Source organism: Lotus japonicus, chromosome 5 (assembly GCF_012489685.1).
Source record: "Lotus japonicus ecotype B-129 chromosome 5, LjGifu_v1.2".
In the NCBI taxonomy this organism is placed as follows: Eukaryota; Viridiplantae; Streptophyta; class Magnoliopsida; order Fabales; family Fabaceae; genus Lotus; species Lotus japonicus.
The window spans coordinates 55,492,058-55,554,000 of NC_080045.1; the positions used below are offsets into that span (position 1 = coordinate 55,492,058).

Genomic DNA, 61,943 nt, shown 5'->3' on the forward strand with positions numbered 1-61,943 from the left:
TTTGAAGATGTCTAAGATTTGGGATTAGAGTTTTTAGGGTTAATTTCATGTTTTTAACTCATTCGTTGTTTTTTTTTTCATTTTAGTAATGTGTCTTAAACACGACGACACACATAGAAGACACGAAGGTTCAATTAAAAGAAACAAGTGAATGTGGTGAAAATAGCAAACCAGATAGACAAAAACGACATTAGTTTTTGGACGACAAATTTACAAAAGGGCCAAAATCGCTCAATTGTGTTAGATAAAGTTCAAAACAGCTCGTTTTAAACAAAGAGAACCAAAATTAAACAATCGTATTAGTTCATGGACCATAAGTGCAATTAAGACAATTATGAGGATTTTTTTTTTGGTCGAAGGTTCAAAATTCATTCAATACCCAAAGAGGTTGACCAACGACACTTACGACAGATGATCAATGAAGAAAATTGATTTCCATAATGGGCCAAGCCCGCGGCCCATATATGTAGTTGGGCCGAAGATTCTAGAAGAGCCCACCATAAATTCCAATGAGCGCTGGTAGGTGGTTTGGTTTGGTAGATAGTAGAGATAACTAAGCATCTTGCTTTGCTTGCTTCAATCTTCATCGTCCCTTGCAGAATCGAAACACCACTCACTCTTTCACTCACTGCAATCATGGGTTGGCTGAGTCGGTTTCTAACGGCGGTGACTTTCTTAGCCGTCGGAGTATTATTCTCGCCGGAGACACTCGCTTCAAAATCAACAGCTCTTTCAACCTACCTCAAACTCGCTCACCTCCTCAGCTTCTCCACCGCCTTCGGTTCTGCTCTCTGGGTCACCTTCATCGGTGGAATCATCATGTTCAAGTAAGTAACCTTTCCTTTTCATTTTCATTTTCACAGTAATTTGATGCGTGATTGTGGCTGATTTGGTTGAATTGTTGACTGTGTTTAGGAATCTGCCGAGGCATCAGTTTGGTAATCTTCAGAGCAAGATGTTTCCGGCGTATTTCTCACTGGTGGGAACGTGTGGCGCCATTGCGGTGGCTTCCTTTGGGTACCTGCACCCGTGGAAAACTGCTTCCACTAGTGAACGATACCAGCTTGGGTTCTTGCTCTCTTCCTTTGCATTCAATCTCACCAACTTGTTTGTGTTTACGCCTATGACCATTGAGGTAATTTTCTTTCTTTTTTAGGTTGTTCTTGTCTCTGTAGCGGTCTCCTGTTAATTAGTTTACACTTGTCAAAGTAGTCCCTTGAGCTTGTATGTGTGTTCAAAATAATATGATCCTTCTAGTTTATATATTATATTCTCACTTAGGTATGCTTGATTTCTAGTTGGGTACAATGTGGTACAATTACGATGTTACCTGTTACCATGTCCGCCATGTCAAAATTCTATTAGCATTTTCCAATTTCTTTCAAGCAAAGCAAACTAGGCCTTAAGGTGTGTGTTAAATCATTTTTTTATTTTGGAATATATGTGAACTTCCGTATTGAAAACGGATATCCAAATTCCAAACACGCCCTTAATTGTTACTTCCTACTAGTAATTAGTGAGGCGAAATTAAGTTTTCTTAGGCTTTATTTGAGAGTTTTTCAGGGAGAGGGGAGGGGAATGGAGGGAAAGCTATTCCCTTGTTTGGCAGTTCAAAATTTTCAAAAACCCCCAATTTGGGGGAACTCAATAAAAATAGCTGAAGAGGGTCTTGGAGGGTTTTTCAGAAATTCCCCAAACCTCTTCCCTGTTAGGGTGTGTTTGGATGTTTTTAGAGGAGGAAAGGGAAAGACTTTAAGGGGAAGGGGAGGGCAAGAGAGGGGGAAGCGGGGTAAGCCCTTCCCTTGTCTGGCATTTCCAAAACCCCCCCAATTTGGGGTACTAAAAATTATAACTAAGTATTTTGGAGGGGTTTCACTTTCGTAAACACCCCAAACTCCCTCCCTCCCCCCCCAAATTTTTATAATCTCTCAAACAAGGGGAGGGCTTCTCATAAGTCTTCCCTTCCCTCACTCTAAAACTCAAGTCACAAACAAACACACCCTTAAAAAAACTCCCAAAACAATGGAGGGCTTCTCATAAGACTCTTCTTTACCTTTTCTTCCTTCCAAAATCCAACTCTCAAACAGAGCCTAAGGAAATGCATTTACTAAGGCTGTGTTTTGATATGCATTGGCTCCTGTGCAAAAAGTGAACGAAACTCTTCTTATGAATCAGGAAGAAGTTCGTTGACTTTGCACTAAAATAGTATACCAACACACACTAAATGATTTATTTTGTCATGGAAATGGATTCATGAAATGTTTTATTTTTTGATGGAATTGATAGTGTGAAATGGCAGACTGATTGAGTGATAATCACTTAAGATTATCTGATTCTAGGGAAGACTAGAGTACTGATGCCTCATTCTTTGCATGACAAAATTGTTTTCCGTACTCAAAATATCATGCGCCTGCAACAATTTAACTATTCACTAAAAGTCTAGAACCTTAATGACTAGAATCTGTTATGATCTATATCTCATTTTCGGTTAAATTGAACTATTTGACATGTTGATCAAATTTTCCTGATGCAACATTTTGCAAAATTAAGCTAAGCATATATTTCACAAGCTTAAATGAATTCAACACCAGTCAAACTCAAATGGTCAAAGTTTGTTACTTTTGTTTAATCTTAAGTTTGTAGGTAAGTTGGTTGGTAGTTTCCAACTGTTAAATCATAAGAGTTCTTTCCAATTACATTCTATAGGGGAACAGGTCCAATTGATTGCGTCATTTTGATTTGGTTTTTATTATATTTATTACTCCCTCCGTTCCTAAATAACTGACACTTTAAGGTTGTTGCACAAGTATTAAGAAATAGCAATTAATGTTCTTGTTTTATTAAAATTACAATCTAACTTCCTATTATACCCTTTATCTCTCATATTAATTCTAACTTTTCAACTTTTCTACCACCAATAAATGAAGGGTACAATTGGTAAAGTATAATTAATGCTCTCTTGAACTTTGTAAAATGGCAGATAATTAGGAACAAAATTTAGTTAGAAATAGTGTCAGTTATTTAGGAACGGAGGGAGTATTAACTTGTATTGTTTGATATCATCATACCAATAGCAATGTGTTGATTGTGTTTCATCTCTTTCCTCTTATTGTTATATGGAAACTTGAGAACTTTCAACTAGCTTATATATATTTATTTAGGGTAAAACTTACCTGCAGTGCCATACATGCAGTTGGTACTGTTCTCATGTATCCCTTTTTTTTCGACTCTTATCTTCATTCATCACACTAATGGCACTGTAGCAAGGGTCTTAATCATATCTACCTTCATGAAAACATTTTATGTTGTTACTCTGCCAATAGTTATTATACCTTTTATGGTTGATAATGAAACCATTTGGTTGCTCTGATACAGCTGATGAAGCAAAGGCATAAAGTGGAGAGAGAAAATAATGTTGGAGAGGAAGTTGGGTGGTCAAAAAATGTGGAAGTTGCAAAGACAAACCCAAAGCTTGCAGCCATGAATAAGAAGTTCGGTATGATTCATGGATTATCTTCCCTCTCTAATATCATGTCGTTTGGAAGCCTTGCAGTACACTCTTGGTACTTGGCAGGTAAAATTAATCTGTGAATCAATTTCTGCCACACGTTCTATTCGACATGGCTGAGCACCTTATGAAAAGTTATATTAAGTCAGGATCCCAGTGTTCTCTTTATCTGCTAGTTAATCGTTTTACTTGCCAAGAAGTCTAGAATGTCAATTTGTGAAATGTACCATGAGAGCATTTTACCGTATCGATTTACCAAGAATGCCTGGCCATGGACACATAATGTAATCGCCCTAGTTCATATGAATAAACTATGTTGTCTGTGTACCTTTCTGTAGTCAAAGGTAACAAATATTGTAGACTCCAGCTGTTATCATATGTTAGCATTTGTTTTTCTAGGTGTACTATTTCTCTGTTATTTTTTCCCATATTGAGGGGGACTACATTTTGCTAGTCTCTGAGTTCAATGTTGAGGTCTATTTTGTTGTTCTCTTAAAGCTTGAAGATTCACCCTCTATTTTCCCTGAAAATGTGCTCGAGTTATTACGGCTTGTTCAGAATATTGAAAGAAAGGTGCTGTTCATCTCATGTACATGTGCACCTGCTTCTACAAGCACCAATACAGTATAGTAATGCTAGCTTAGCCACCATGGACTAAAAAATAAAACCTAACTAAGCTTGGGAAGCCACTTAGATAACTGACGGTGTCAAATTAGTGGCCAGCAATGCTTGGTGATGCCTTGTATTGTAGGTCTATGATTTTGAGCATACCATGCTCTATGTTGCGCCAGAACTTGTCTGTGTTGTGCAGTTGAGATCCCTGTTCCAAAAACTAGAATGGCCAAAATAAGCCTGATATTTGATTGAAGAGAAATTTTTTCATAGGAACAAACGCTGTGTTATCTTGTAAAATATAATCTGTAAATTTCCTGATTCACTTTCTCAAATTACACGTTTTTTTAATAAAATCAAATTACACATTTTAAATCCTACATTGTTGTGTCATGAGTTTGGCACTGTTGGTTTATGATTTACTTTATTTAGAGATGATTATTTTTAAAATTTAGATATTGATAGATAAAGTAAAAGAATTAATGTGTGTGTGCATATATATATTGAAAATTTATTTATATAGGTAATTATGAACTAAAATAATCAAGAAAATTAATAATATGATTTGTTTGAACAATTTTTTTAAAAAAGTAACTGGTTTACTTTTCATTTATAATTTGGAAATTCATAATATGTGTTTATAAAGGCCTGGTGTTTCATGATAAGGATATATTAAACTTCATGAAATTTAAGATTGGTGATTTAAACATGCTTTAGCAATGTCTTATATTTGGAGTATAAAGATGTTGCGTGTTTGTTTGGAGGTTGTGATAAAAGTGTTCAGTGCCAAGACCAACTCCACTTTAGGGCAGCCAGAGGTCGGGGTCTGTCTGAGTAAGGCAAGAGCTCGTAGCCACGCTATCGGTCTTGTCTTGTTGATAACCTTGAGACCGACAATGATTTTCACCTGCAGCTTTGACTGCATAGTGCAAACCAATGAGATCATAGATATTTTGACAAATGCCAAGGCTTGCTCTCCTTGCTCAACATCCATTGAAAACACTCTCTATTGCCTTCGTGACTGTCCTTATTCCATGGAGACCTGGATGAAGCTGGGTGCTCTTTCCTGGCGTGATTTCATGCACCAGGATGTTAAAGTTTGGGTTTTAAGTCAAGCTAAGAGTCGGAATGGTATCAAATTCATTGCGTGTTTGTGGGGTTTGTGAAAGTGGAGGAATATGTGATCTTCAAGGATACTCCAGGAAGCTTGATGTCGTATTTACTAATTACTATGACCACGATGAGTTCGTTATGTTCTTCGATCCTAATAGGATGGAGGTTGGAATGTTCTCATGAGCAATAATTGGAGGCCACCCTCAGTGGGAAAAGTGAAGCTAAATGTGGATGATAGTTATTGCACAAGTGATAGTTGCATGGGTGGGGGCGGTTTAGTTCGAGATTCTCAGGTACAGTGATTGTATGAGTTTCACTCCTTTGGGACAGGGGGCAACCCCCTTCTGGCTGAGACTAATGCTTTAAGAGATGGTCTTTCTCTTGTTTGCAGTCGCGGTTATAGGGATGTCATTTGTGAGGTTTATTGCGCTAAGCTTTTGGTTTCGTTGAAGGATGAAGAAAATAGAAGATTCATGCCAGCACTAAGATTTGGGTTTGGCTCGAGAAGAAGTGGACAATGACACTGAATTTTATTCGAAGACATAGAAATGCTGCAATAGACTGCCTTGCTAGATTGGAGGCGAGTTCTCCTTCTACGATTGCCCGCCTTATTAAGAAGCCTCACATGGAATTGCAAAATTTCATTTTGAAGTACTCATTGTTTGTATGATAGCTTTGGTTTCTCCGTAATTTTTTGAAGCAGAAAAAAAAATAGATATTTTGAATCTTTACAACTAATAACATGTAATCATGTATGACCCACCCATCATCCGCATCAATCGATCAAGAAAAGAAAAATGTTGCCCAAGATAATATCTAACTTAATTATCCATCCACAGCAGCAAGTTATTGTGATTAGATGAAATTATTCAAGTTTGATCAGCTAATTGGTCGTCCAACCTTCGTAAGTTGGATTGTTTTCTTATGCTAGTTTCATGTGCTTTGGAGGTTGGAATTACCCATGCTTGAGCTAGCTGTTCAATCTCGTTTTCAAGATTATGAGTTATAGCCTCCAACATTATTGATGACTCAAAACTCAAAAGGTCTTGATTAAAAGTTGTACTATGTGGACCAACTTGGTAGGAAGGTAAATTGCATATGACCACAACCAAATTTAAGACAACTCATATCCCTAATTTTGGGGTTGAGCCCCCAATATAACAGAACCCAAAAAAAGGTGAGAATTAATGTGAAGAAAAATTGAAAACGAAAAGTGCTTTATTTGACCACATATCAAATTGTCTAATGTCTAGTAGTGCCGCCAAACGTGTAGAACTAGAAATTGGATAAATTTTAGGTGAGATAGAGAGGACTAAAATTGCTTCGTTGGATGGATAGGCAATGAAGCAAGCAAGGGGACTTGGAATTGGAATGGTGGTCTGGATTGTTCCCTTTTTTGTTTGAGAGTGAAAACACTAGTCGTAAAAGAATGCTAAGACTGGTTGGTTGTATCTTTGGTTTGACATGTGAATCTACATGTGCATAAAACGAGTAATCTAGTCGAAACAACAGAATCTATATCGTTTTCATGTATTCCTTATCTTCCTATCTTGCTACGTAAGGGTTTCATCTTCCACCTTTTCAAGTTACAATCGCACAGCGACGTCATTCTTGAACGCGCACGTAACGCACCATGGTATCTTGCCGTAACGCGTTATTGCTGATTAAGATGTGTTTATGAAAATTTGTATCTTTTTTTTTTGAATGGATGAAAATTTGTATCTTCACACAATTATAATCATAATTTATAAACATATTGACCATGTTATAATTTATAAATGTTATATTGATGTCATAAATTATATATATCGTTGTATTTATTATATATTATATATTATTGAGATTTCTATACCACAATTTTAAAGTATAAAAAAGTGAAGTAAAAACCGAATAATTCAATACAAACTGCTATAGATTGGATCAGATTTGGTTCGAATTTGAATTTAGTAAGAAATTCATTGAATATCAAAATTATAAAACCGATGAGATTGGATCGAATGTTTTTTACTTTTTTTTTCCTTCAAAATCGATTCAATCCAATCCAATCCAATTCGTGAACACTCCTAAATGATATAATAGATGATGTGATAAAATCATAAAATAAATATAAAAGAAGTAAGAGATAGAATAATAAATGACGTGAATGTGAATGTGAATGTGAGACGAATGAGAAAATATTGGGTAAATATATTAATACTAAATGTTAATTGATGAAGCTCTTAATCATGAAGGGGTGAAAATAGACAAATCGCTTGTGGAGAAACACAGCCTACATCAATAACATCATTACCATTATTCATTACATCACGTCAAAATCATTCATTAAATGAATTGTCTAAAAAGTCAGTTTTTTTTTTGGGTTACAATAGGAAAGATATCTAAAAAGTCCGTTTAACAAAAGATATTTGATTTGGACCATTTAATATTTTAATATTATATACTTATTAATTTATTTTGAAAGAATCAATCAATAAAATCAAATTAACTAATGAGATGCGCTTAACACTTGTGGTTCATTTACATAAATAATTTAATTAAGCACTCATGGCACCATAAGCGTTTATAGCATAAACGTGCTATAATAAGCGTTTATTTATAAGTTATGTTGAAAAATTTATTAAAATAAGTTGAAAATATGTTTCTCATTCATAAAAATAATCTGAATAATTTGTGAAAGTCTGCTCAAAACAACTTATATGTGAATCATAAGCTCTTTCAAACACTTATTTAGCGTTATGCTATAAAACAAGCTGAAATAATTTTTTCCAAACAAATTCGTTTAGTTAACAACTAAGAGCATATTTTGAGACAATTTTTTTTGCCAATTTAAGCTTTTAAATTTTAATAACTGGACTTCAAACCAGACCAAACTAGTAGAAATGTGCCAGACATTGAAAAATAAACTACACCAACCACCCATGACCCAACTTATAAGTTTGAGAAGCATCTCATTCCCAAACCTTAAAAACCAACCTATTTTTCACCCATCAATTGTGTCCACCAAACAACGAGTTCAATAACTAGCTCACAAATGGCAAGCAAACATCATTTCTCCTTTTCCATCTTTTGTGACACCCTGGACAGACAGAGAAGTATTCATAAAGTCTCACCAAATTTCTGGTAGTTCAACCCAGGACTAAACTCCTTGGCCTTTGTATTAAAGTATTGGACCAATTTTATTTTATTTTAAAATGATACACTTGATTTCTCAGGGATTGAAGGCAACAACATAAGCATTACTTGAAGGCAATAACAATAACCTCAACTAATTAAATTTATGTGTTAATATTTGAGCAACATCCTTCTACAAGCACCATTCATGAGAGATACTACATTTTACTTTGGAAATAAAAGAATAAAGAATCATCTAATGTCCTACTACAAACCATGTGGTCACACCCTATATACAACTGTCCCTTCCCTTTCTTTCCCTCTTCAATAATGATTCATTTGAAGCTAATCACGTTATATGCCCCCAAAAGTAACAACCTTGCAGGGAATAATAGTAGCACAAACAAATGCATATGTTGAGATGCAACAAGTCTGCTGAACCTTTTCAAGGACTCTCTTCCTATCTGTATCATGCCAGAGAATGAGGACTGGCGTTGACCACCCACATTGACTGACACCATGGATCTACCAACAACAATGTTGGCATCGATTCCGCGTGGCAACACCAGAGGCCACCACACCTTCCGCCGCTGTTCTCTCATTGCTTTACGGATCTGGTTAAGTTCCTGGCGAATCACGGTTCTCACGGAGATTAAGTAGGAATTCATGTCATGATCTCTTTGTATGCATCCTTCAGATCCATAAGCAGATCGGTCACTTAATATCTCAAGTGGATGAGGCGAGTTCAAGAACTCCAACTGCGCGGCTCGGAGCAGCTTCTCTGCATCATTGGATTCTGACAAAGGACAACACAAGATATATAGACCACTGCCTGATGGCAGGAGGTCATGGCTTGGTGAAAACTTCTTATCAGGCTGTAGAATCAGCAGTTCACCCATTGGTGCATATAGTAACTTCTGCAGTAAAAAAAATCACAAATAAGTAAAACCGGTGCATTAGTTCTAGTATGATCGGACCCCAGAGGCTTATTAAAGAAATTTATTTGTTTACAGAACTTTCGGATAAGCAGGAACTTACTTGGTTATTGAGACAAGGATGGTCACGGAAGTTCCCATTGACAGCCTTTAACAGTCTTGCGACGTGGTCAGGATATTTGCAGGAAAATGCTCGTGGTACTATGTCTCTGTGCATCATAATTGCCTGAAGGTGACTCCGTGGTAGACCTAGCTTGCCGAGGAGACTATCACCTCCACACATGATGGATGGGGAACCAAAAGTTATCACCGGAAGTAGAGAGGAGATTGACACTTCTTGTCGTATTAAGAGCATGAGATTTACAAGTAACGCCAAGCTTCCACCAAGAGAATGCCCTGTGAAACGGAAAGTTGCACGAGAACCTTTTGCTCTTAGATGAGAATGAACTTCTGGCAACATCTGTTGGTATATCCCTTTAGCAGCCTCGTAAATACCTCTGTGCACAAGGACATCCAACCCCTAAACAAAAGATATGTACATCAGTGTCTCATTTTCATGATATAGTTGGATAAACATTAACAATGATTCAAATCAAATACATTTATTCGTAACTGTTAAAAGAACGAAAGTTCCCTCTTTGACAAGAAAAATTACATATTAAGAAACTACCTCAGTCTGAAAATTACCTCAAATTTAACCGGCTCAAAAAGAAGGTTTGCTTGCCAGGATGCCATTGACTCAGAACCCTGCATATTTATATTAAATTAAATAAATAGTAAGAAAGAGCAGAACATATACATAAAAAATGACCGTGAATTACATACACCCCAAAAATATCACAACTAGATATTGAGAAACAACAATGATAATGTTTCAATCATATTTGACGGGTCACGAATTACAGCAAAACTGAACGCAACCAAGAAGTTCAATTTATACTGAAAAAAGCAAAAACATGTCCCCATTAACGCTTACCTACCTGAATAACAAAGAACCTTGTACCATTCTGGTCATCATCACATATGTACCATTCGCAGGGTGATGAACGAATTGAGTTTAGATCATCTGCAACCGCCTGCTTTACTTCCTCCTTTGCTGCAACCACTGCTGTCACTGAATCAGTAGTTGCCATCAAAGATCCGAACTCTGTGTTTAACATGTTAACACCACTAAGGCTTTCATTGCTTCCTTCAGGGGAACCTTTACCATCCGCAGCAGTTGAAGATTTGAATGGGAGTATGCTCCTAGTCTGAGCATGAAGATAAGATGCAGCAGAGGCAGCAATGTTGTAAGCAGCAGATGCACTTATCTTGGATCCACCGTTCTTCGCCTCCTTTGTTTCATTCTCATCTTCTGCCTTCTCATTAGTTTCACCTTCCTGAGGAGTTTTTTCAGCTGCTGCAGCCAATTCCTTCTTCTCTATTGATGAAGTTACAAGACGCAGACCATAATGTTTTAAGAGTTTCCCCGGCTACATTGCCAAAGACAAAAGATAAATCAGTACTTCCAATGCGTTTGTGGAAAATTATTTTCCAGGATTTGCCAATGCATTTCAGAAATATCATATAACCAAAAATAGAAAACAGAGCTTTACAAATACATATTAGAAATGCAAAAATGCAATCGAATCACATGCAAGCAATAAAAAATAGATCACATAACTGGTGAGCATTCCAAAATTATTACAAATTAAGCTAGCTAATAAAAAAGTATTCCATTTTGTCTTAGTTAGATAAGTAAGGCAAGTGCCCATTTGGTTTCCCGTTTCCATGGGAAAACACACATCTCAATGTATCATGAGATAAGCAAGATTTTGACACGTTGACTCAAACATAGCTCGGTGTGAGTTCAACAGAAATTCAAACATACAGGATCATTGCCTCATCAAGTTCAAACTAAAACCTTCCAAGGGTTTATCAAAATAAACAACACAACCTAAACCCAGAAAGTGCAGGTGCTTATAACATGTTTAAGATACAAACTTAAGCATTCCAAATCATCCCCTTCATAAACTAGAAAAACCAAACAAATTATGACACAATAAATCTGCAAGCAATCAATGTATGTTCAGAACAAATCACCCAGATCAGTCTACAACAAGGTAGATCTAAAGTCTCAGAAACCTATGAATGTCAATTTAGCAAAACCGATTTGAGTCTAAAAGCACAAATAGAAGCTAAAATTGAAGAAAGATTTAAACTCAACACAATCCAATACCTTGATTTTGGGAATAGAGTAGGCCAAGCTCCCCAAGTGTGACATCTGCGCATACAATCTAGCTTCAGCCAAAGACACCCTCCGTAACATTCTGGAAAACGAGTCTCTATCAAACTGAACATCTTCTTCTTCTTCTTCTTCTTCTTTTTCGTCATCATCTTGATCAACCATGCAACCATCACAACACACCTCCTCATCCTCATTCCTGTGATCGTTGGCTGTACCTTCTCCTTGATTCTCCTCATCACCACCGTTCCCCTGTTCCCTCTTCCACACCGACTTCACATGCAAAATCTTCAAAACCCAGTTCCCACCCTCCCTTTCATCATCTCTTTCAGCCTTCTCTTCTTCACCGTCCTCCACCAAAACAGCGTCGTCTAAGGCCAGCCCACTAAACCCGCCGTCCCGAGCTCCCCGCGGCCAGAGAGACTCTAAAGGATACCTAAACGAGAATCTCGAGAACAACGACTTTTGCGGCGGTTTCGGTTTCTCCGCCGCTGAACGCCCCATCGCGCTGACCTGAGAAGGGTTGGCGCGTGCGTCCACAGAGCCGCCGATCGGGATCGAGGGAACGATCCCATTGTTGAAGCACATGGTGGTTTCCATGGTTAGTTTTGCGGAGAAGACAACAATGTTTGTTGACAACGATGGTGTTTTGGGTTTGAACGTTATGGAACTGGTTTGGTTTGGTTTGGTTTTTAAACTAAAACACGCAAAATAGAAGAAGAGGAAGAAAGAATAAGAAGAAGCATTAAATAGGAGGGACACCGGAACCTAACAAAAACTGAATAGAAACAGGTGACCCAAATTTCGGACCCTTATTTTATTTTATACTATAGTATATATGATATATATATAATATAAATTACTTTCGAGAAAAAGTATATAATACGAATAATGTAAAAATATTATTTATTGTTGCGTGATTAGGTTTGAATCGCAGTTTAGGGGAGAAATGATGGGGGTTTTCTTGAGGGGCCACGACGAGATTTTGGTAGGGGCGTTCACTGACAATTCAGAATTGCATTGGGTTTACATGAATGTTTTTTAATTCAATTTGTTCTTTTTTATATTTCATGGTTTAATTGGTTGATTTTAAATTTAATTTAATTTTATCCAATCACCGATTTGATAGAGATTCGAGGATCTAAAGATAACTCTAGCAGAGTTTAATAAATAAACTAACTAAGAAGAGAGATAGACTGAATTCATATTAAATTTCTAGTAAAATGCCAAAATGAATTTAAGGTGATGTTTGTTACATAGGTATCTCTAAATATTCTTGAAAATGTGAGGTGGGAATGTAATATTTCCATATTAGTACAAGTTTTAAAAATTTTATTCTTGAGTGTGAAGGATTATCATGTAATTTACGGGTGAATTTTATAACTTTTATAATATTGAAAATACCATTTCAAGAAAAATGTGATATTTTGATGATAGAAAATATAATTATTTCCCGTTTAAAAGAAGGATGAATAACTTCTTTTTTTGAAAAATAAAAACAGAGAAACGGAAATTGATTGCAAAAAGAAAAACCAATACTCTTCAATGGGCTAATTATTTGTATAATTTAGAAAGCCAATATAAAGGAGTCAAATGTGTTGATTTTTAAAATATAGATCCATTATATATAAGAATTGCATGGAAAAGTACTTAATATATTTACATTTAAATGATTACTTTCACATAAGTACAAGTTATGTAAATGAATAGATGAATGTTGAATTCAAAAACATTAACTAAAGTGATAAAAATTGAGAGTAAAAATCATTAAGAAGTTTATAAAATGAGATCTAAGTTTCAACATCATTCTTCTTTGTATAGCCAGGGTCAGACTCGACATGCGATATATGGTGGTGGCCAATGTGTCAGGTAGTGAGAGTGAGTGTTCGTGTGTTTTTTTATCATTTTTCTTTGCATTTTCGTAGGAAAGTTCATGATTTTCTTGCAGGTTCAATTCCAAGTTTTTAGATGAAACAGCCACACGTCATAAGTGTAGTTCAACTACACGCGTCCATTCCCTTACGTGTCGGCAAGAGCATATGAGTCAGGGTAAAGCCTTCCTAAATGTTATGGAGTATCGCCATGTGCGCCTAGGCTACCGTATCTGCTAAAGTAACCCTCGCATCTATGAAAGAATCTAAGCTTATTCTAGAATTAGTATTGTTCTTCAAGAAATAGAAGGATCATCATCTCTCATCTCAGTGTAGTGGAATGTGGTGGAGGATGTATATAGACTCAATGCTCTAATGGCAGCAATAGCAATGAGCTTAATTGAGGCAATGAGTCTGGGTTTACAAAATTAAGACAATTATACCTGAGTTATTAATAAATAGTGGATTAATAAGGTGATATAATTAAGGAGCTCAATAAACATCTTATATTGGTAAGAGCTTTAAAATGTGCAACACCCAATAATAATATTAATTAGGATTAATGGAGCTCTAGTTAGATTTTTCTATAAAGAACATAAGTATTGGTCCCAAGGATAACTTCACAAGTCACTTGATGATCTCCTCCATTCCCATTAATAGAGAGAATCCATAGAGAAAGAGACTAGTATGTGGAAGATCATCAACCCACAACTACTTCATCACATATCCAATATAGTCAGGTATGTTTATTGATTCCCTTTGTTCCTTAATAATCTAACATGAGTATTCAATTATGACACTTAGTTATTTTCCTTACAAATGAAGTCTTTGTAGGAGAGTTCCAGAATAATGGTTACGCTTGTATAATTTTACAATTATTGAGTAAATGTGTTGGTTTTAACTGTTCAGCTGACTGTTGGATGAGATGAGTTTTGCTTTGGTCATCCCAGTTGACTAACATGATGTTCACTTAGTTATGTAATCTTTAAATTGCTCAAAGTGATAATAGGCGTTGTGGTCATTTGAGTCAGGTAGAACAAAAAATCATTTAAGTTTTGTAAAACAATGCAATATCTAGTTTGACAAGCTTGTATATTAATTACAAATGAAGTGTTTGTGAATGAAACACTTAGTATGCAATGCAAGCAATATTGTACGACATATCAAATAAATTCTTAGCTAACTTTATGCTTAGTGAACTGATCATGTGGTGAGAGATTAATCTCACAACATTGGTGTGGGACACATTGATAAAAATAAAAAAATCCAAATAATACAAAATAAATCAATTTTTATAAAGTGTGTACATAAACCTAAATCAATTTCTATTTTTTTTTTGAAATAAATTAGATTTACAATCTCGTTTTTTGTTTAAGTGATAAGAAACTTCTTTCAAAAAAAGTGATAAGAAACTTGGGCCTTAACCCATTAACCAAAAAAAAAAACCTTACTTGCGAAAACCGTGATTCCTCTCTCACTCGCGCGATGCACCTCCGTGAGATTTAACAAACTGCTTCGACTCATGAACAAGTCGCTCATTCTCAAAACCAACAAGGTAAGATTCTGTTCTCTTCAATCTTGTTAATTTTCGCTCTTTCAATTCTTGCTTTATCACCTCTCAGAATCCCTAGATAGTTTTACTATTATGTGAGTTTTTTTTATTTGGCTTTCAAAAATCCCTAAGCTTGGGTTTTCAAGCAGATAAAGTAGGTTAGTTTTAACCTGTAATCTGTAATAAGGAATGGATTATGGTTTGCTTGAAGTAGATTTTGAAAAGACTTTTAATTAGATAGCATTAACTATGTTTGTTGTGATCTGGGAAGCACGGACACTTCAAAACAGAGGCGTGTCCGCGTGTCCGACACGCGGACGACACGGACACGCCACCGACACGTGACCGACACGTGTCGGACACGTCTGAGGCGTGTCTGAATAAAAAAACATTATTTCTTGGCTCGGACACGGCTTGGACACGGCGTGGACACGGCTTGTATATTGAGCCGACACACCTTTGTGGCTGGACACACGTATGAGACACTTTATACTATTTTTTTATTATTTTCTGACTTAAAAAAAAAGATAAATTAAAAATAAACAACCTTATCTAATTAAACATCAAACAAACGTAATAAAAAACAATGATTCAGTGGGGCTCATAACGCACAAACACGACTCTTCTCCTCTCCTCTTCTCTTGCGTGTTTCATCTCCTGCCTCCGCCAGCGGCGGCGCTCCTCCTTCTCCACCAGCGGTGACGTTTCCTCCTACTTCTTGGTCTTCTCTCTTGCTTCCCTTCTCTGTTACTTGAAATAGGTAAGACCTTTATTTTGTTTTCACTCTGATTTTGCAGTTTTTACTTGATAGAGAGAGTGAGCATGGTTAGATTATTTGTGTTTATGAGTATTGGATATTGATATTCTGGTTTTTGCTTCCTTCTTTGATGTACTGTGAAGGCTTTCTTCCCTTGCTTTTATTGGTTCTTTGTTTTTCCTGTTTGTAATAGGGTTTGCACCCCTTAAGTGCAATTCATTTATTCAATCTCATTTTACTGCACATCATTGTACTTCAGAATTGTAAGATCAATCTGATTAGGTATCAATAGTGTTAATTACAAATATACAGATATACTATCCTAAATTAGTTTCTTAAGGTTTCTCCTAATCGATTATATTATATGTACATATACACTACCATAAATATGTAAGACTTTCTGAAATTTTTGATTACCATACAGTCAGACTAATGGTTGAATGATGTTTTAGTTCAAACTCTCCTAATCTTTGGTAAAATGTAGCCTGATATTGATAAATAGTACAATTTTCAAGCTTCTTTTGCTTCTATTAAGAAGCATTGTTTCTGACTTAATTGTGTGTGTTATTGTATTGAATTGATCAACATATTATAGTACAATGTTCTCTTAATTTTGTGAACATATTATCATGTTTTTTTTTTAATATATATATATATATATATATATATATATATATATAAAAGCCGTGTCCCCGTATCCTATTTTTTAGAGTTTAGCTGTGTCGGCGTTCCCGCCCGTGTCCGTGTCCCGTGTCCGTGTCCGAGTCCGTGCTTCATAGGTTGTGATTCTGCTCCATTTGAGGTGGAAGATGTAAGCATTATTTGAATTATTTCTTTTAAAGAAAAAGAAGTGATATTAGAGGAAATAGAGGAACACTTAGCAGATAGGTATCCCACAAAACAAAAGGTTATGGATTTTGTGTCAGAAATAAGGAGACCATTTTTTGGCTGTGTGTTGTTTATGCAATGGTTTGGTGAATTTGGTTGGTGCAGAATGCTTGCATTCTCTAGGGATGTCTTTTGCCTCTAAACAAGCTATAGGATATGATTATTTCTTTGGCCTCACTTTGATGTTTAACTCATGTCTGTATCAAGGGAATAGCTCTTGCTGAGATCCAGCAGAGATTTGGGCTGCCTTGTTACATCATGTTTCTCTACCTAAATTGCTGATATATTTAGTTTTGCTGATGAAGGTTGAAGAAATTAAAAACTGAAATTGAGAGACAAGTAGCATCTGCCTGTTAAAACTTAGACTACTTTAGAATCAGAAGCGACTAATATTAGGTACCTCTTCAATTCTTTAATATAGTGGCTGTTACATAGTAAACGCGCAGAAATCAGACTTGTGACTATTCAGGAAATTCAAAGTGTGAGATTTGCAAAGGCAGTTAGGATAATGTTTACTGTTGATTAAAGAATGTGTTAAATATATTGAATAGAAAAAACAACTCATTTCCTATATGCAGAAACCAAGACTTTAGAGCAATTATTGCTATAGAGGAGCAGTGTTTCTGCACATTGCTAAAATCATGCTCTTGCTTATAGAAGTGCCAACCCAGATACCCTATAAGAAGTGAAGTTATGACAATTGGCCTATAAATTGTAGTTAATGCTGCTAAAGGAGGTAGAAAAATTATATCATGTGCAGTTGCAAATTTGTAACTGTCCAATAGCATAAATTTTTTTTTTCTTCCTGTGTAATGTGTATGGCATAAGAATAATGTCTGCAGCTTATGCCTCACTGAATACTTAATTTCCATTTTTTCCTCATCAAGTCTTGCTCATGATGGGAATCATCTATTGGACTTTGTAAGTTCTGATAGAAGTTATTTGGAAACGTGTGTTCTTAGAGAGAGAGAGAGAGAGGGTACCACTCTTTCCTAGTTGAAGCAAGTCACCGTTCTAGTTTTCATTTTTGGGCATTCTGTGTGCAGAGTAGAAGTGATTAGTAGCTTTAATAGTATATATATAAGGGTTGGTAATTACATGCATAAGACTTCGGGTTTGGGTTTGGGTTTAGGTTTAGGTGCGGGTTTAATCAATCCCACACCCAAACCCAAACACGTATTAAAATTTGGGTGAAACCCAAACCCGAACCCAAACCCAAAGAAATCGGGTTTCGCCCACAATTTCGGGTTCGGGTTGGGCCCGCGGGTTTGGGTTTTCCTGCCATCTCTAAGTAGAACCCTCACACACCACGTCAGATGATCCAAGCTTTAGATCTTTTCAATTACTCCTTTCCATTAACTCCTGTTACTCACTGAAATTACAGAGAAAGCTTAGATATTAACAATGAGTAATTCTACTGCTGGAACCTCATCAAAACCAAGAGCAGCATCCTCACAACCATCAGAAACTTCATCCAAGCGAAAGAGAGGAGTTTTCCAAAAAGAATGTAACAAATTTTATTCCTAACTTTTAATATCTTAGTCTACATGTACCTATCTTTATTCCTAACTTTTAATATCTTAGTCTACATGTACCTATCTTTCTTCCTAATCTTCTTGCTTTGCTATAGTGCAGCACATGATGTATGGCTTTGGAGATGATCCTAATGTAAGTGTTTTTCCATCCTTTTCATTTTTCCCCATATGTACTCAATTTCTATTCACAAGGTTATTAAATCATTTAACTACATGTCAATTTTTGTTTGTTTTTCATTTAAAATCTAAATATTTATGTCTATTTATTTGAACTTTTGTTCTTGTCCGCCACCTCAACCAGCCACTTCCTGAAAGTGTGGCACTTATGGAGGACATTGTCATAGAATATGTTACAGAACTGGTAAGAGTTTTCCCAAGTTTGTTATTGTTCAACTCAGCCTGAGTTCCCTAGAGTGGTTGGCTTATGTCCTTATGCAATTTTTTTTTCTGCCAAGGTACATAAAGCCCAAGATATTGGATCTCAGAGGGGGAAGCTATCAGTTGAGGATTTTCTCTATTTGATTCGCAAGGTACTCTTATGTTAATAAAATTTGCTAATAATTATTTTGAAGATTAAATATTGTTGGGGAACCTTGAATCCTTTATAGGTCTTTCAAATATTGCATTAAATCAAATTCTACATCCCTAACTTCATTATTCTTGATGGAACTATGCATTTGAAGAAACTATCTTTCTCTCTAAACCCTTTTTAATTTGTACAGATCTTATTCTTATGTGTTAGAAAAGAAACGCAAAATAGAGTAAATCAATTAACATGAATCCTGGACAAACTAATGCAAAGTTCTATAACACTTCTTTACACTGAGAATACTCTTCTGAATTGACCATCTTTTATGTTAGTACTTATTTCCAAACTTTCTCAGCATTAGATTACACAACACCATTGTAAATTTCTATCTATCTAGCCAGAAAGTTCTCTTTGGTCTGCCTTTATCAACACATGGCCTTTAGTTGCTAATACGCCTTGTCTGATGGACTAAGGCCTATACTTGGGAACTTGTTACAACTAACAAGTATCAACCTCTATTTATCCATATCATTTTTTTATGCGAGTCTTTTACTGTCTTGTGCATATCACACTTTTGGTCAAACTTGTTACAACTTACAAGTATCAACCTATATTTATCCATATCATTTTTTTGTGCGAGTCTTTAACTGTCTTGTGCATATCGCACTTTTGGTCAAGCTTTAGATAGAGTGAACTTTGTGTCTTCGAGATTATTAAGTATTGTCTGACAAATCTTAGTGTAAGTACAATAGATTAATATGAGTTGCAACCTGCTGGCTGAGGTTAGTTTTGTTATTCCTCAACGAGAATTCCGATAGATAAGATTCCAGATATTTCGATACACTGAAATGAAGATCGCTTCACCATTTCTCATTGAGTTGAGCAAATGGACCTTGATATTGTTAGAAACTAGTGAGGACTGGTCCTATTACCTCTAGTTAAAATGACAAACAAAAAATACAGAGGACTGATTACTCAGACAACCTCTCAGAAGGCCATTTTCAGGAGGATGGAGTTAAAAAGAAAGTTTGAATTGTCGCAAAAACACCTGAAACTCTGCAACCATCAAAGAGATTCTGAGCAGACATGGATTGGGCTGTCATAGCATATACCTTCTTAATAAAGGAAACCGGAGATTGACACAAACTTTCAACATGAGGGAACATGAGAGAAATTTCACATGAGAGGATCCTAATCCAAAAAGAAATCACATGACCATCATAACTATTTGCATTCATTACTGTCTTATGTAAGTTATGTTATTTAACTTGGATCCTTAAACTTATGCATTGCAGGATTTTCCAAAACTTAACCGCTGTACAGAACTGCTGTCGATGAATGAAGAGCTGAAACAAGCAAGAAAGGTTTTTGAATCAGATGAAGAGAAACTGAGGAAGGTTTTTGAGGTTGATGAATCAGTTGAAGGATGAATGAAGAAGGTTATTGAACTGCACCGATGCTGCATTCTAGATTGGCACTGACATGTTCTCACTGTGTTGGTTATAATGTGTTTCACTTTTTTGAAGATTCTCTAGATTTTTATACCTTATGTCCTTGATGCCTTGAAACTTCATTTCATGTCAGTACTCAAATATAATATGTACATAAATGTGGTAAAATTTTGGTGGGAAACATGATCTAGGAAAGATGGAGAGAAATTGAAACAAAAAAAAGTTAGTATGTGCCTCAAGAGTGAGGCTTAACTAAAGCTATGTTTGAATGGGTGGCAACGAAGTTGAACGGTTGTTTGAATATTTTATGATCAAATGGATTAAAGAGTGGTTTGGATTGTGGATGGAATATATTGAATTATATTCTTTTTTTTTTATTTTAAAACCCTTGAGATGATATCTTTGTGAAAGATAAAAAAAAAATAAGGATAAATTTCATATTTATAAAAATAAACTTATTGTTCTAACTTCTATCCTATGTCGTCCAAATTGGGAGGGAATACAATGGAATGAGATGGAATGTATTTCATTTTTGTTCCATTTCATTCCATCATTTTTTTACCAATCCAAACAACATAACATGATATGCTTCCATTACCCTCCATTCTATCACTTTGCATCAATCCAAACATAGTTTAAAATGTAATTGTAGATTAAAAAAAAGGATGTAGAAACTAGAAAGTATTGTTGTTTTGGGGTGTGCTACAAGTGACCTAAAATTGTGAATGAGAGTTTGGTCAACCGACCAGCCCACAATTAAACATCTATTTTTTTTCACAAAATTTATTTTTCCTTTCATGAAATCACTCTTTAATGTAAAATTCAATTTTCATGTATGTAAATAAACATAAGTAAATACCTTATTTTTATAAAGTATCTTTTTAACAAAAAGAAAACATATTTGTTTTTACTTTTTTGACCTTTCTTGGGCAACACGAGCAGAACCGTGATACTTCTCTCACTTGCGCGGTGCACCTCCTCTGTGAGACTTGACAAACTCAGAAGCTTCAACAAATCGCTCATTCTCCTTCTCCTTCTCCTTCTCAACAAGGTCAGATTTTGTTCTCTTCAATCTTGTTTGTTTTCTCTCAATTTCAGCTTTTTCACCTCTCAGAACCCCACTTTGATTTCGTTTTGAGTTTAGAGTTTAGAGTTTAGACCCTTTCAAAAATCCCTAAGCTTCAATTTTCAAAATCCCTACCTACGATTCTGAGATTGCATTGTTGAAATATGGGTTTAGATTAAATTATCAAGTGCTTTGTTGAACTTAATGCTAATGAAACCCTTAAGGTTTTGTTCTAATTGACTAATTCTGCATAAAGTGAAAGTGTAAATGCAATGTAGCAACATGACATTGATTAACCCTGCTGGTGGCTATTGTTATTGTTAATTACTGTTTCAAAGTTCACTGCTTTCTCACTTTGATGTTTTTAAGTTTGTGACTATTATCAGTAACCTGTGCATTTGTGGATTTGAACTTGATTTGATATAAGGGAATATTTTCAATTTGATTTCATGTTAAATTTTCGTTTGTCTAATCCTTTTACTTTTCGAAGCTCTCATTGGGGCAATTATGTGGTAACCCTGCCATGCTGAATCATATTCATTGGGGGTGAGAAATCTTGATATTTTGTATTTCCCTTAGCCCTTGCAAGTAGAGAAAGTAGATTAGCATGAATGTGTGACTTCAATTTTTTTTTTTTTGGGTTTAGTATTGAATTTGAATGTGGCTAATCATCTGAAGTCTGAATCTTTGTAAGCGCTTTGCTTCCATGTGAATATGTGATCAATTTCAAAAAAATTCTATTTGTGAAGATGTGGATTTGTCTTTTGTGAAACAACCAATTAGCCTAAAAGCTTAAGCTCTTGGGTAAGGGTCACATGAATGGTTTTATATTATTATTATATTCTAACACGCCCCCTCACATAAGAGCCCTTTGGGCTTGAAACGTGGACAATGTACAACCAACCTACCATGTGCTGAAATTCAATTTTTTATTAAAAGAATTGGGGGCGGCAAGGATTGAACTCTAGACCGCTTGGTCATAGAGGCTCTGATGCCATGTCAAACAACCAATTAGCCCAAAATCTTAAGCTCTTGGGTAAGGGCAACATGAATGATTTTATATTATATTCTAACATCTTTCATGTCTCGCTTATCCATTTTTGCTTATTTTCGGTTATGTGTCATACCAAGAGGGTTGTATATGTGAATTAAGGGGCTTGTTTCACATCTCTCTTAACTTTGTGAACACAAATATTGGTTGAGTTATTTGACGATTATCTTTTGATTCACTTTGTTTGCAGGTCGATTTGATTTCGGATTTTCAGTATGACTAAGACGGTGGATCTTCCTCCCAAGGGCGGCTTCAGTTTTGATCTCTGCAGAAGAAATGCAATGCTTGAACAGAAGGGCCTTAAGGGCCCATCCTTTCTGAAGACTGGGACGACTATTGTTGGTTTAGTTTTCCAAGTATGAATGGCTTATACTTCATCTTATGTGGTTATTTTGGGTTCACTATTTTTTTCTGTGTCTTCTTTATCATGGTGAGTTAATGACCAAAACACGTAGGCCTCATATTGAATAGTGGGTCCAACATACAGGACGTGAGCTCGTGTTTCACCACGCTCAATCTAGAATGACTTCAAATATATAAGTGGTATATAATCGGTTGAATTGGGTTTTATTAGTGGCAGGGAAGATGTGCTTAGGACGTGTCTTGTGTTCAAATTTTATGATGTTGGAGCAATATTTGGTTGCATTTTTTGGAGGGAGGGGAGTGATGAAATTGGGAAGCCTAGAATGACATGTTGTCTTGATTGTTATGTTCTTAGCCTAGCAACTTTTTGGACCCAACTAGTATAATTACAGTAGCACTATGCCTCCTCTCTCTCTCTCTCTCTCTTTCTCTAACAACCTCGCTTGTATCTTATGGTATTTGTTAAAATTTATTCTAAAATATATGAATGGTTGATTTTATTTTCTGGACGGCCTTTAGAAACAATTGGAAGCAAGTAAAGTTGTAAAACTCATGCATTGGTTTATGAAGATGGCAATGGATAATTGGTTGCTCATGTAATTTCTTATCATATTGAGCTCAGTGGTGGATCTTTAGTTGTTCGGTTGAGTTTTTATCTTGCCTGCCTTGCTTCATCAAGCTGGGGAATAATATTAATCAATCTGGCTGTGGTTTTAATGTTGAAGTGGGGATTTAATTGCACGTTTTGTATGGCTAATTTGAAATTGAGCTCCCTTGTCTAAAGATTGAGTTCTTATGAAGTGATCCGGTGCACTCTAACTTTATAGCTTACAGTTAATGTGGTTATCCCCCTTTTTGTTGCTTTTAGTATTGCTGATCTTTTACGGAGCTGTTAGTCTCAGTTGGTTTTGTTAGTGGCAATTATCAGGTTGTTGATCATTGCACTTGGCTGCTACGATTTAGTTAGAAAGTTTTTCAGTGAAACTTACATGTCTATATATTCAAAATACTGCAATCAAACTCAACAATACAATACAAAGAAGTATTCACTGAAATACTGTTTCTCACTTTATTTCATCATCTTGAAAGCTGAACTACAGAATTTTTCCATTTTACATCTGTGCTCTTCATTACTGTCCATGGCATGGTCACCCATACCAAATACGTTTTTATATAACTGCATGTTTTGATTGCATATTTTCTGTTTTTAATGTCATAATTTGTAAACTATGATCAGGAACGGAACCAAGTGCAAAGAAAATGGGGCAGTCACCCCCCAAGAGAAAACTATTCCTTAATAGAATGGTTTTCAAATGATGTATTTGGCCCCCTCAAAATTTTTAGACTACCTATTCCAATAAGCTATTGTTGATTTAGTGTGTTAAATTTTCGCCTCCTTGCCTGTTTTATTTTCTAGTTCTGTCCCTGACTGATCTAATTCTGACGTTTTCCACGCAAAAAATTTGCCACAGGATGGTGTCATTCTAGGAGCAGATACTAGGGCAACTTCAGGATCCACAGTTGCTGATAAAAACTGTGAGAAAATTCATTATATGGCACCCAACATATATTGCTGTGGAGCAGGAACTGCTGCTGACACAGAGGCTGTAACAGGTATATTTTGAAATGCATGCTATAACATTTTTACTTCATACCTTGTGCATAGTGGCATATAGGTGTTGTTTAAGTTTTGCTCTTGTAATATGGTAAAACCATTGAAAATGGGCTGTATTTACTGCAGACATGGTTAGCTCCCAACTCCAACTACATCGCTACCATACTGGTCGAGAATCGAGAATTGTTACAGCACTAACCCTTCTTAAGAGACACCTCTTCAAGTTGAGTTTTTAGACCTTACATCTCTATTGAATTCGATCTCTGTATCAAACTCTGATTCTGGTCTGACTCTTAAAATTATTCTGCAGTTACCAAGGTCAGGTCTCGGCTGCCTTAGTTCTTGGTGGAGTTGATGCAACTGGCCCTCATTTGCATACTGTTAGTTCATTGCCTAAACCTTTCTTTTGTACTTAACTTTCCTTGTTTTGAATGCATATAGTTTGATTTCTCATGACAATTCATGACATTTTGTGCAGATTTATCCACATGGTTCAACTGACACACTCCCATTTGCTACCATGGGATCAGGTTCACTTGCTGCAATGTCTGTATTTGAGTCTAAATACAAGGAAAGCTTGACTGTAAGTGACTAAGTGAGCATATTAAGGCTCAGAAATCATGCTCACTTCAATATCTCTTACTAAAATAATTTTGAGGAAAGATGCTGTTGAAGCTTTCTAGACACGTAATTTGATAAGATTCTTTCAAATGTTATTCTATTTATAATCTTTTTATGGAATGAAACTAATATGTAAATTTTGAGTCTAAATATTACAATGTGCATTGTAATTGTTATAATTGATGATTGGTGATACTGGGATTGTATATGTAATGTTGCAATTTTATAGATATTTCAATTCACTATAAACATTCTGCTGTGGTGCAGAGGGATGAAGGAATAAAAATAGTTGTTGAGGCAATATGTGCTGGTGTTTTTAATGACTTGGGAAGTGGAAGTAATGTTGATGTTTGTGTCATAACCAAGGTTAGTGCCTTGATGCCTAATACTAGTACAAGTTATTGTTCGAGGGGATGAATCTGATTTTAATTTGTGCAAATTCTTTACTTTTTCTTCACAGGGACATAAGGAATATCTCAGGAATTACCTCACACCAAATCCTCGCACATATGTCAATCCAAAAGGCTTTACTTTTTCCAAAAAGACTGGTTTGTTGCAAACTATACTAATTTATTACACTTGAGACCAGAATAAACTAAATTGTTTTGCTTAGCATTGTGCATCATTATTTGTAGTCATATTATCATGAATCATGATATATTTTGTCATCATCTGAAAATTTGACAATCTTGGGAATATGGTATTGCGAAGTACCATACTTGGATAATAGCTGAAAATTAAAAGACCCTTTCAACATAGAAAAATGTACAATTTTCATTCCTTGTACTACAAATTTAAACGATTATTTGCTTAAAATCATATTATATTGTGGAAATCACATTTGTTATTGCTATTCAAGAGTCTTATTAAAAGCTGAATTCATGCTGAGGTCTGGAGAAAATAACCAAGCATTGATATGACTGCCTCTTCTACCTGTGTCTTTCCATATTCTTCTTTCTACTTTTCTTTCTAGCTGATTAAACAGTATGAAATATATTCCATTTGAAATTATTGATATATAGGCTCTAACGTTTTATTATATTTGTCGGTTACAGAGGTTCTCTTAACAAAGATTACCCCCTTGAAGGAGAAGGTGGAAGTGATTGAAGGAGGAGATGCCATGGAAGAGTAGCATATGCAACTGTTGTGGTATTGTGTAATTGTCTTGTGGGAACTTTTGCATTTAATTGCTTAAAATGATTTCTATTTCATTAGATGTTTGCAAGTTGTTTAATTCCACCAATTTTCATGATTTGGAAGGTGTCTTCGTGGTCCCTTTTGGGGTATGGACTATAAAGTGCTTTACATAGCACAAAACAGAAGAAACTAGAAAGTAACTAGCAAGGCAAGTAGTAGAAGCCAAGGCCCAAGGGCCCTAGATGTGTCACCTAATTTGGATTGGATAAATGATATCAAATATGTAGCAATATAGCTATGACTGTGAACTATTAACAGCCCTTACTGTGAAATTATATCATAATTTTCTTTATGAAACCCTGAATTCATTTACATAAAAACAAAGACATTGTTTTGGTAGGTCATGATTGCCAAGTTGCCGTTTTGTCTTAGTCTGGAACATTGTTATTAAATAGTTTTAAGACTACCCACAATGGTGTTGAATGTGGGTAGTTTAATGTTGAAAGTGGGGTTTAATGGTGTTGAAAGTGAGTGTTGAAAGTTGGAGGGACGAGAGAGGTGTTGAAAATTTTCAACACTTGTGAAACCTGCAGCATGGGACACGTGGCACGGCCTGGCTGGTGACCGCCAGGCGCGTGCCACACACGCGCGGACAAGGCGCGTTATGGGCAGGGCGTGGCAGCAGGCGGGTCCCAGGCGGACCGGTGGTGGGACGCGTGGCACGCGTCGGTTGGGCACCGTGCGTGCCACGCGTCAGAGGAGAGAGAGACGGTCTGATGAGTGACGCGTGTCACGCGTTGATTGGTCCGGACGATTTTCTTTTATCCTAATCTTTCCAACTCAATTATTTCATTCAAACAAAATTTTAAAAAATATAAAAAATTTACCAAAATTCATGATTTTTTTTTCTCTATAAATAGAGACTTGGTTCGTTTGATTTGGACACAGAAAAAAAAACCAAGTTTTCCATCATCTTATTCATCTTAATCTTTCTACTATCCCCTTTGTTAAGTGTTTTAATTTAATTTACGTTAAAAAAATATTACGTTAATTTAATTTAATTTAAATAAAAAAAATTAAGTTAAATTAAATCGATAATAGTTTGTTTAATTTAATTTTTATCGTAAATTTTAATTTTATGAAATCATAAAACGAAAAATATAAAATTAAATCAAAATATGAAATAAAAGTGGTGGGGTAGGGGGTAGGGTGTTGAATGAAAAACCATTGGAGTGGGTAAAAGTTGAATGAAGTGTTGAACTGGAGAGAGAAGGTGATGTGGAGTGTTGGGAAGAGAAAAAATGGTGTTGAAGAATAGGGCACCCCACCTTCGACGACCTTAACCAGAGGCAGAGGATGTCTTCATTAATGTTGTCATAATATCTCAAGCTTTGCCAGCACCCACTCTGCCTGGCTGGCAACACTTGCTAAATGCCACTGTACAAGCGACCCCATTAGAGCAACTCCAACGCTGGTTTCTTAACCAGGTTGGAGTTGCTAAGAAACCAAGGGCCAGTTTCTTACCCATTGGAGCAGGGTTCCTTAAGGTTCCTTAGCTAAGGAAAAGTGGGCAGAGTTGCTTCTGCAAGCAACTCTGCTTTATCAGTTTCTTAATTAAAATAACATACTTTCTCTCACATTCACTTCCAACAGATTTCAGAGGGAAGAAATAGTAGAAACAGATTGCATGAACTACCTACAATTTTATTCAAACAATAAAAATAGAAAATAATTACAAAGCTTCAGAAGATTAAATTTTTACAAAGAAAAATGAAAAAAAAAAAATTACAGAAGCTGAAGGGTGTAAAGGAAAGCTTGATCCGGTTGTTTTTCTCCGATCTGGTGGCGGTGGCGGAGGGTGGAAGGCCTGCATGTCTCCGATCCAGTGCTTGAGGGGCGATTTGGGTCCGGATTGAAGCTTTGATGGCGGCTGGGGTAAGTTTTGGTTGCGGTGGTGGGTGTTTGGTGGCGATGAGGAGACGGTGAGGCGGGTTTGGTGGCGGTGAAGGTTGTTTGGTGGCGGGTGAGTGGCGGTGAGGTGGTTTTGGTTGTGGTTGTGGGTGTTTGGTGGCGGAGAGGTGGGTTTTGTTTGAGGTTGTGGGTGTTTGGTGGCGGTGAGGAGGCGGTGAGGTGGCGGGTCGAAGGAGGTGAGGAGTTGGCTGTGAGGAAGAAGAGAAGAGGAAGAAGAAAAGAAGAGCAGAGGAAGAGCAGAGGAAGAAGAAAAGAAGAGCAGAGGAAGAAGAAAGGGGAAACGGCTAGGGTTAATGAGGGAGGGAGTGATAAGGGAGTATTTATAGTGGATGACCGGGTTAGCCGGTCATCCAACCGTTTGGGACCGGTCCAGACCGGTTTTGACCGGCTGGACCCGGTTTTCTGCCCGTTTGGGCTTTTTTTTTTTAAATTTTTTTGAATTTACCGGTTTGACCGGTTTTATTAAGTAAATTTAAATAAAATTTGTATAAATATTAATTAAATTATTTTTTAATTGATTTAGTATTAAATTTTAAATCTAAATTGTGTGAAAATAAATATTATTAATTTATGTTGTATGGTGGGACACGGGTGGGACCCTTCAAATAGTAATTTAAGAAACCATGGGTTGGAGCAAAATCTGGTTCAGTTCCTTAGGAGTTTCTTAAGTCTGATGTGGCAGTACGGGCCCACAGGAATAGTGCAGAATAGTGCTGAATAGTGTGTTAAGAAACCAGATAAGGAACCAAGGGTTGGAGTTGCTCTTATAGTCTCATAACTCATAAGCAGCCAAGCCTTAAAAATAATAATAAATGGATTTTGATTTATTCACACTTCACTTTTTCATATATTTCATTTTTAGTCACATTTTCTATTTATGTCTCTTTTTTTTTTTTATCACATTATGCATTATATTTTCTATTTCTCTTTCTTATTTTCTTATATCTCTTAAAATGTAAGTGTAATTGAAGTATGTACACTTTTTTTTTCAAAATAGAGGACTACTTTGAAAAAATCAATTTTATTTTATAGAAGACAATGACAAACCCATAAATGAAAAGGATCTTGGCTTGGCTAACGAATATTCCTAACATACTTCTTGAAGAGTAAGAAATATGAATTATTTGAACAAAATTAATATATGAAATATAACAATTAATGCAAAAGAGTAAAAAAGTCCCTGAATGATAGCTGAAGTGTTAAAGAGCTAGGGGACATGAGGGTTGAGTAGGGGAGGTCCAGGGATTAATCCTTGAAGGGTGTATATCTTTTCGATGTAAAAAAAAAAAGAGTAAAAAAGAAAATAAGAATAGAAGCAGTAACTTTACAAGGCCATGATAAAATTATGATAGCCCATGATAAAACCGGTCTCTCCCCATAAATCAAATTTTTACTATAAATATTTAGTACATGTTTTTTAATTTTCAATGTACTCCTATGCTAAAGTTAATTTACAAATGAGGAATATTAACTTGTGAATTAAATTTTTTTGGTCCAAACTAGTCAAATATATCGAATCAAATTTGTTCAATTATTACTAGAGAATCATTTTGACGCACTCTTTTATATATTCTCTCTTTGTTGAAATTCAAGTAAGTTTCACTAAATTACACGGGTCATATTTCAAATTCGGTAGGACCTACATAGATTTTAACTAATAAAAAAGAAAGTATTATGAAGGAAGTGTCAAAATAAGTGTTGATAGCCTTTCTCTTTCAAAAATATCATCTTAATTGGAACATCTGAAACTATAAGGAGTAAAGTCACATGTTCCCCAAACTATAGGATCAAAAACATAATTAAGGTAAGATGTTTTGTCTTTAAAATGTAGGAAACACTTTAGAAATGCAAAATTGGTGTAATTGCATGTGGAGTTTTAATTCGTTCACACTGTCTTATTCTTGCATCTTATTTCACTCATTTTCTCTTCTTATGTTGCTTTTATTTTTCTATCACATTATGATATTAACTATCAAATTTCTCACTCACTAGGGTTTTTCTTATCATTTCTCTGGTTTGGTGTAAGTATAAGAGAAGTGTGGATAAAAACTTATTCTTGCATATGTCTAGTCTAAAACAAAAATTGCATATTTGTGTACTACGTTTTAATATTATTACATCACTTTCTTTTCTAGCTCATTTTCATACATTTTCTTATTGCCTCTTTATATTTTTTATCACAGCATCTATCATGTAACACATTTATCTCTATTCTCTTCATAATTTATCTAAGTATGAGTGTACTTGATGTGAGGAGATATTTTTTTCCTTTTTCTGCTCAACAAATTGAATACAAGAGTACTACTACACACAAGGGTGAGGCCGTGAGGGAACACAGGTGGTGAGAACACATGCTCAAATGGGAGCAAAATGGGGGAGTAATAAAACACAAACTCATGATCATTCATTGCCTATTCTAATTTTCCCAATCTAGCTAGCACATGCAGATTATTTTTCTACACCTCATGTTCTCCTTTCCTAATTTTCACACAAAATTAATTTTCAAGACAGAAACCAAGCAATAACATCATTTTGTTTCTCAGGATCCATCATCTCTCCCAAGTTGTTGTTGCCATCGCTTTCCCAGTCATCATCATCATTCCACAGCCACGTAAGCAGTTTTTCTTTATGCTCCCATGCATCATCAACCTCATTAAACTCCATCACACTCTCCCAATTCCAGTTATCATCACCACCGTCCAAATTCACACTGCTGCTACTCTCCTTGTGATCTTCACATGATGATGATGACGATGATGATACCATTTTGTCTTCATTCTTATTCCATCGTATTTCATTTCCCTCCACGTCATTGCATTTGTCCCCTCTATTCTCAGCAATTAATGTCGGAACCCCACATCCTTCTTCTCCTTCTTCCACCAAACAACTCTCTATCATCTCACTCAAACGTAACGCCCCACCAGTGCCGCCATTAATGTCTCCCTCCACCTCCAACAGTTCTAGGAAGATGTCGTCGTCATCGGTGGTTTCTGTCAATTCCAAATCCTCACTTCTTGCCTCATCAGCAACCCCTGCTGCTTTTTCTAGTGACGGGGCCGGCAGCAGTGGTGGTAGTGGAACTGCAGTTTCATTATTCGGTTGCGAAATTACAGTTGGTTTATTAGGCCTGATCTGAGTTTGGGTGTAGCTGCTTTTGTTCTTCTTCATGGCCCGACGGCTAGTTCTGCCACCCCTTCGCGGGCGAGGAGGAATGCTCATCAGCACCCTTGGCTCAATAGTAGTAGTAGTAGAAGTAGTAGTTACCCTATGAAAACTGTAGATTTTTCTGCTCAAATGAGAGTTCCAGTAATTTTTTATCTCGTTGTCCGTTCGCCCTGGCAAGTGACTTGCTATCAATGACCATCTAAAAACAACATAACAAAAATTTATGGTTAAAAGACAAAGTTAGCACTGCCACAATTAAAAAATCATAATTTTTTTAACTTATTTATCTTAAATATTATTGACCTATCTAATTTTATGATATAAGTTAGACTAACAGGTTACAATTTACAAAATGATGTTCTGATAGATTTTTTATGGACACATGTTACAGGGAAAATTAAATACATGTATCGTATCAGCATAATTTAGGTCTCTACAAATTAGGATTGATTGTGATTTTACTTGCTACTAATGACAGGGACAACTCACCAATATTTAATATGGTAACACAATTCCGACAAAACTCTCGGTATCACTCTGCATTACTAAGGGAAATGGCACAAAGGACAAACTTTCCAGAAGGACACAAGTCAAAAACTAGGGACATGTAAACATTAATATGGTTCATGAGAGTAATGATATATACACACCTCTCTTTTTAAACACTTTATTTCTACCTATTTTTATTTCTATCTCTCTCCTCTTATCATCTATCACATCTCATACTTTCTCTCTCTTACTTTTTCTTTTCTTCCTATCTCTCTCTTCCTTCCACCTCTACACACCTCTAAGAGAGGTGTGCTTAGAGGTGTGTAGGTAACATTATTCGGTTCATAATTGTCAAATCAAGCTGAGCATATGATAATTTATGGGATCCTACTGTATAAACTATCAAGGTAAAGATTTGAGTACGAGGAGTATATAGATTAGTTGAGAAAGATAAACTCGTTTTTTTGGCTTTAAGCCCTTCAACTCAAATTATCAAAAATAAAAAAGATAAACTTGTTTTTCGTTAATTTTCTGATGCATAAAAAAAAATATGATGTGATTAAAAAGAGATATATATATATATAGCGAGATAAATAAAGTAAATATTGAGTGTTTATAAATTTATTTACTTAGAAAAAAAATATAACTATTTATATAGCTGTCTTAAAATTTAAATAAACATTTATTTATTGATATTTTTTCAAATACGTACTGCTGACAATAGTGAATGAGGAGTAGTAAAATAGATTTGAAAGAACAAAATAGGAACATTAGAGTTTTTGAGTATATACAATTTTAGAAATTTGAAATTATATATAAAACTATCTTTTAGCTTTTTAGTTTATACTTTATACTTTATATTCTAAAATTGTTTAATTAAGCACATTATTCTCATGTAAAGACAGAGGTTGCAGATAGAGGTCTCCATCTATATTAATAACTGATAAAGACATCGATCAGTGAGCAGCTTACATTGACAAAGAAGATGAACTGAGGTTTTTCTTTTATTGTTTAACGCGGTAACTAGTTATATATTTTACAGCAATAAATGGACTGGGTTGAAGTACTTAACATCAAAATAAAAAATTAATCTTCTGAAAACAAGTTGCTGAAAAAAAAGTACAAAGGTACGTACGCATTACCAGCTTCATGAACAAGACATGTTTGGTTTCATATATAATAGTAGACACCCCACGTTTACAACTAAGTTAAGCTTATAGTAACTTCTAACCTAGACTATTTTACCGTGAAAATATTATGAGCATGTTTGGTTACACGATAAAATGCTCAAAAATTAATTTTAACGTAAAAGTTAGAAGTATTAAACTTCAGAATAAACGCACATTGTATCTCGTGCAAAACGTGAAACCAAACAAGTTATTAATAAATTTTTTTCCTAAAAAATGTTAGTGCGGTTTTAGACGACATTGAATAAACATACACATTAATAACAGATTTTAACCATCATTAATATTTACAGTGGTTAAAAACCAACGTTAATGCGTATGTTCATGTCACTCCAAAATCGTATGTTTACTTCATGACTCTTTTTTTCCACTGGCAATATACTTAAAATGGCTCTGTTAATTACTAACCTGTTGCCAAAAGAAGCGTGCAGCTTTACGATGGTATCTTCCTCTTGAGCAGAAATGTTGCCTCTTTTGAGGTCAGTCCTTAAATAGTTAATCCATCTTAGTCTGCAACTCTTTCCACACCTCAACAATCCTTCCATGATGCACACAACTTTTTAGTTCAAACTCAAAACAAAACAAAATGAACCAATACTAAAATATTATATACATGTAGTACCTGCATTTTTGGGCAATGACCTCCACGAACCTTCCCCATTTGCCTGAATGTATTTCAATAAAATTTCATCCTCCTCTGCTGTCCACCTCCCTCTCTTCAACCCCACTTTCTCACAACAAGGAGCCCTTCCCATTTTTTCTTAATGTTTTTGTCCACTCTATATCAATGCTATATATTACAGCTGCTTCACTGAAATAGAATGGCTTGTTTATTTCTGTGCTAATAATAATGCCATTTGCTGCAAGTTGCAAAAGGGGTATTAATAGTAGGAGCATATCACTCGCGCTTTTGCAGTGGAAAAAGGCCTAGAGCAGTTGAAATGGTTTATAGAACTGAAATGCGGTGGGGACAGTGAGGGAGATGTATCTGTGGTGGATGTTTGTGCCACGTTGACTGTGTATGAAGGTAATTGTCGTGGCGCATCCACCGTCGACACTATACTGACGGGGCTCACATCTCCCACGTTGGTAGCTCCTGTTATCAGACTAATTAATTAACACCTTTAATTTCTCTGTTCGTACATTCAATTACGTATAGCATCATTACTGATTTTTTTTCTTAATTATATTATACTGCTGGCTCCCCAAGAAACCTCTTTCTCCGGGAATGTTCCATCACTTCAATTTTCATTGCGTATTCACCAACCAAAGAAAAAGCTTAATAGCATTGAGCGTCCCTTTGTTCTACTAGTTTCAGGAATATGTCATCATTTACTCATTTTGATAATTAATGCAAAATCGAGGGGTCTTTGAAAGATATTAATATATGGTTGTCAAATGTAAATTTAAAAAAGCCAATTTGGTTTGAAAAACTAGCCATAAGTTCTGAAGTTCTGAGTTTAATTATTCTATACATCCCCATAGTGTGAGAATTCGAATCTCTTTTGATCAAGTAAAATATCAATTGATTGGTAACTCTCCTTAGGGTCCCATGCAGCGGCGGACCTTAATGGTGACATAGGGGGCTGCAGCTCTCTCACCATTGTCAGAAAAACTAAAAGTATCAATAAGATACAGATGTGTTGCTTTTAGCAAATTATAATAATAAAATATTTCAAAGCAATCTCTCTTTCTCTTGTCTTGTACTAGCTACCTATTCACACTCGCATGTTTCAAATACTAGCTTTGCATCCTATCTCTTTTTCTATTTTGATGTACGTGCGGTGAAACCTATATATCTCTACAACTAAAACTAAAGCAATTGCCTTTTCATCTTAATTATCTTTTTATAAAAATTGTTCTTGATAATCAAAAGTGAAATTGTAATCTGTACATATTTTCATTTTTTATAATGTTTGATGAAGATCACTAGACACTTACAGTGACATGGTTAAAAATGGGAGATAAGTGATAAATGTGGTATATAACATAAAGTGATATGAAAAAAAGAGATGAGAGAAAAATTAGGGTGTATGAAAAGTGTGAGTCTTTAAATATTACACAATGTTAACATCTATCAAACACCTCATTTTTCTTTTCATTTTTTTCTTATATCGTCTATCGCATCTATTATTTCTCTTTCCTTGTCTCTCATTTCTCTTCTTTCTTATTGAAAGTGTTAATTAGTTGGATGTTTTATTTGGTGTGTGTAAATTTTTACGAACTCAACTCAACATAAATCTACATTAAAATTAATATGGTAAATTTTTATTTTCCGTGTCAAGTTTTATGTGATAAATTTTAATTTTAACTTTTTTATTTTTAACTTCTTTATTAGTACATAACAATATGTGAAATAACCTTTGTATTTGAAAAAAAAATATCAAACAATACATACTCTAATTTACACAATATTTTAGCTCCTCCAAACTTTTATGTCAAGTTCCGCCACTGGTCCCATGCATGTGCTTCTAACTTGGGTCTTTGCCAACCTCCTCAACATGTCACTAACGCCTTACCTAATAATTTTCTCACCACTGCACCATCATCGCTACCAGTAAGTACGTACCTTGTACCCTCCACCACCTTCCATCACTACCATTGCAACCACCCATCACCACTATTGCCACCTCGTAACATCCACCATGACTACCAAGTAATGTTCGTGAAATATATATATATTATACTTGTGGTGACTATTGTAAATTTATTGAGTTGACAAAAAAAACTTTGAAAAAAACTAAAAGTGGTTTTATAAGAAGTATACCAGTTTTGGTTTTTATAATTTTTCAAAACATAAAATCAAAAATCACCTCGAATAAGGCCTAAGTTTATAAAATGCTCTTATCTATATTTCTACAAGTAAATATGTATGGGGTAAAATCACCCTGACTTAAATAACTCAATAATAGAAAATTATAGTTCATGACACAATTGTTAAACTATCAAACTGCCACCTAAAACTAGAGAGATTTTACACTAAATTTACTAGTGATAATTTAGACAAATTATTTTTAAATTTGATTAATTAAAAACCAATATTTATCTTTAAAGTTTTTTCAATGCTATTTATATTTGAAGTTAATAGTTTATTTGTGGTTTTTTAAAACCATATTTGTGGTTAATAGAAAATGGAAGAAAATATATTGATTCATCCACACTCTTATTTCTTTTTCTTCTCATCTCTATTCTTTTCACACCATATCTTTCTTTTTTCTCCTTTTATATATCTCCTTGGTGCAAGTGGTAAAGGAGTATGAATAAGGGATGAACTGAAGGGAAGGGGGTAAGTGCCCCCACACCATTTTCACTTTTGTTCCATACCATACTCTTTTTTGTCAACTTCCATACTATACTGTGTAAAATATTACATTGCCCCACTTACTCAATGAGTGTCCCCTTCCTTTATAAGCCATTAAAGATAAACTTTTGTTCTGTCTGATCCACATTTTCCTTTCTCTTTCCATTGAACAAAATGGATGTCCAAGGATCATTAACCCCATTGTTCATCTTAACCAACCTCCACAAAAAGAGGGTGCCAGTTAATGTGCATAAACCGTCACAATGGGTACTGGGTTTCTAAATTGTTGTTGGTCTTTAATATTTTTATTTTGCCTTTTTGTGTTTTTTATGTGTTGGTTAACTTTATTGTGCTCTTTTATGCAATGTTTTTACTACTTTAAAATTTGTATGTGCATATTGGTCCCACAACAAAAAGTCATAGATCCGTCAATGGTGTGAATGCAAAGTTATTCTTATATAGAGCCTATATTTTACTGTTATGTTATTCACTCTCTAAATGGCCTTGCTCAAGCCATTCAACGACCTTGCTAAAGCCACCACATCCTCTCTTTCCCCTGCCGGCGTCACTACTTCCTTCTCCTCTACGACCTTCTCTTGAAAATCGCATCTTTCATCCTGCCAAACAAGTCGTCATTGCCGACTTAGGAAATCTAAACCATTTCCATGATACAAGGGGCTCAAGTACATTTCCCTTAGCACAAGGTGTTCTACAACAAATTTTTGGAGGGACTCAACTATAAATCTTAAGAAGCTTATCTACCCAAATAGCAAGTCGATAATCTTAGCCTTCCATTAAAAAACCATTAAATCAAACAGCCAACAAGTCTCTTCCACTAATGAAAGACCTAAAGGCAACACCTCTTTTTTTTTGTCAACAAAGTTATGTTCTATATACATGACAGCCCAAATAGGAATGGCCCAAGATACAAGGACAGGATCCAAGATCAACATTTGGTGTACTTCTTATTCTTAGTTCTTACAATAAAAGTCCACCATTATTTTGTTTGTTTTCTCTATTTGAACAAAAAATGAGACATTGTACACGTGGCTTAGATAATTTGGACATTGTCACCTGGGCCTGTGATTAAACGCCACGTCAGCGATGAGACGTCATTAGGCGAGTTTAACGAGTGTAAAGTTGTAGTACTCGCAATAACGATGACTTTACTGAGAAGCGATGCAATGACCAAAACGAAACGAAAATGAAACGCGCGTTTTGATTTTCTCCTTCGTCCTTATAAAACCCAGCACGTGTCATAGCAGTTGAGGGAAAAGCATCAGTGAAGAAGAAGAAGAAACAACAATGGAGAAGTATCAGATCTGGATCGCGTTCGGTGCACTCGCGGTGGCTCTGCTCTCCGTAACCGCCTCCGCCGACGACGTCGTCGTGCTCTCTGAAGATAACTTCGAGAAGGAAGTTGGTCAGGACAAAGGCGCTCTCGTCGAGTTCTACGCTCCTTGGTAATCTCCTTCAGATTGAAATCTGTAGGATTCACGATTCGCTTCGTCTAGGTCAATTTAATTCAGGTTCATAGGATTAGCGGCTGATTTACACTGATTGGATTTATTTGAAGCTTTTTCAGCTGTTTAAAGCAATATGTTGAATCTTATGCGTGTTGCTATTTTTTGTGTGATAATAGGTGTGGACACTGCAAGAAGCTTGCTCCGGAATATGAAAAGCTCGGTGGCAGCTTCAAGAAAGCCAAATCTGTTTTGATTGCCAAGGTTAGCACCCTGCTCTTTCTCTTCAATATTATTTGCAGTGTTTTTGTAAGCTTCTGGCAATTTTATCATTTTATGATTGTCTGTGTATTTTTATGGTAATCGTGCTCTTTGTTGTGGAGCATGTTCGTGATGTATGCATTTCTTCATAGTTCATAGTTTATAGTTCATAACCAAGATTTCTTAGCAAATAGCAATTGAGTTGATTTATAATAAATACACAAATTGTGAAGAGCGAGTGGAAAAGTGTGTCGAAAATAGTATGTTACTAGCATTCCATGCACCCGCACCCGCACAGACAAGTACAATAGTAATCTTAAAGTAGGAGTGGGAGGGGATTGAACATTGAATTTTGAATGCCCGTAAAAGTTATATACTTAGCAAACATTCCTAGTACTTCTTGTGTTTGAATGGTTTCGTCCCATTCTTTCTCATTGATGAGTCAGTGATTTCATTACAAATGAAACTGACAATGTTTGCTTTTCATTGTGCTGTAGGTGGACTGTGATGAGCATAAGAGTGTGTGCAGCAAATATGGAGTTTCTGGGTACCCAACTCTTCAGTGGTTTCCAAAAGGATCTCTGGAACCCAAAAAGTGAGTGGCCTTGACTGTTTGAAGCATTATATTCATAAGATTTGATATCTCAATTAATGATAGTTGCTTATCCTGCATATTCACATCAATCGTTTTGCATTTAAATCTTGATATTGGAAAATTCTTATAGGTATGAAGGGCCACGCACTGCAGAAGCACTTGCTGAGTTTGTAAATACAGAAGGAGGTACTATTTGAGGCTCTGAACCCTTGTTCTGTAATATCTATGAAGTATAAGGCATCTGGATTTAACATATTTTATAGCTTCTAATGAAATATAGCATCTTCACTTATCACAACTAGCCATTTTTTTCCAGCATATTTTTGTAAGTATTTCATGTAGTAGACTTTTTCGCGGTATATTGAAGTTTTAGGCTATGAAGCCTGGTTGCTTCAAAACTGTTAAAGTATCAATATCATACCTAATTACCTATATATCCGATACCTATATGTGTATGATACTTCTGGATAGATATCCAAGCAATATCCTCCCAATTTTTTTAAAAAAGAATTTATTGTTCGATACCTTTGGGGTACTTTTTCAGTATATTTGGATACAAACCCAAAATCTTTCAATGGTAGAGGATTGGTTTATGTGCATTTCAATCCCCAACTTTTGTCTCGGAAAGATAAGATATACTATAGGAAGACAATATTATAGGAGGATATTGGTAGAGATATACATGATCCATTTGATGATGGTGTCGGACTTCTGATAAACTAGACCTGGAAGTTTTGTTTTTTGTTTTAAATGATGAGAATAGGAGAGATGAAATTGTGACAATTAATATTACACAGTAAATACTAGGCTAATAAATAGAGCCAAAACTTCTTTGAAGTAGGACTAATGGTGCTTCTTGTGACATTTTGACATTGATTATGGGGAAAATGTACTTCTTGTGACATGTTTATTAGGGGAAGAACATATTTTTGGACAGAGGATGGGTATGTATCTATGCTTTCTGTTATGATCACAAGTATCTTTTTAAGAAGTAAGAACTTGGACTGGTCTAGAATTTTCCATATCTCTGTTTTATGATGTGTTACCCTTGTCGTATCTGGCTTCATAGATAATCTATCATGTATCTAGGTCTGTACAATGTGGTGTAAATTTGTTCGATCCAATAGAAGCCAAGGTTAAGTACCCCTTTGAGAACATGCTTACTGAAGAGTTACTGGTCCAGTCTGGTCTAGGCCATATGTTATCCTTAAATTTTTTATTTTCTATACCCCTTTGAATAGTACCCATTTGGTGTCAAGTATCTATGCTTTCATAGGTTTTAGGTCCTCTTAGAAGTTAGAGCATCACAGTCTGCTCAGTTTTCTTGGTTTTATGTAATGGTGTTGATAATATGCGTATGTGCCATTTTCCCTCTTTTCTTCTATTTGTTTCTTACATGCAATACTATTGTAGTTGGATTTCCTAACTATGCATTGGTTTACAGGAACCAATGTAAAGATTGCTACGGCTCCATCCAGTGTAGTGGTGCTAACAGCGGAAAATTTTAATGAGGTTGTCTTGGATGAAACCAAAGATGTCTTGGTTGAGTTTTATGCACCATGGTACTCACCAATAACTTTATTATTTTTATTTTTCTGTCTTTAATCTTCAATTCATTTTCTTTTTGGATTAGAATTTGTTAACTTTGTACTTCAGTTTCATTCACTCATCTAGTGTTGTGAAAACTCTGAAATACTGCTAGAACTTATAAACTTTTGTTATTCGACAGGTGTGGACATTGCAAAAGCCTTGCTCCTGTAAGTGGATTTCTTTGCGGTTTCCTTGATATAAATTTCTGTAAAGGCAATAATGTGAAACTTAACTTCGCTCCTGTCCCTTTCAGACTTACGAGAAAGTTGCCGCAGCATTTAAATTGGATGGAGATGTAGTGATTGCTAATCTGGATGCTGATAAATACAGAGATCTGGCAGAAAAGTAAGTTTTAGTTACCTGATCTATTTTGGTAAGAATTAGTTTCTGATATGAACGAATCAAATTTAGGAGGTGAAGGCCAATAGATTTTAAATAATTCTAAAGGTCAACCAGACTATGCATGTTGCACAGTGCTCATTCATGTTTGTCTTTCTTTCAAGTCATGCTGTGCATGAGTATATGAATCTTCATGGACTGTATTTCAATGTGATTCCAATTTGGCTGCAATACCATACATATAGCAAGAACTGAAGCAGATGGATGAATTGTTAATACTGCTCATACTATAATAGTATAATACATAACCAAGTCTGCAGATATAGTGATTAACGAGACAAAATCAACCAGTAAAGACTCCGGGGGTGGAAGAGTACTATATGATGAATAATTTGTTTGCCGTGATAATATTTATGCAGGTATGAGGTGAGTGGATTTCCTACCTTGAAGTTCTTCCCAAAGGGTAATAAAGCTGGTGAAGAGTATGGAGGTGGAAGAGACTTAGATGACTTCGTGGCTTTTATCAATGAGAAATCTGGAACAAGTAGAGATGGAAATGGACAGCTTACTTCCAAGGTAAGTGAATTGACTGAGCTAAGATCAAATAAGTTATTGCCATGGTCAATTGTTTAATTGTTCCATTTTGTATCTTGGTCATACATTTGATATTTCTGTATAGGCTGGTCTAGTAGAAAGCTTGGATGTCTTGGTAAAGGAGTTCGTAGCTGCCAGTGGCGAAGAGAAGAAGGCTGTGTTTTCACGAATCGAAGAGGAGGTTGGGAAGCTCCAAGGTTCTGCTGCAAGGTAAAACTTTCCATCATCCTTTGAAAATATTGCCATGGTTAATTGCTTTTACTTATGTCACCTGAAAACAGCTTAAATTGTTCTTTTGTACTGCATACATTCCTTAGTACTCTAGTATATACTTGAAGTATTTTTTTTTGAAAGTATACTTGAAGTAAGAAACTAAAGGCGATGGTGCAATTATTGTTTTTTTATCATTAGGCACGGGAAGATTTACTTGAAAGCTGCCAAGAATCATTTGGAGAAAGGTTCAGATTATGCTATGAACGAAATCCAACGCCTAGAGCGCATTCTTGCCAAGGTGATATTCTCTTTTTTTGTCTAAGCAAAATCATTTACACCCTGTTTGGTTTAGAAGAGAGATAGAGAAGAGAGGAATAGGCATCTCTCTTACCAAACGAAGGAAGACAAGCATCTCTCTCCTTACTCTCTTGTTGGTATCTCTCTCTTTGCTAAGTTAGCTCTAACAAACAAAGCGTTAATGTTCTACTTGTTCAATGAAAAATAAATAATTACCATCATGGCTGAACTTTAAAATTCAGTTTTGGTATCTCTAAATACTTTTCAATAAATATTCATTGCCTGTTTTGATTGATGCAGTCTATCAGCCCTGCGAAGGCAGATGAATTCACCCTTAAGAAGAACATCTTGTCGGCGTATGCCTAAAGACTGAAAGCTAATGGTGCAATTGACCACCTTTTCTCCTGGAAGCTAATGTTGTGTTCTACAGCAGCTCGCATGATGATTGCTTTACTGAGATTGAAATTGCTGGGAGATTTTCAACGTCTAGACTTTGTAGTGCTTACTTTGATTATGTTTAAATAACCCTGTGATATATAGCAATTTTGGGGTAAAGAGGATTATCATTCTTCTTCCCCATTGTAGTTTACCTGAGAACGATTTTTGGAAGGCCCGGAACTTTTTTACCACATGTTTTCTTTTGTCATATGATGATTACAGGACCATTATCTTTTCAATGCTTCTTGTCCTTTTGCATTAACAAGAAATTAAGTAATTAACTCAACAATTTAAGCTAAAATAAATGAAAACCGAGAAATAAATTCAGAATATCTATCTGAAAATAATTCCATAAAATAATTTATCTTTGGTTAAGATTAACACAAGTGATTATCTCATTTTAGAGACATAAGTGAAGTAAGCAATTCCCTATAGCATCTAACCTCCGGAATCAGCTGTTTTCTCTTTCACATTTAGGACACTACATGATTTGTTATCATGGTTAAACACGGGTTCAGGAACACACTCTTCAATCTGATACTCTCCCTCGTCAACCAGGGATTTCATATAAGAGCATGACCTTTCCTCTGTATCTATGTTAGGAGTAGGGTCTTGGCCAGAACCAAATGGTAGCTCCAAGGATGCATAGCCATGAGGGTGTGTTCTCATCTGAACAGATCTTAGAAGTGCAGCTCTTCTCAAATCAGCTGAGTGGCATATATCACTAGGAGATGATGGGAAACGACCCTCAGAATCTGAGCTGCGCTGACGAGGCTGGGAAGTTGAGACAGTACAGCCATGAATAGCACTTGAGCTTGTGGAAGGCGCTGAAGAAAATGCATTTGGTGGTCTTTGGTGCCTGTATGGAGAAACTGGACTACTAGGAATGCTGTCTGGTTGAGGTGAGCAACTTTGCAAAGGGGTCTCGCAAAACCTTGAGTCATCTGAGTCTTCTGACATGGGTGAATATTGTAAGGACATGTCATCCCTAAAATTAAATTCAACAAAAGAAATTAGTTCAAACATTTGCTAATTATTGGAGGATGAAATGAATTTATTTCAACAAAAGATTTGCTTGCAGTTCAATTTGGTGCTGGCAATTATCATTTTAGAAGTTAGTTCTTCATAATTTATTTCAACAAATTATCATTTTCTATATAAAAAAGCCTATTTATATAAGTCATAATTTAGAATAAGGTACAATGAACAAAAATATACACACAGTGGGGAGAATACTAGAAGTTAGTTACACTCACATTGGATTGGTAATGTTAGATATATTGGAAATAAGTACAATATTTGGTAATTTGGTATGACTCCTCTAAAGCGAGAGGGTAAAGTAAGTCATCACAACATTGATTAAGTTGTTTTATCGACTTTTCAAAGTAGGTACTCACTATTAATGATTATGATGACTTACTATACCCTACAAAGTGACTCTCACTTTAGAGGAGTCAAATCCCTGGTAATTAGGTAGTGTAATCATTGTAAATAAGATAGTGATAGTGTGTATTTAATGCACCTATTATATATCCACTCTGTTATGTAGTTGACACACGAATTCAATCCAATGCCTCTTGTCTTCTTCTCATTTAACATGGTATCAAAAGCCTAATAAGAGGCAACCCTAAACTTAATCTGTGGTTTCCCAGTGCACCCACTATCTATCGATGCATTTTTACCTTCGAAAGCAATGTCTCAACTCCGGTTTCTAACTCTTCCCCTCCTATCGTGCCTCTATTTCTGGCAGCCCCTCCCCTTTTCCCGGCCACCATAGCCATTTTCTGACACCACTGTGGTCAAATTAGCAAAACCCAAGAAGTCGTGCCACCACCCGCCTCCGCACACGCTCTCACTGGCGCCTCCTTCACCTTCGTGCAACTCTACCTCTGGCGCGTGGCAGCGCGTGGATTGACCTTTGGCCACCGTCTTTTGCTGGCCGAACTCCTTCTCATAATCATGTTTCCCAAGAAAACATTTCTGTTCCTACCAGAGTCTGTTAAAAAATCATTTTTTTCTTATGCTAATATGCTCTCAACAAATCTTGGGGGGTAAACAGTCGCTATGACTGGAAACTAACTGGTCTAGAACTCTAGTCCCTACTTATTGTTGTTTCCTATTTTACATCAAATGATTCACATAAAGGGTTAGAAAAACCACACCGGTAAAGGGAGTGTTTGACCATGAAGATGATGGAATACCCATGATCTACAACGCCATGTTGAAGGAGTATCAATTGAATAACATTACCAATAACCATATGCTATGACAGTTTAAACCCCCACAAAACAAAGGTTGGGTTATTTGGGCTACGAGGTACACGAGGCTATATATAATAGGTTCAATTGGGGGAGGGGGAGGGGTGGAGAATGAATGTGTCAATGTGAAAAAATGGAGAATGAGACAAATAAAAACTTCTATGAACTTTAAGCTTGCAGTATCTTCACAAACAAAACCAAGATGAAGAAAATTAGTGATCCTATTTTATTCTGGAATAGCAAAGGGATCATCCCTTTCAACACTTGTGCATATAAAATTTACAGGTTTCCATCAGCTGCAATTAAAGCTGCCCACAGATCTAATCGCCATATATTTGAACAACTAGAATGATGACTTAAAAGACTCTCTTAACCAAACTCTCTTGTATGAAGGAGAAGGATCACAGCAGAAGAAACATAGAAGATGAAAAGCGTATAATCTACACAAGATTTCCAAAGACAGTATACCCTACCCTGCCCAAACATGTATTGAGAGTAATAAAGTGCCTAGCAATAACTTGTTCGATGAGCAATAAGAATCTTGCTCATATTGCACAAGTGATGTTCAATATCCAATAATTACTGAAATAAACCTCAGTCATGGAAATAGCTGGGAATAACATAATAGTGTCTTTCTATAACAATAGTGGTCATGATTTTACCTGAGAAAGAACGAGCTTTCAGACCTTGCTGGAGATTCCATGAGATTATCAGTAAGTGAGTCTCCAACAGTCAATCCATTAAGGCTAGATGCCATTATCTGGTAAATGAAACAACAGCATAAATAACCCTAGTTTAATTCTAGTTCATTTCATTTGATTGTAACAAAAGCATACATAAAAATTAAAATAAGCAGTGGCAACTTATTTAAAGCAGGCCAATTATTTATAATTGAAACATTCTGGAAACTCGAAAACCACTCCGACGCTAAGAAACAACTTCCGTTAGCTTTAGCTTTTGCTTTTGTTCATCGTGATTTTGACTTCATCGTGGTTTTCGAACGAGAATCCACACTACGGGACCCACTAGCAATACAATCATAGTATCTTACCATTCAATGCAGAAACAGAAAAGGAATACCAATTCAGTTAACCATGATACACACACACACACAAACACACAAACAGAATCAGGCAATTAATTAGAAATGCCAAAACATGGAAACCCCATCACACACAGGCTACTATTCCCCATAAATGAATAATAGAATAAAAAAAGGCTACAGTGAAAATATTAAAAATAAATAAATAAAACGACAAAGAAGGGGGCAAAATAGATTAGATAATGAAAAGAAACCTTTACCTCGCTGAGGTAACGCTTGTGAGAGCGAAGATTGTCGAGGTAAACCTCCTCTTCTGGATCTCTGGTGCGCTTGGCACTGGGCGAAGAGGCTGAGGCTGAGGCTGAGGCTGATCCTCCCAGATTCGAATCGGAACCCATTTATCTAACAACACGATTTTTGTTTGGGGGCGCTATTCAATGTTGCCACCTTAATCTGTGCGCAAAGCAAGCAGAGAAAGTTGAGGTTTGCCCTTTCGTTTCCCGCTAGACTGAAACATAGGAGTGTCTGATGTTCATTTCTCAGAAGAACGATCGCAGAGGATTCAAAGTAACGTGCTGTCCTTGTTCCGGACACGTGTTGCTAAATAGTTTAAAATTATTTATTCTAAAAAAATACAACTACATATTGTCATATTGAATGTTTAAAAAGAGGAATGACATATTTACTTAAATTAGATTCGTAAATAAAAATAATGACATTAACCCTTATTTGAATAGATAAAAAGTTTCTCTCAAACAAAAAAAAAGAATAGATAAAAAGTTATCTATTAGGAAAAAAATTCTGAATGAGATTAGTCTTAATCTTAAAGGGAAAATAACATCCATAGAGATAAAATAATAAACAAAAAAATTTAGTTGAATGGAGGGACAAAGCCCGAAAAAAAAAACTACACTCTAGTAGACATCGGTTAAGAAACTCTCGTACAATCAAAAAGCAAAAGATTATAGCACCTCGGGGGAGGCTTATCTAAAAAGTGAGAACCCAAATCCAACTCATGAGCCATGCTCGCCATACAGTCTGCAACCTGAGTCACTTCCCGACAAATATGCACTCAAGTACACTCCCAAGCTGTAGCCATCCAAGCTCGAATCTAGTTGACCAAGGACGCATACAGATGGAGAGCAACACAGCCTCCATTGATCAAACCCACATCCACCAAGGAGTTGCTTTCGATGATAACCCGTCGCCAACCACCTTCCCAAACCTAAGGTAAAGCAGTAAAGATACCTCACAGCTCCGCCCAAAGAACATTAGTCGATCCCAGATTACGACTAAAGCCAAATAACCAACGTTCATACGAATCTCGACAGACCCCGCCACAAGCCGCCAAGGAAGCACTCCCCCTCACCGACCCATCAGTGTTGCATTTCAACCAGTTTGGCGGCGGTGGAGTAAAAGCATAAGCATCTACCAAATGAATATTATTTGTCTCAAAGATTTCTGTCAGAGAGGCACATATATTAACGTATTCTTTTTGGAAAATAAAAAATGAATAAACAAGTGATATGCATATAATGATGTTTCATTGAACATAAATGTAAATTTTTATATAAGATTATTTTACACTAACAATTTAAAACATTTTAAATATTTACGCCTAGTAATAGTATTTTTCTAAATTAACTTAAAATTAAAAGAAAAATTCCATAACCACTCTTTTTAACATTGTATTTTTATAACACATTTTTTTTATTGATTGATTAAGATTTATGTTGGGGCTAAAAAAAATGAGATTTGCTCCTAATTTAGTGGAGCCCACCTGACTTACAACTAGTTAATGAAAGAGTGTTAAAGTGCGTGTTGCTACTTGCTAGCACTCTTCAAATTATAATTCATGTGTAATTACTTTTCTTCAAGGCTTTGTTTAGTTAAGGAGATAAATAGAGAAGATAAAAGAAAAGAGTATAGAGAAAGAAATGGGAAATGAATGAGCAGTAAACTAGATCTGATGAGTTAGGCTTAAAAACACTTTTGGTCCCCCACGAATACACTTTGTACAAGACTGGTCCCTAAACTTTAAAAATAGCACCCTGAGTCCCCCACGTTACCCACCGTTAACAAAAGTAGTCCCTCCGTCAAATTTCTAACGTTTTTATCATATGTGGCACATTTTAATTGACGTGTATGCTTATTAGGAGAGAAACTATCCTGTGTGGCAGATTTCTTCTTAAAAATAATGAATTTGCATCAGTTTCATCTTCTCCATATGCATCATCATGCTCCTTCTTCATCATCATCTTCATTGTAATTCATCTTCATCATCATCTCCATCTTTCTTCTTCATCTTCATTAGATCTTGAAATCCCATGGTTCTGGTAGCCATCTAAATTCAAATCATATTCTCCAACCCAAAAACCCCAAACCCATAAACACCATATCCACCTCTGTCAATCGGTGTATGAATAAGATTTTAACCGTTTGTGAACTTGTCCTCTAGCTCCATTGATATGATTGGACTTGGTATCATTTACATTAAAGAAACATGACCATCGTGTCTGGAAACTAGATTGCTAACATTATTTGAATTAGCAACATCCCTAACCCCAAACCCATAAAACACCATAGCCACCTAAATTCAAATCGGCATTAAGGGTTAGGGTTCGATGATTTAACCAAATTTCTGGGCGAATTCTTCTCCAAGTTCGATCAAATTTCTGGGCGATTTATGGTTGTTTGTTCAATTCGGGGTTAGGGTTCATCACCATCTTCACATACGTTGCTGCTGGGTTTAATGTTTCCTTTCCGTTACTTTGGGAAGAAGAAGCAGCAATTAGCTTAGAGAGAGAGAGAGAGAGAGAGAGAGAGAGAGAGAGAGAGAGAGAGAGAGAGAGAGAGAGAGAGAGAGAGTAGCTATGTGATTTGGGAGTTTTCTGGGTTTTTGGGTTTAATGATAGAGACAATGATGAATATGGTGGAAGAAGAAGATGAGGAATTTCCTGGGTTTCTTCAATTTTTTTTCAATTACATATTTATCCCTAGAACCGTTAGTTTTTTTATGGAAGGACCAATTGTGTTGACGGAGGGTAACGTGGGGGACCCAGAGTGCTATTTTTAAAGTTTGGGGATCAATCTTGCACAAAGTGTATTTGTGGAGGACCAAAAGTGCTTTTAAGCCGATAAGTTATTTTGTATAATAGAAATTGTTATGGGTAAATTCATTTGGGAGGGAGGGGGTGATAGTTGTTGGCATGTTGCTAGTTATGAAGGAAGAAGATAAGGTAGGATGTAAGTTGAGAGGAAGTGTTTTTTCATGGTGGGTATAGATGAAGTGATGAAGCAATAGTGTGTTTTTTTTTTTTTTTGAGAATGGGTTTGTTTTGGTTGGAGAGGTTTCATGAATATGGTGAAGATGAAGAGAGATTAGAGATTAGTTATTGTTTATAATTTTCATTTTTTAATTAATAATTTTTTTAAAAGTAAAAATATATTGTAATATATAGAAAGTTATAAACAACCCTTCACAACATAATTAAGTATAGTGACAAAGCTAATAAAGTAAAGGTGGCAAAATTCCAACTGCTACATAAAAACGTCATAAAAACCCCAACTATAAACACCACAAGCATAAACACATACTTGAACGTCAAACAAACAACTCTACTGTTGTCACCAAAAACCACTAGGAGGGGTCTTCATTTAAAAGTGGAAGAAGAAGGGAATGAAGATAAAGTTTGGATGAAAGAGTTTTGATTTTGGCCCTATATAATCTAAGTAAGTATTTTAAAAAATTGAAAATAGTTAAAATAAATTCACAACACAAATGATGTCTACGTGGATAGGTAAGTATGCAGATAGATCGTCACTTAATTAATGTGAAAGACTTAAACATGTATATTTATTGAAATAGGATGTATTTTAATTTTTTTAGTAACCAAAACTAATAATTGGCTAAAATGATATTTAACCCAATATGTATGTATAATTTATACAGTAGCCATTTGTTTATTTGACGGCTCCTCAGTAGCCATTTCTTTTACAAGATTTAATATTTTGTAATATAAAGTTAAGCCAAGATCAACATCCTAATCCTAAACCAGGGATTATAAAAGGAAAAAATAAACACTTCGCTGACGACATGTTGAAAATGAGCTTTGATTCCCCATCAAAACAAATAAAAAAGGAAAAAGACGACAACAGAGAACAAAGCCCCTTTTTGGATGCCTAGAGTAAAAGTATTATCTATTTTAAAGATATCGAATGGCTGTTAATCATGATTCTCAGTTCACATTAAAGATGCTCGAATACACTTTTCATCCAACAAGCAGTTAGGATATCTTAAGATACAAAAATGGGAATATTTTTGACCTTACCAACAACTAAATCTTAGTGGAAAGCGAATCCTTCCAAATTAACTGAAACTTACTTTTACTGTTTGGATTGTTCCATTTGGAGTTAATAAATTAACTTCTCTATATATATATATAATTTTAATTATATCACTGAGAACAAAATGGATATTTTCTGATATTTTGTGGATGAGATTAAAGATAAATTACTTTTGGTTATTTGATTAGCTTATGACATTGTGAATTTTTGGTTCTCATCACATGTTTCATTAAAAAAAGGCAATTATGTTGGAATAGAACTATTTACACCGCATGTAACAGTTTCTCATAATACATGACTTTTCGAAAACCTAAATTTATGTCATCACTCATTATCCTTATGAGAACTAATTTATCTATCACTAAACCAACATATTATCATATTATCAGTACTTGCCTAAGTTATCTATTGCCGACAACAATGACTAATCTCCTCGCGCTGTACGTTTGTATTAAGCAGTAAACAACTAACCATGTGTTTTGTACTCACGGTCAATGATCGAACTCTCAACCTTATAACTAAAGGACAGAGTGAACTAATCGCTACGTCACAACTTTTGATTAACCCCACTTGATTATGACAAATAATCATCATTATCACTAACTAATAAAAAATAAAGTTGACATAGGTTGGTAATGGTATCATAAAGGAGGTGCAAGCAGCAAGCAAGCAACAAGTCCAAGTGCTTGACGGGATTTGGGTTTGGCACCCCACCTATTGGGTTTGGCACCCCACTTTATTCAATACAGGAATTAAATTTCCGTTTTCAAAACGGAATTTAAAATTCCGATTTTTTTTTATATGTAATGAATGGTTGAAAATGTGCCACATATACTACAATACAGAACGGTTTTTTAATTTTCGTTTTTTTCGTATTAAATTCGGAATTTTAATTCCCGTTTCCAATAAAGTAGGGTGCGAAACCCAATAGGTGGGGTGTCAAACCTAATTCCCGTGCTTGACCCTGATAACTAGGTTTTATCAAGTTGCAATAGAAAAGGAACTCCCATTTTCAACTTCCTCATGTTCAGTGCCTGAGTGAGACTAGCTAACCAAAACCATATATCAACCTTCCCGCTCAGACATAATCACAAACACTTCATCTTCATCTTCATCTTCATCTTCATCTTCCCCCAAATCACGAAATGAAATACGTTCTGATCACCGGAGGAGTCGTCAGCGGCCTCGGCAAAGGCGTCACCGCCAGCAGCATCGGCGTCGTGCTCAAAGCTTGTGGCCTCCGCGTCACTTCCATCAAAATCGGTTCTCTCTCACACTATCTTCTCTGTTTTTTGATTTTGTAGCAACTGTAAGTAATTTGCAATTGTTTTCTGCTTCTTCTGTAGATCCGTACTTGAACATAGACGCAGGGACCATGTCTCCGTTTGAGCACGGAGAGGTTTTTGTTCTTGATGATGGAGGAGAGGTTACTGTTTTTTCCATATTTATACCTGAACCTCTGCTTTGCTTCTTTGCATGCTTGAATAGTTGAATTTGAATGTATTGAAGTGATTGAACTGGTGACTGGTGAATTGATTTATGCTCTTTTGATTTGGAAAGGTTGATTTGGATTTGGGAAATTATGAGCGTTTTCTGGATGTTACTCTCACCAGGGATAACAACATCACCACTGGAAAAATCTACCAGGTAATTTGACAATGGAAATGAATAGTGCACTGTTGTAGAGACTAGTGAGTTTGATTTTGCTTTTGTGGCTTGACTTGTGTTTGTGTGTTTCTTGTGATCAGTCTGTTCTTGAGAAGGAGCGTAAAGGGGATTACCTTGGGAAGACTGTTCAGGTGATAATGGTTCACGCGTGTGCCGTTTACATGTTGCTTGCTGTGTGTGCATTGTGATAAAGAGTTGGTTACTGATTTAGTGGCGTTTTAGGTGGTTCCGCACATCACTGATGCGATTAAAGATCGGATTGAGTCTGTTGCTGTGATCCCTGTGGGTGGAAATGAAGGGCCTGCTGATGTTTGCGTGATTGAGCTGGGAGGCACTGTGGGTAAGTTTTTTGGCTTTGGAAGAATGCTTATGTTCTGTTGGTGCTGCGTTATTTACTACAGTCAATAATTCGAGTCTTTCTACAGGTGATATTGAATCTATGCCTTTTATTGAGGCTCTGCGGCAATTGTCCTTTCAAGTGGGTATGGCAATATCATGCTTTTCTTCTAAACCAATTTTACACTCATTATATATTCATTAGATAAAGATGTTTCAGGCATACTTGTCAGTATAGTAATTACCCCCCATATGTATGCTATTCTTAACCATTATTCTTTTGTCACAATTATTTACTATAGAATTTCTGATCCCTGCCCTTGTTTTTGACGAGGAAAGCCTTTTAATTTAATTTTTTTTGAAGCTCCCCTAATCACCCTAATATTACAGGTAAGATGCTTTTTATTTGACAACAAAATAATGATATAGATTTTCTTGTTTGCCTCTTGCACAATACATATAATTTAAGTACTCAAGTAGGCGTGAGCTTGTCAGTGCTTGATACGCAAATTTCAGGTTGAACTGTTGCATAAATCTTTTATGTTTCATTTGTGCTGTCCTATTACTGAAGAATTCATTCATGTATAGTTCTGTTGTTATACTGCTTAATTAATCTATGTATAGTACTATAATTCAATTAAGTTGCTGATGGACATGTTCTTTGATGTTCAAATTTATTATAATTTTTTTTTATATGGCCATGAAATGTTATCTTGACGCATGATACAATTTTCACACTTTTACTCTCACTATTCCTTCTCAGGACCTGACAACTTCTGTCTCATCCATGTTAGCCTGATACCAGTGTTGGGTGTAGTGGGAGAGCAAGTAATACTTAATTACTTGTGCATTACTGTTGCAAACTTTTAGTTGTTTTTTTTCCCCTTCTCATGTTGAGTGCAATATTCTGCTTCTAGAAAACAAAGCCTACACAACACAGTGTCAGGGAACTGAGAGCATTGGGCTTGACGCCTCATCTTTTAGCCAGTCGCTCTGCTGAGGTTTATCATTCCACCATTTGGTTCCTGGTTGCATTTACAAAATGTTTATCTGTGTAATGAAACATGTATAATTTTGTAAAATTTAACAATAAATTCGTACTGAATGTCATTTATTTTTGGAAATGAAGTCCACTTGTCATGTGACATTAGTTTTGCTCTTGCTTCCCTTGTAAAAATATGTTGTGACAAACACGTGATTATGCTAAAAAATGTTCTTGCTCTGCAATTCTATATTTAGGAGAATACAATGATTACTTGAATCTCTTTATGCTCATCTTTTCTTCAGTATTTTGTTAATGTCTCCTTCTGTTTTGAGATTTATCTTTGATGGTGGCTTGGTAACATTAGTAGCTGAAATATTTGTTATTGAATGCGGCAGCCTCTACTCCAAAGTACCAAGGAAAAACTGTCACAGTTTTGCCATGTTCCAGTAAGTTAGTTGTTGAACCGAGCTTGGTTGTTCTCCAAGCAAGCATTGTTTTACTATTGATCTATATTTTCTGTATATTTTTTCACAGGTTGATAATATTCTGAATATCCATGATGTACCAAACATTTGGCACATTCCCCTTTTACTTAGAGTGAGTCTATAATAAAGTTTTGGTTCCATTGAAGATTACTTGCTTTGGTTCATATTTTTTGTAATTTTTTCTTCCTGATTGACTGTTATTTTCAGAACCAAAATGCTCACCATTCAATTCTACAGCAGCTTAACTTACTCAAGTGAGTTCTTAACTGTTTTCCTTTTCCTTTTGAAAAATACAGTGACAATGGAAATATCAATCTACTTCACTTTTTATTTTTTTCAGCCACGCCACACCTCCTGATTTACAACAATGGACAGAGATGGCGGAGTCCTATGATAATCTTACTGTATCTGTCAGTACTATGTCTATGTGTAGTTTACATTGCTCTTTCTAAATTTATCATAAAATATTGTGCATGAGAGTGAGAGCGTTTTGAATTTTACAGGTGAGGATTGCAATGGTGGGAAAATATGTTGGTCTAACTGATTCATATTTATCTGTTGTAAAGGTGTGTTCTATCTTTCGTTTGATATTTATCATAAGAATAACAGGATTGCAGCATATTTTATGGAATTGTTTAGTAAAGAGCAGTATATTTAGTGACGAATACGTGAACATGATAATAGCATTTAAATATTTGTTCATATTTTTTGCTTTTAGTCTGCTTCTTTCCATAAATGTGATCCATTTATAATCATCTGAGTTTCATGTTAACACTTTATCCTTAAAATTGTTATTTCCTAACATGCATGCTTTATTGTTCTATATAATCTATATTCGGAAGTCTAAAAATAAGTTAGGAGCATCAGCACAATGCCACAATCTGATTGTTGAGTAGTGGTTTTTTAAAATAATTTTTTTGGTTTTTACCAGCCATATATAAGTCAATACAAGGGTGGACTTGCCCCTGTTATGGCATTGAAATTTTCTGAACATTATTTTAGCATTTTAATACCGGAATTGTTTACAGGCCCTTCTGCATGCTTGCGTTGCTAGTTCATTGAAGCCATCCATTGACTGGATTGCTGCTTCTGACCTTGAAGATGACAGTGCGGAATCCGTAATGATTTCTTTCAAATTGCATTTGAATATATTTGATCACTTGTTGATGTTCAGGTACATAGACTTTTTCATAATGGTTTTACTCTTTCAGACACCAGAAGCACATGCTGCAGCGTGGACGACTCTGAGGGTAAGAACACCAGAAACGCATGCAGTTTATGGAAGTGTAGTCTATTATATTGGGAAGTGTGGTGGGCAAATGTTGAGACATTTGGTCTTGAGATTATGTGGTCCTGCTAGATTTTTGGTTCCTTTTAGTTGATTGATAAAATGTCATTTTTTCTGTGCATTTATTATCTATGATTGATTTGTTGGATTATCATTAAAATTTGATTCATATTAAATATAATACAAGGATGTTTTGCTTTTGAATCTGTAATCACCGCCATTTTGGGAAATTGACACTTGCAGAGCGCAGCTTGTGTCTTGGTTCCTGGGGGATTTGGAGATCGTGGTGTGAGAGGTATGATGCTAGCTGCCAAATATGCTAGAGAGAACAATGTTCCTTACCTAGGGATTTGCTTGGGCATGCAAATTGCTGTAATTGAGTTTGCTAGATCAGTAAGTAAAATTTCTGTTTACTTCATGTTTGGTACTTCATGACCACATGCTTTTATTATTGTGACTTAACATTCATTCATAGGTTTTGGGGTTGGAAAGAGCAAACAGTGTAGAGTTTGATGCCCAAACACCAAATCCTGTTGTGATTTTCATGCCAGAGGTATATATGTCTGATCTCTTCCTCCTTCCCTCCCCACTCTTTCAATTCCTTTTTTAGTAATGTGTCTGAGACTAACAGGGTTCACGAACGCATATGGGAAGTACCATGAGGCTTGGATCTCGAAGAACACTCTTACAGACACCTGATTGTATCACTTCCAAGCTGTATGTGATATTAGCTATTTTACTATTGTAGTATTTTAATGATTAATGAAATAATGAATAAAGAACAAGGCTACAAATTGCTTTGATGAAAATAGCTCATCTTTCTTTTTCATAAATATAACTTTTTGTTTTTTTTTTATAAGCCAAAAGATTGTATTAAAAGAGGGTACAAGGGGTACCCCAACCCTTAATACGAGTCAATAAAAAGAGAAAGGAGAAGGAAAAGCAAAACAACAAAGAGAAAAGAACATGACAAAAGAACAAAACCAGGTTGATAAACAAATCTTCAAATTTCGCCAATAGCCCAACATAACAACCCTGTGCAAAACAGTCTTCAATAATATTTCAGATTGTAGAAATAGGCAGCAGAAGTGATCCAATTAGGTCTGGTTGTGTTCAAGTTCTCGATTATCTAGGGATGGTTCCATCTCGATGAATATTAGAATTGGTTCATAATTTTGTGATCGTCTTATTTCAAAGTGTTTTGGATTCAATTCTACCTTCACAGTAGATGAGGGGTTTTTTCAAGGGAAGGGGTGGCCCATATGGCTTTCCCTTCCCCAAAAATTGATGAATAGCAAAAAGAAAATCTGTCAGGCGGGGTTATTTATAATTTTCCTTTGTAGCCCTTGAGAATAGCCTTGGGTCTGAAATAATGAGCTCTGATATTTTTGATATACGAGTATGTAATAAGTTCTTACTTACATCCATATTTATTGATCCTTCAGTATGCTGAATTATGCAGTTCAGTCGGAATTAGACTCCAATATCATTATGTGGCTGCCTTTATGATTACAAAATGTTCTCAGCTCATATGTTATGCATATTAACATCTTTGCATCTTCCTAATTTTTAGGTACGGAAATTCAGAGTATGTGGATGAACGACATCGACATAGATATGAGGTTTGACTTTTAACCTTTTTTTGTGACTGGATGTTCAAGTGACGTGTAGTATGCATCCAGTAATTTAGCACTGAATCGTGCAGGTAAATCCGGATGTTATTGGAACTTTAGAAGAAGGTGGGCTAAAATTTGTTGGGAAGGATGAAAGTGGAAAACGAATGGAGGTGAGTTTTCTGCTTGGCAGGGTTTTGGTGGGAAGCAATACTACATAGAATCAAACTTGAAAGTCTGACAGTTTCAATTGGATGCAGTTGCATTTGTTGTCCTGCTTTTGTGTTTTTCTATTTTTCTGCTACACACAATTCACTTCTTTCATTACTTGTTTTATGAATTAGAATGCAATTATTTTCAGGATTTTAAGAAATTCTCTCTCTTGTGCAGATTTTAGAGCTTCCAAGTCATCCATTCTATGTAGGTGTGCAATTCCACCCAGAATTTAAGTCACGGCCAGGGAGACCATCTGCTTTGTTTTTAGGTACTTGTCACCCACAAATTAGCTTTTCATATTTCATTTCTTTAAACATGATGAGAAATGAAGAGTATCATCAAATAAATGTTTAATACCATCTTCAATTCATGTTTTGTTCATGTTACCTATTTATGATGCTGCACCTATAGGTCTCATATTGGCAGCAACAGGGAGGTTGGAAGCACATGTTAGTAGGCATCAGAATGGATGCTGATATAAGATTTGTAACTGTAGGACTCACTTCTACAATATTTTTGTAAGGTAAGCTGGTTCTTTAAAGGGAAAATAGTTGGGGAAGGGAAGGGAATGGGAACTGAAGGATGAAATATGGGAAACCCTGAGGTGGAGTATGTGTGCAGCTGCCCCATGCTTCTCTAGGTTGGTTCTCATTCATATTAGTTGCAGAGTAATATTATTTTCACCCACACATTCAATTTAATTTTCATATTTAATCAACTTAGTGGTCAGAAGATGCTAAAGTAGGTTACAAATACTAGTATATCTGCTGCCTGTGACTTGACAAAATCACAGCTAGAATAGTAACTTTGTTGGGCTAAGAAGGGTTTCCCATTCCTTTTCTGATATCGGCAAGTCTTGACCACAATTTATTAAATAAATTTGGGGTATGGTCAAACCTTTCCTGTTAGGTGGAGCTTGCTGTGGATGTAATACCATGTCTTCTGATATAACATTTCATTCTTGTCTTCTTCCACCTTTATTACAGAACAAAAAATGTACTCGTTATTCGATATGCATAGAGGTCTGAAGCAGAGCTAATTTTTTGGCTACATCATGAGCAAGTTAATTTCCTTTTCAAAGCTGACCATTAACCTGGCACTTAAGAATTTATACATTTACTGACTGAAACTCTAAGATTGTTTCCTTGTTCAGAGTTCACCATGTCAGTGATGCTTCATTGTATGTTCGCTTAATCGCTTGTTTAGGTTTTGCATTTTCTATTCAAGAGCTGTAAGTAGAACCAAGAGGTGATATATATGGATTGATTTTTTTTTACCTGTAAGAAACTTGAAGAAAAAACAGAAAAAATCTAACGCTTTGCAGTTAATTTATTATCATCGTCATCATATTGTTTTACTCTTTTTTTTTTTCTATATTGGACTTTATATATGGGTACTTATGGATGGAAAAAATGATGAATTCCTCTTCATATCAATAATCAATCGTAGTCGATATTACAGGGAACTCACTGTTGTCTATTTCTTTTTCATTTTAATTTTTATAGTAGTAGCAGTGAGATCTGAATTTATTATTTACGTAAACTATTTAACCAAGTGGATTTAAAATTTGCAATTTTCTTCGAGGTAGAAGAGGGATGGATAGACATATAACTTGTAAAATAGTTGCATATTCTTTTATTGAAAATTTAACAACAAAAAAAACTTTTTTTTTATTGAACTCAACAATATTAACCCTGTAATATTTATTGAAATGATAAGTATAAATTTTTTTGTAAATACTAGATAGAACTCAAGGATAGCTCCTAGTATTTACGACTTCCCGCAGTAAATACAGAATGCATCTCTTTCTCTCTATTTTTGATTTTTTTTTCATGAAGCAAAAAATCTATGTGGACTGCAGCATCAAAACTCATAAGAGAAGAAAATGGAAGTTGATCTCAGGAAATTAGAAAAGAAGGTGAATCTGCGCTTTGAATGTTGAATGTATAAGCATGTTCAATTTGTGTCTCTCGTGGGTGTTTCAGTGTATTGTAGAAGAGAAATCTGGCGCTGCAGCTTCATTTGCTGATAGAATCTAGCAATGAACTCATCCGCTTGCTTATCTATCCCTTGTTCATCTTCTTCTTGGTCTTCTTCACTGAAAGCAATGTCTTGGCCATGGTCTTCTGCATTCACAAGGACAATACTCTTTCTCCCATTGTCATACTCAACAATATTGTCATTATCATCCTCAAAGTCATAGTCAAAATCAACATGTGGGTTTATACAGGGAATGTGAGGCAAGTTGAAGCGCATGGAGGATGGCCGGTACATCTTGACATGGAAGATCGGGGTCTTGTCGAATGAGAGCTCGCGCTCAAAGTAGTAATTAATTTGGTTCTGTGGTGTTGTGTGGCCGAGGCGCTTCAAGTACTTAGGTACCAAACGAAGCTCAGTCGCGAGCCGTCGCCTGAACACGCCGCCTTTACGTGCCCACAGCAATGAGAGCCGTAGGAGGTTCCATGCCCTCTGGCCAACCCCACGGTTCTTCAATGCCATGATGTTTGTTTTCTCTGAACTAAATGCCAAGTATGCTTTGAACTGAATTGATGTTAGCTGGAACACCAACGTAGAGGAGGAGTGTAGTATGATTTTTTTCCGAAGATGCTTAATGCTGATGTGATGATAGAAAGTGGTTGCTCTTTATATACATATATGGATGTGTGTTTCAGGAGTGTTGGACGCGTAGTGTGGATGAGAAAGAGACAGAGATATAGTAGTTTTAACCATCGACAAGTTTACAATATGAATTATGAAGGACACGGCTGTACTGAACGCGGTTGGCATCATGCTGGACAAGCTGTACATAATACAATTTGTGTTTACTTACTAATCTGCCCTTAGCTTTTTTTTTTTTTATTTTCATTGATTCACCAACTCTTTACCCACCAATGCAAGTCTCTTGATTAATAAAGCAAGTAAAAGTGTTGAAGTGTCTATTTGATTTGCTATGATTGTTGTGACAAACAATCAAACAATTGATCGACATACTATTTGGACCCACGATTTTATGACATATGCGTATGTCTAAAAAGTGTCAATACAAATATGTATGTCTGTGTATAAACGTTTATGTTAAAATTTCTCCAACTTTACACAGTAATAAGGATAAGTGATAACACCAAACAAAAAAGAAATATTAGGAAAAATTTTCACATTTTTAAACATGCGCGTGTGAAACAAAAAAGAATTAAGGATTTATTTGATTACAGTTTTTAAAAATTGTTTTATGTTTATAAATATTTAAAAATTTGTTTGTCACAACTTGTTTTTAAAAACAGATTTTGAAAATAGTTTTAATTTTTAAAGATGCATTTTATTTCTGTTTTTAGTTTTCAATTTTTTTTTTAAATGTTGAAAAAATCTCATTCAAACAATTTTCTATTAATTCAATTTTCAAAAATAGTTTTAGAAAACTAAAACTACAATTAAAAAAAAATATGATGAGCTTTTTACCTGGACCAAAAAGTTATTTTAGAAAAGGCAGAAACACCTCAGCAAAAGGGTCATTTTGGTCATATAGGATGATATGCAAAAAGCCAAAAAAATAGAGACGTTGGTGGGACCCGCATCCACATGAAATGAAGGCTGCTTTTAGTTGGATTTCGTTGGAGCAGACTTGAACGCCGTTTGCACTTGTTTTCAAATTGAAAATCATATAAAATAATAAAAGAATTAAATATTTAGATTTCACACACAAACATAGGAGGAACATAGAGCAAGAAGTCGTTAGCTTAATTGTCTTTATTAACTCCTATTTTATTGTGGATCTAAAGCTCCAACAACCATTCCATTTTTGAAACTTAGAAGGAACTTTCTGCTGTATTTCTCTCATGCAGGGCCGGCCCTCGGCCTGTGCAAGCAGGCCCACAGCCCAGGGCCTCCAAAAAGAAGGGGCCCCAAAAAAAATCCATTAAACTTTCCCCTGAAATAAAATCTAGTTATAATAATTAATGTTCAAGATGTTAATAATGACTTGAGCTGGTCTAGTGGCTAGTAACTATCTATGTTACTTTTATGTACCGGGTTGCTTGAATTCGAACACGCGACCCCTGGGCGGGTTGCAAGAGGCCAGTTGCCAAACGAACCAACATAATGGTTCTGATGAAACTTCGAACATTAAAATTATTAGGGGTCCATTTTTATTATTTTCCCAGGGCCTCCAAAATGTCGGGACCGGCCCTGCTCTCATGTTCCTTGGGGAATTTAAGGTTTATGGTACATGGTATCACTTATTTAAAAAGATTTTATTCGTTTAATACTTAAGAAAATGATATTAATAGATAACTTGCACATAATTTTATGTATAGATGAAAATAGAGTGGGCTAAGAGCATCTTCAATGTTAGTTCTTATTTTTTTAGTTTTTAGCACTATTTATGTTGGCCCGTATTGCCACATGTGCTTAAGCAACTTTCAAACAATTTTGCTCCAACCATGAGTTCTTAGTTACCACTATTCATTTGGTCCCACCAACTGCATTATTTATACTTTTTATTTTCATAAAGTAAAAAACAAAACTAGCAATAAAGTAATTTAGATAAGAGAGAAATAATTAATATTTTAAGTTAAGAACTCAAAAAGTAAAACTCATTATATAAGAACTGAGTTCTTATTTTTAAGAACTAAGAGCATCTCCAATGCAAGGTTCTTACTCCCTCCGTTCCTAAATATAAGACCTATTCCAAAAAATTGCGCTTATTAAGAAAGCACTTAAGGTGACTAATTAGAGTATTAGTTTTCTAAAAATGCATACATTCTTCTCTAGTTACCCTTTGTCATTTTCTCTCACCAATAATCATTGCATTTATACCAAAAGTCATAGTTAGTTGGATTAGTAGTAATTAATAGTAGGTAGTAACTTTGGAATTGAAAACATATAATTAATGTGAGGGGTAAATATGAAAGAGTACAAAACCTTTTGCTAGATTATTGTAAGAGGTTTTATATTTAGGAACATGAAAATTTTGAAACTAGATCTTATGATTAGGAACGGAGGGAGTAGTCCTTATTTTGGAGTTAAGAACTAAGAACGACTCCTTAGTTCTTAAAAATAAGAACTCAGTTCTTATATAAAGAGTTTTGCTTTTTGAGTTCTTAACTTAAAATATTAATTATTTCTCTCTCATCCAAATTACTTTATCACTTTATGAGTTTTGTTTAATTACTTTATGAAAATAAAAAGTATAAATAATGTGGTTAGTGTGACCAAATGAATAGAGGTAAGAACTAAGAACTCATGGTTGGAGCAAAATTGCTTGAGAGTTGCTTAAACACATGTGGCAATACGGGCCCACATGAATAGTGCTAAGAACTAAGAAATAAGAACTAGCATTGGAGATGCTCTAAGAGCTCCATGTCAGCACCTCCAATGGTAAAGTTCTTAGTTCTTAACTCAAGAATAAGAACTAAGAACCTTGCATTAGAGATACTCTAAGCTAAACTTTCCAATGTTTGAACCTATAGTAAGTTGTCGGTTTTATTTGTATTGAGTTGAAGTTGTGTGGTGTAATCATTTTCTGTTGTTATAAAGAGTGTTATAATTTTAGTCATTTTTTTATTAGAATTAGAAGCTAACAAGAGGATGCAATTTTATTTTATTTGTAAGAAGTAAGTGGTGTATCACTTTTGGGGTGATTTTTTTTTTAATTAATGGGGTACCATCTATTGAGAATGACTGTTTCTCAAATTCTTATATATAATTATGAGTTAAACTTTTGCTTTCAAAACAAACTTTAGAAATAAGTATGATCTATTAGGTCTAATCTAATATTTCTAAAAAATTGGTATGACTTGAAAAGCTTTTCAAAAGCTAAAAACTTTAGAAATAAGTACGGTCTATTAGTGTTTTTTTTTATCGAATA

The 61,943-nt window shown here is 35.4% G+C and overlaps 9 protein-coding genes across 10 annotated transcripts; 5 read left to right on the forward strand and 4 right to left on the reverse strand.

Moving 5' to 3' along the window:
* The first annotated feature begins 537 nt into the window (after positions 1-537).
* LOC130718235 (uncharacterized) lies at positions 538-3,906 on the forward strand. Its single transcript, XM_057568765.1, has 3 exons — positions 538-827; positions 916-1,135; positions 3,376-3,906. Exons 1-3 carry the CDS (start codon positions 637-639, stop codon positions 3,589-3,591), a joined length of 627 nt encoding a protein of 208 aa, XP_057424748.1. The 5' UTR covers positions 538-636; the 3' UTR covers positions 3,592-3,906.
* Positions 3,907-8,437: 4,531 nt separating this feature from the next.
* On the reverse strand, positions 8,438-12,224 carry LOC130718007 (phospholipase A1 PLIP2, chloroplastic-like). Its single transcript, XM_057568438.1, has 5 exons — positions 11,498-12,224; positions 10,260-10,751; positions 9,967-10,026; positions 9,383-9,799; positions 8,438-9,261 (listed from the first exon to the last, which is right to left on the reverse strand). The coding sequence occupies exons 1-5, from the start codon at positions 12,101-12,103 to the stop codon at positions 8,680-8,682; spliced, it is 2,157 nt and encodes a 718-aa protein (XP_057424421.1). The 5' UTR covers positions 12,104-12,224; the 3' UTR covers positions 8,438-8,679.
* Positions 12,225-15,502: 3,278 nt separating this feature from the next.
* On the forward strand, positions 15,503-20,435 carry LOC130717078 (transcription initiation factor TFIID subunit 13). The gene is made up of 6 exons (XM_057567187.1): positions 15,503-15,686; positions 17,956-18,078; positions 18,202-18,239; positions 18,408-18,467; positions 18,562-18,636; positions 19,931-20,435. The coding sequence occupies exons 2-6, from the start codon at positions 17,976-17,978 to the stop codon at positions 20,063-20,065; spliced, it is 411 nt and encodes a 136-aa protein (XP_057423170.1). The 5' UTR covers positions 15,503-15,686; positions 17,956-17,975; the 3' UTR covers positions 20,066-20,435.
* A 546-nt stretch (positions 20,436-20,981) lies between these two features.
* Positions 20,982-26,296, forward strand: LOC130717077 (proteasome subunit beta type-7-B-like). Of its 2 annotated transcripts, XM_057567186.1 has the most exons (10): positions 20,982-21,137; positions 22,394-22,559; positions 24,039-24,180; positions 24,308-24,404; positions 24,492-24,561; positions 24,660-24,764; positions 25,070-25,168; positions 25,263-25,350; positions 25,858-25,951; positions 26,063-26,296. In XM_057567186.1, the coding sequence occupies exons 2-9, from the start codon at positions 22,419-22,421 to the stop codon at positions 25,932-25,934; spliced, it is 819 nt and encodes a 272-aa protein (XP_057423169.1). In that variant the 5' UTR covers positions 20,982-21,137; positions 22,394-22,418; the 3' UTR covers positions 25,935-25,951; positions 26,063-26,296. The 2 variants fall into 2 exon arrangements, with proteins under 2 accessions (XP_057423169.1, XP_057423167.1); XM_057567184.1 differs by having other exon boundaries at positions 25,858-26,296.
* A 3,864-nt stretch (positions 26,297-30,160) lies between these two features.
* On the reverse strand, positions 30,161-33,653 carry LOC130717076 (transcription factor MYB12-like). Its single transcript, XM_057567183.1, has 3 exons — positions 33,374-33,653; positions 33,160-33,289; positions 30,161-31,274 (listed from the first exon to the last, which is right to left on the reverse strand). The coding sequence occupies exons 1-3, from the start codon at positions 33,504-33,506 to the stop codon at positions 30,413-30,415; spliced, it is 1,125 nt and encodes a 374-aa protein (XP_057423166.1). The 5' UTR covers positions 33,507-33,653; the 3' UTR covers positions 30,161-30,412.
* A 3,559-nt stretch (positions 33,654-37,212) lies between these two features.
* LOC130717079 (probable protein disulfide-isomerase A6) lies at positions 37,213-42,081 on the forward strand. Its single transcript, XM_057567188.1, has 11 exons — positions 37,213-37,515; positions 37,695-37,779; positions 38,274-38,371; positions 38,502-38,557; positions 39,816-39,933; positions 40,101-40,128; positions 40,215-40,306; positions 40,720-40,876; positions 40,980-41,104; positions 41,306-41,405; positions 41,705-42,081. The coding sequence occupies exons 1-11, from the start codon at positions 37,358-37,360 to the stop codon at positions 41,768-41,770; spliced, it is 1,083 nt and encodes a 360-aa protein (XP_057423171.1). The 5' UTR covers positions 37,213-37,357; the 3' UTR covers positions 41,771-42,081.
* Positions 42,082-42,147: 66 nt separating this feature from the next.
* Positions 42,148-45,738, reverse strand: LOC130717080 (uncharacterized). Its single transcript, XM_057567189.1, has 3 exons — positions 45,403-45,738; positions 44,763-44,860; positions 42,148-42,830 (listed from the first exon to the last, which is right to left on the reverse strand). The coding sequence occupies exons 1-3, from the start codon at positions 45,538-45,540 to the stop codon at positions 42,281-42,283; spliced, it is 786 nt and encodes a 261-aa protein (XP_057423172.1). The 5' UTR covers positions 45,541-45,738; the 3' UTR covers positions 42,148-42,280.
* Positions 45,739-50,484: 4,746 nt separating this feature from the next.
* On the forward strand, positions 50,485-56,603 carry LOC130716923 (uncharacterized). The gene is made up of 22 exons (XM_057566974.1): positions 50,485-50,752; positions 50,836-50,915; positions 51,050-51,136; positions 51,238-51,288; positions 51,380-51,497; positions 51,583-51,639; positions 52,257-52,321; positions 52,411-52,494; positions 52,874-52,924; positions 53,013-53,075; positions 53,171-53,217; positions 53,304-53,373; positions 53,467-53,529; positions 53,992-54,081; positions 54,175-54,213; positions 54,495-54,644; positions 54,727-54,804; positions 54,883-54,968; positions 55,825-55,873; positions 55,957-56,037; positions 56,255-56,348; positions 56,492-56,603. The coding sequence occupies exons 1-22, from the start codon at positions 50,635-50,637 to the stop codon at positions 56,554-56,556; spliced, it is 1,686 nt and encodes a 561-aa protein (XP_057422957.1). The 5' UTR covers positions 50,485-50,634; the 3' UTR covers positions 56,557-56,603.
* A 1,085-nt stretch (positions 56,604-57,688) lies between these two features.
* On the reverse strand, positions 57,689-58,991 carry LOC130716924 (uncharacterized). Its single transcript, XM_057566975.1, has one exon. The coding sequence runs from the start codon at positions 58,577-58,579 to the stop codon at positions 58,037-58,039; it is 543 nt and encodes a 180-aa protein (XP_057422958.1). The 5' UTR covers positions 58,580-58,991; the 3' UTR covers positions 57,689-58,036.
* Between the last annotated feature and the right edge of the window lie 2,952 nt (positions 58,992-61,943).

Excerpts from the sequence above, each read along its gene's own strand:
- LOC130718235 (XM_057568765.1), top strand. The coding sequence starts at position 637 with ATGGGTTGGCTGAGTCGGTTTCTAACGGCGGTGACTTTCTTAGCCGTC. Across the intron at positions 828-915 it reads GGTGGAATCATCATGTTCAA|GAATCTGCCGAGGCATCAGT; the intron begins GTAAGTAACCTT and ends GACTGTGTTTAG. Across the intron at positions 1,136-3,375 it reads TTACGCCTATGACCATTGAG|CTGATGAAGCAAAGGCATAA; the intron begins GTAATTTTCTTT and ends GCTCTGATACAG.
- LOC130718007 (XM_057568438.1), bottom strand. The coding sequence starts at position 12,103 with ATGGAAACCACCATGTGCTTCAACAATGGGATCGTTCCCTCGATCCCG. Across the intron at positions 10,752-11,497 it reads ACTCTATTCCCAAAATCAAG|CCGGGGAAACTCTTAAAACA; the intron begins GTATTGGATTGT and ends TTGGCAATGTAG. Across the intron at positions 9,262-9,382 it reads ATCCTTGTCTCAATAACCAA|AAGTTACTATATGCACCAAT; the intron begins GTAAGTTCCTGC and ends TTTTTACTGCAG.
- LOC130717078 (XM_057567187.1), top strand. The coding sequence starts at position 17,976 with ATGAGTAATTCTACTGCTGGAACCTCATCAAAACCAAGAGCAGCATCC. Across the intron at positions 18,240-18,407 it reads GCTTTGGAGATGATCCTAAT|CCACTTCCTGAAAGTGTGGC; the intron begins GTAAGTGTTTTT and ends CACCTCAACCAG. Across the intron at positions 18,637-19,930 it reads TTCTCTATTTGATTCGCAAG|GATTTTCCAAAACTTAACCG; the intron begins GTACTCTTATGT and ends TATGCATTGCAG.
- LOC130717077 (XM_057567184.1), top strand. The coding sequence starts at position 22,419 with ATGACTAAGACGGTGGATCTTCCTCCCAAGGGCGGCTTCAGTTTTGAT. Across the intron at positions 24,765-25,069 it reads AATACAAGGAAAGCTTGACT|AGGGATGAAGGAATAAAAAT; the intron begins GTAAGTGACTAA and ends GCTGTGGTGCAG. Across the intron at positions 25,169-25,262 it reads ATGTTTGTGTCATAACCAAG|GGACATAAGGAATATCTCAG; the intron begins GTTAGTGCCTTG and ends TTTTCTTCACAG.
- LOC130717076 (XM_057567183.1), bottom strand. The coding sequence starts at position 33,506 with ATGGGAAGGGCTCCTTGTTGTGAGAAAGTGGGGTTGAAGAGAGGGAGG. Across the intron at positions 33,290-33,373 it reads GTCATTGCCCAAAAATGCAG|GATTGTTGAGGTGTGGAAAG; the intron begins GTACTACATGTA and ends GCATCATGGAAG. Across the intron at positions 31,275-33,159 it reads CACGCTTCTTTTGGCAACAG|ATGGTCATTGATAGCAAGTC; the intron begins GTTAGTAATTAA and ends TGTTGTTTTTAG.
- LOC130717079 (XM_057567188.1), top strand. The coding sequence starts at position 37,358 with ATGGAGAAGTATCAGATCTGGATCGCGTTCGGTGCACTCGCGGTGGCT. Across the intron at positions 41,105-41,305 it reads CTCCAAGGTTCTGCTGCAAG|GCACGGGAAGATTTACTTGA; the intron begins GTAAAACTTTCC and ends TTTTATCATTAG. Across the intron at positions 41,406-41,704 it reads TAGAGCGCATTCTTGCCAAG|TCTATCAGCCCTGCGAAGGC; the intron begins GTGATATTCTCT and ends TGATTGATGCAG.
- LOC130717080 (XM_057567189.1), bottom strand. The coding sequence starts at position 45,540 with ATGGGTTCCGATTCGAATCTGGGAGGATCAGCCTCAGCCTCAGCCTCA. Across the intron at positions 44,861-45,402 it reads ACAAGCGTTACCTCAGCGAG|ATAATGGCATCTAGCCTTAA; the intron begins GTAAAGGTTTCT and ends TTCATTTACCAG. Across the intron at positions 42,831-44,762 it reads GAAAGCTCGTTCTTTCTCAG|GGATGACATGTCCTTACAAT; the intron begins GTAAAATCATGA and ends ATTTAATTTTAG.
- LOC130716923 (XM_057566974.1), top strand. The coding sequence starts at position 50,635 with ATGAAATACGTTCTGATCACCGGAGGAGTCGTCAGCGGCCTCGGCAAA. Across the intron at positions 52,495-52,873 it reads TAGCCAGTCGCTCTGCTGAG|CCTCTACTCCAAAGTACCAA; the intron begins GTTTATCATTCC and ends TGAATGCGGCAG. Across the intron at positions 54,082-54,174 it reads AAGATGACAGTGCGGAATCC|ACACCAGAAGCACATGCTGC; the intron begins GTAATGATTTCT and ends TTACTCTTTCAG.
- LOC130716924 (XM_057566975.1), bottom strand. The coding sequence starts at position 58,579 with ATGGCATTGAAGAACCGTGGGGTTGGCCAGAGGGCATGGAACCTCCTA.